The 72,089-nt window shown below is 42.2% G+C and overlaps 1 protein-coding gene across 1 annotated transcript; it reads left to right on the top strand.

Annotated features, from left to right (window-relative positions):
* Positions 1-23,905: 23,905 nt before the first annotated feature.
* On the top strand, positions 23,906-58,799 carry LOC144685775 (zinc finger matrin-type protein 4-like). The gene is made up of 7 exons (XM_078550639.1): positions 23,906-24,059; positions 29,367-29,470; positions 30,206-30,295; positions 34,048-34,207; positions 38,974-39,189; positions 43,997-44,096; positions 57,010-58,799. Exons 1-7 carry the CDS (start codon positions 23,975-23,977, stop codon positions 57,080-57,082), a joined length of 828 nt encoding a protein of 275 aa, XP_078406765.1. The 5' UTR covers positions 23,906-23,974; the 3' UTR covers positions 57,083-58,799.
* Positions 58,800-72,089: the final 13,290 nt, after the last annotated feature.

The raw sequence follows: 72,089 nt of genomic DNA, 5'->3' as shown, positions 1-72,089 counted from the left end.
ATTAATGATCTGAAAAGCAGAAGATCTCACATGTTCATCCTCCATGTTGCCAAGCGGGATCATGCCAACTTTCCTGCCCACCACCAGACTTAGTCTTCAGAATGGAAAATTCTGCCCATAGTGTTGGTTGGCAGAAAGGAATTTCTCTGCTGTACATGCTTAGGAGCTGGGAGACATAATACCAAATCAATATAGTGCCTCCATTTTGTGGGAGGGTATAACTAGAGTGAGACACATTTACACAGGCAGCTTCCATAATGTAGGAATTTATAATGTAAAATATTAGCCCAAAAGTTTGACAAAAGAACTGGCAAACGAACAGGAAGTAAAGCATGTATACAAATATAAGAATTTGAATAGATCATAATTAACCTTCCTGTAAGCAGTCATAAATAGTAAGATTGCATGAAATTCCCTTTGGCTTTCTTCTTACGTTTGGGGTTTGCAAGGCCTTGGGTTTCAGGGACTTGGTTCAGTATTTTAGGAATCTGTGCATATGTGTGTGTTTATTTGTGTGAGAAGGGAGCAGGGGTTGTATTTAGGTGTGTCAGAAACTGTTTGGTGCAGATGTTGTTGGTTATGTGATGGACTGCATTTCAGAAACTCTGTTGTGTATATGAATAAGCACTGTGAACAACCCAATGCAACATGATGTTGGCAACTACCACAAAATAGCACTTGCCATTATTCAATGGCATCATAGTCACATAACAGAGTCTGAGTTGTACCATACCTAATAATCTTGTTCCAATACATGAACTTGTCCAGAGCAGATTTTTTTAAAACCTCTTATTTAGCCTGTTATGTGAGATTATAATATTTTACCTGTTTCACAATTTTATTTATTTTCTTCTAGAGTACAAGGTACAAGGGCACTAGCAACCCTTCTGTATCTTGCCCACCAAAATATCCTTCATGTGAGTCGAGAGAGTGAGCGTCAAAAGGCTATTTGATCATAGAGGATATCAATGTCCAAACCAAGCCTGTTTCCACACAACATCCACATAACTGCACTTTCCAGTAAGAGAAACCAGGTATGAACCAAGAATGTTGAACTCAAATGGTGCACCAGCTGTGATAACTAACTCAGCAAGGACCAGAAGCAGATGATCCATCTTGGTCTCTTCCTAAGGTCTCCACCATCATAGATGCCAATCTTCAGACAATTCAATTCAGTCCACATGATATCAAGAAATGGCTAAAAGCACTAGATATAGCAAAGGCTATGGGTCCTGATAACAACTTGGCTGTGGTGCTAAAGACTTGTGCTCCAGAACTAGTCACATACTTAGCCAGGTTATTCCAGTATAGTTACAATACTGGCACCTACCTGGCAATGTGGAAAATTGCCCAGGAATGTCCTTTCAACAAAAATCAGGACAAATTCAATCCAGCTAATTACTGCCCCATTAGTCTACTCTCAATCATCAGCAAAATAACTGAAGGTGTAATTTACAGCGCTATCAAGTGGCACTTACTCAGCAGTGACCTGCTCGCTGACACTCAGTTTGGGTTCAAAAGGGCCAGTCAGCTCCTGACCACATTGCAGCCTTGGTCCAAACATGCACAAAGAGCTGAATTAAAGAGGTGAGGTGAGAGTGACTGCATTTGACAACAAGGCAATGTTTGGCCGAGTGTGACATCAGGGATCCCATCAAACTTTAAGTAAATGGAAATCAGGGTAAAACTCTCCACTGGTTGAAGCTGGACTTACCACAAAGGAAGATGGTTGTAGTTGTTGGAGGTCAATCATCTCAGCCCTAGGACGTCGCTGCAGAAGTTCCTCTGGGTAGTGTCCTATGCCCAATCATCTTCAGTTGTTCCATGAGTGACCTTCCCTCCATCATTAAGTCAGAAGTGAGGATGTTCATTGAACAGTATTCAGTGCCATTCGCAACTCTCCAGATACTGAAGCAGTCCATTCCTGCATGCAACAAGATCTCAACATTTAGGCTTGTGCTGATAAGTGGCAAGTAACATTCATGCCACACAAATGCCAAGCAATGACCATCTCCAAAAAGAGAGAAGCTAACCATCTCCAATTAGCATTCAAAAGCATTACCATGGTTGAATACCCCACCATCAACATCCTGGGGGATTACCATTGACCAGAAACTTAACTGGACCAGCCATATAAATACTGTAGCTACAAGGGCTGGCCAGAGTCTGGGAATTATGTGATGTATAACTTACCTACTGACTTCCCAAAGCTTGTCCACCATCTACAAAGTACAAAGGGAGATGGTAGTATAGTGGCAATGTCACTGGACTACTAATCCAGAAGCTCAGGCTAATGCTCTGGGGACATGAGTTTAATCCCACCACAGCAGCTGGTGGAATTTGAATTCAATTACTAAATCTGGAAAATAAAGCTAGTCTCAGTAATGGTGACCATGATAACTATCACTGATTATTGTAAAAACTATTCACTAATGTCCTTTAGAGAGGGAAATCTGCCATCCTTACCTGGTCTGGCCTACATGTGACTCCAGACCCACACAATGTGGTTGACTTTTAACTGCCCTCTGCAATGGCCTAGCAAACCATTCAATTCCAGGCGCAATTAGGTACGGGCAACAAATCAGGGTATTTCAACAAATCATTGCTTTCCCAGCAATGCTCACATCCCATGAAAGAATAAAGAAAAGAAAGTCAGAAGTGTGATGGAATACTCTCCACTTACCTGAATGAGTGCAACTCCAATAACACTCAGGAAGCTTGATATCATCAAAAACAAAGCAGCCTACTTTATCAGCATTCCATGCGCCACCTTAAACATTCACTCCATCAACCACTGCCACACAGCGGCAGCAGTGTATATCATCTACAAGATGCATGCAGCAATGCGCCAAGCCTCCATTGACAGCATATTCCCAACCTGAAACCTGTACAAACTAGAGGAAAAAGAACAGCAGACGCACTGGAACACCGCCATCTGCAAGGCTCCAAATCATACAGCATCATGACTTGGAACTATATCACCGTCCCTCAATGTCGCTGAGTCAGATGGAACTCCTTCCCTAACAGCATTGTGGGTGTACCTACCTGCGTACTGGAGCTCAGTGAATGAAGTTGGAGTGCACTTGTGTGTGTGCTCATTCAGAAACTGAGCTCCAGGTCATCATCGACTCCTTCTCCGAAGCATATGAGAAAATGGGCCTTTCACTAAACGACTGGAAAACTAAAGTACCCTTCCAACCAGATCCCAGAGCACAACTCCTCCCCATCAATTAAGATCAATGGTGAGAACCTGGAAAATATGGACCATTTTCCATATCTTGGGAGCCTCCTCTCGACAAAAACAGACATGGACAATGAAATTGTTCATCGCCTCATGTGCCAGCTCAGCCTTCAGCCGACTGAGGAAAATTGTATTTGAGGACCAGGATCTCAAACCCGAGACTGGGCAGCAGTGATCCCCATACTCCTACATGCTTTGGAGACTTGGACAACCTACAACAGACACCTCAATGCAGTGGAGAAAACCACCAGCGGTGCCTTCGCAAAATCTTGCAAATCCAGTGGCAAAAAAGGTGGTCCTACAGCAACATCCTCTCCCAGGCCAATATGCCAGGCATCGAGGCACTAATCACGCAAAACCAGCTCCAGCAGGACATGTTGGTCATATGCCTGACACCAGACTCCAGAAGCAACTGCTCTACTTGGAACTCAGTCATAGCAGGAGACTCCAAAGAGAACAATGGAAACACTTTAGGGATGTCCTCAAAGCATCACTGGTAGTCCCTTGCTTGTGACCGACCAAAATGGAGAAAGTTCTTTCAAGAAGGCACCAAACTCATTGACAGTCTTTGTTGGGAACATGCAGAGGTGAAGTTGAGATGTTGGAGAGAGCACCCAAACTCTTAACAACTCATCTTCCCGACCCTCCAAACATCACCTGTCCCACATGTGGCACAGTCTACTGATTATGCATGGACTTATCAGCCATCTCAGAACCCATCAAGCCAGAGTAGATGCAAGTCATCCTCGATCCTGAGGCACTGCCTAAGAAGAAGACACTGCATGCACTGCAGCAGTTCAAGAAGATGGCTCACCACCACCCTCTCCGGGCCAATAAGGGATGGGCCATAAATACTAGCCTTCCAGCAACACACATTCCAAGAACGAATTAGATAAGGAATTGAACCTATAGGACAGAATTTTCTGTGCCCGCTGGCGTTGGGCGTGTTTAGTGGCTTGAATGGACAATATGGCTAGAAGGCCAAAAGTCAGTTTCATAATGTCATGAAAACAGTTTGCAATTGTCCGTTCTGCCTGTCGATGGCGGGCCGCATTTCCTGCCGTCGTACGTCAGGAACCTCATTGTAATACATCTGCATATCATTATAAGTCCAGTCCACCAGAATCATCCCTCCACGCTGGATCATCAATCACGCCAAAGTGTTTCACAACATATATCAGGCATGCACTTAGTGGGAACTCAGGGGTGAGTACATAGTAACGTTTCACAGTGCTTGCGATGGTCGCCTGTTGGACTTCAAGGTTGAGGCGCTTTGTGGAGGGGGGGCAAGGGCTGCACTGTGGTTGATGGTGGTGCACAAGCATGTGCGGGGTGTGGAGGGTTGCGGGGGGTGGAAGGGAAGCAGCCACACATTAGGGAAACCTTGTATAAAGTGACCATTCCTCCGCAGCTGAGACAGTTCAGACGTGGCTACACTGACATGTTTGGAGTTGGGCCTCTAGCTTATCTTCCCACTCAAGCAACACAGAGGTATGAAATTTCCACCAAGTGCTCCAGAGCTTTTCACACCCTGGGCACAGACTGCAAATTAATGAGCATTTTAGTGGACTGCAAAACAGTTGGACGACTGCGCACAATGCGCAATCTCCTTACGAAAGTTGGCCATGGAGCAGGCACTGGTGGAGGCGCTCACAGCCCCTTGCGATGTCATCATTCTGGTTTGGACCAGGCTCCCCCATGGTTCAAGCTGACAGTGCAGCCTTGCAGTGCGGGTTAGGAGAATGCCTGTGCCTGAGCATGCAGTCCAGTGGGCAAGCTGCTGCAAATCCGTCAGGTGGAGTAGGGTGGAGGGGGGTAGGGTTTCGAGCAGCCATGGAATGCACTAAACTCTGGCCATCCAAGTGTTGGCCAGCACTCTCCGGGATGCATGGAGGGGCCTTCAAACTTAACCAAGAGAGGTTCCTTGAACATCCAAGCTAACCCACATGTCTCTCTCTTTTATCCTGCAGCAGCACGGAGCCTTGTGAACTAGCTGTATGTCTCGTGACGTACAGGGAGTGGCGACGAAGGAGAAAAGAGTGACAGAGACATCTGGTTGCGCAGAGGGAGGAGCAGCACCCTCAGAAGGGGCAGCTGTGTCTCCTGCACATGCTGCTAAAGGGCCACAGAGAGCCATCGCTGGCAGGCGCCTAGCTAGACCCTGCAGTTGACCAAGAACCAGTGTTGCCAAAGATTGTGCATGTCTAGGGAACTGGTCGGTTACATCTGCCAGCTGCTGCAGGACTTGGCGCCACAGGGACATGGAGGGTATCCACTGCCCGTGGCTGTGAAAGTGACAACGGCGCACAATATTTAAGCCAGTGGCTCCTTTCAGGGCTCCACAGTTGACCTCTGTGGGATATCGCAAGCCTCCACCCACAAGTGCATCTATGAGGTCACGGACGCCACCTTCGTGAGGGCACACTACTTTGTGCATTTCGCCCAGGACCAGGAAAGCCAAGGTGCAAAAGTGATTGGATTTGCTCAAATCTCAGGTTTCCCATTGACGCAGGGTGCCATCGACTGCACTCACGTGGCGCTCAGATCTCCATCACAACAGTCAGCTGTGTCAACCGTAAGGGTTTCCATTTGCTGCTGGTGTGTGACCACCACAAACACATACTGTAGGTCTGCCCATGATTCCCAGGGAGTGTCCATGACTTCTGCATTCTCAGTCGGTCACAGATCCCTGACGTCTTCCAGGGTCCACAGAGGCCGCAGAGATGGCTCCATGGGAACAAAGGCTACCCATAGAGGACATGGCTGATGACACCCATGCGGCGGCCTCAGGCTACAGCAGAGTATAGATATAATGAGGCTCATGCTGCAACTCGCACCTTGGGAAAATTAGGTTCCAGTGCCTGGACCAGTCTGGTGGAGCCCTGCAGTAGAGTCCACAGAGGTGTCACGCATCGTTGTCGCCTGCTGTGCCCTTTACAACCCAACACTGCAACGGGGAGGGGAACTGGCTGAAGAGGAGATGCAGGAGCTGGAGGTCTCCTCAGGTAAGGAGGACATTGGGGATGAGGGTGAGGAGGTCCTCAAAGGCGACGATGATGGTGATGAGGCCATCAGACTGGCCAGACAAGGCAGGTGCGCTCGGGAGGCCCTCATTGCTGCTAGATTTGTGGAGGATGATGACGACATGCAGTGAAGAGACAGCATAGATCCTCACATTGCATCTGTGAACATTTGACTCTAGTCTGGCTTATGACAGCACACATATCCTCTGTGATAAGGCTCCTGTCATGGAGACGCAGCAGATGCCTTAATAGCTGCTCGATTCCAAGAGGATGATGATGACATGCAGTGAGAACATTCCATAGATTTTCATATAGCCTTTGTTATGGCACAGCCAATGGTAAGTGCTAAGTTGTTCAAATCCCAAAGGGAAACTTGAAATAAGCGCCACAACTCATTTTACAATTTGTATAAATTTTGAGATGCGAGCCTTGAATTCAGTCGTAATAAGACCAAGTCTTCTAGGTTTTTTACAAAACTAGATTAAACATTTATTAATAAGGGAAATTATTTTTAAATACATACATAGCTCTACAAATTACAATGATGACTTCCAAATCCCCTAATCAATTTAACTCCCAGTTACACTTTCATTAAGGCAACAGTAAGACACATAGATTTTAAAAGACCCAGACAAAGAAACATGACACCCTGAACAAGTCGAATTCAAAGTGAGTTTTCTTAACTACAATCCTTTGAAGGCAGCAGCTTGAGGCATAGATATTGAAGGCTTTTCACACTTGTTAGATCTCAAAATGCCTACTCTTACACACAGTCTTCGCTCCATTATACATATCTTCCCCTTTGAATGCAAATTCCCATTGTTTCACTATGTCTCTGGACATTATCTGCCTGATCATAAAAAACTCTCATAGCACTAAGTTTTACCAGTAACTTTTGGGAAAAATAAGCACATTGTTTCTAATCTTCACCTGGTTAGGTGACACATTTCACCCCTCCTTGGAAAACACACACGCGCGCACACATGCACACCCCACTATTACTTTATTTTCCAATAAATTCCAATAACATCATATATTCCTGACACCTTTGTGAATGTCTGACTCCTGACTGGCTGAAGGTAGCTCGCTTGCGCTCTGTGATCAGGGTCATATCATGGAGACGCAGCCAATGAAACTTGATCCTTTGTCAGCCCTCAGCACCTGTACCCTCCAGGAGCACAGCATCACTGGTCACAGATGCTGATGAGATGGGGGCCAGCCCCACCTTAAAGGTGTTGAAAGCACACAGAGAGAATGACAGAACTCTGTGACGCCTGCCCATGATGTTCTGGCAGCAATGACAAGGACCATCGAGGTGCAGGCATCAGTAATGTGCCCAGTGAGTGTGAGGCTGGACCATGACTTTGGTCTGAAGGCTGCACAAAGCACAGGGAAGAGGCCCTGGACTGAGATACCCGCCTTTATCTTGTTGCAGTAACCAAGGTTACTGAGTGACACTGCTCATCAGAACAAGGAGCCATAGGCAAGGAGACATTGTTGTGAGTTTATTTACCATAGTGAACTTTATATGCAAGGGATTAACACCCATGCCCAGGCTATGCAACTATATCTTTTTAACTTTCCTAACCTTGCCAGTACATCTTTGTGCTCCCCGGACATCCACAGCAGGGGTGGAGGCAGCCTGCTGACTGCTATGATGTCTGCGATGACCTTGGTGGGTGTCCTCTGGAGGGCCGAGACCTGGAAGGCCCTGGCCTGCATTTGGGGTCCTGCTGTGTGGCAGTGGCACCCTCCTCACCCTCTGGTGCTGGAGCTGCTGGGGTCACAGGAAAAGAGGGTTCGGATGGACCAGACACTCCTGGAGTCGCCTCGGTGGATGGCCCTGGTGTGTCGAGCTGCTGATCCTCCTCCCTATGGGTGCCCCAGGACACCTGGCTGACTCCTTGAGGACAAGGGGCAGCTGGAGTGAAATGGAGCTGCCCCGCACCCCTCTCGCGTGCACATGATTGGAGGCCAACTGTGGTGTCGGTGATGGAGTTCAGCCCGCGCAGCAGTGCAGGACCAATGTCCTGGAGCAAGGTCCCCTTGGCGGCCGCCATCCTACCAGTTATGACTTGGTGTATTGGCATGCCGGCGCTATAACCTCAGACTGAAGGTGGCCGGACTCCTCCATCATGCCTTGCAATCTGAGGAGTACAGAGGACATCCCTTCCTGATGTTCTCGAGCTTGCTTTTGCAGCACCAGCAACTGAGGTATGACCGACTCCAGAGGCTCATCATCTGAGTCGGACTCAGATTTCTGGCTTCCAGCGAGTGCCTGAGACCTGGGAAGTCCCTGCCGCCACCAGCTGTGGATTAGACAGTTCGATGTGCTCACCAGATTGTGACCCCGAGGCTACTCTAAAGCTAGGTCCCACTGAGGTGTGTGTCTCTGCATTGGTCGAGGGTGTGGGTGAGCACTGTGATGGGTCTTCAATGAAGGTACCTTCAGATTCCACTTCAGAGGTTTCTTTGGGGCTTGATTGGAGGCCCTGGGTCGTGGGCTCAGTCGGCTGTTTCCCAGGTGTGCCCATGAAAGCAAGGAGAGATAATTAGTGCATGGCAGGGAACTGCGGAACAGGACATATCACTCACAGCATGGTTGTCTGATGGATTTTGCACTGCTGAATCCTCACTTGGTAGAGCACCGTTGACCTCACTGTCAGCACAGGAATGGTCCAGATCCTCACCGGCCAGCTGGATGGATGTATTTTCAAAGTCTGTGCGGACCTTGATTTCAGGCATTCCTCCACCACTCTGCGAACGCTCCCTGTTGTTGTGTGCCAGCTTGTCCTGCATGAATAGATCTGGACAGAGTGTAAGCAGGGTGCCTGCCTGGCCAGGTGATAAGTGTAAAATAAAAACAAAAAGTACTGGAAAAGCTCAGCAGGTCTGGCAGCATCTGTGGAGAGAGAAACAGAGTTAACGCTTTGAGTCATTATGACTCTTCTTCAGGTTTCCAGTGTCCGCAGTATTTTGCTTTCATCTCAGATGATAAGTATGCCTGACATGTGTGGGTGGTGACTGGTCCCATGGATGGGATGAGGGCAATGAAGGTGTGTATGAGAGAGTGAATGGTGGTGTCCCTAGAACTGGCAGTGAGTGAGAACCCTGTGGATGTGTGATGGGTTTGAGAGTGTGTGAGTTGAGAGTGATGAGAAGAGTGACTTACCCTGGCGGAACGGAGAAGGTCATTCATCCTTTTTTGGCACTAGGTGGCTGTGCTCATTTGTAGGGTGCTGGCGCTGACCTCCACTGCCACCACCTCCCATGCCGTATTAGTGATGTTGCTGCCCATCCTGTGGCCAGAGCGGGGATAGAGGACATCACAGCAGGCCTCCACGGCATTGAAAAGGCGCTCGAGGGATGTGTCATTAAACCGGGGGGGCTGCAGTTTTCTTGCCTTTTGGGGCCATGTCTTCTGTGCAGAAGTCCTGGGCTGCAAGCACTGAGAAGTGTACGCACAGCTGCACTTTAAATATGGCACCTGGCGTGACAAAGCAGCGAGGTGATGGCATGGTGGCACTCCCGCTACCGCACTTAGTGCAAATCTGGGACAATTCCACCCATAGTCTTTAGGCCTGTATAGCATAGTCCTGCATAAGGCTATTTCATACCTTAATTATTGAATGTACCTAATGTCACTTGAAATTTAATATTAATACTGCTGATCTTGTCTAGAAAGTATCATCTTAAGTATGGTATTTGCCTCATCAACTATAGAAAAATCCCTAAAAATACCACACTGTCATGGCATCCACTCTTTAGCTGATATATCACATCAACACCACTCCAGCAGTCCTTTGTATTGTACTTTATTAATTCACAGGCTAACTGATATTGACAACTGAATAATGAGCTGTCATGACACTACAATGGTGCATCTACTGTGGCAGTACAAATGAGCAGAATGGTGGAGTAGAAAAATGAAGAAATTCACAGTGTTGAAGCTTCCATGCCATTTCTCAATTCTGGATTCAATATACTGACCCTGACTCACTGAAACATTATCAGTTAGCACCCACTTGTGGACATAAAGTGTAAACACACTCACCAATCTGCAGAAATCCATTTATGAATTAAAAGCAAAATACTGTGGATGCTGGAAATCTAAAACAAAAACAAAAATACTTGGAAAAACTCAGCAGGTCTGACAGCATCTGCGGAGAGGGATACAGTTAACGTTTCGAGTCCGAATGACTCTTCATCAGAACTAAGGAAAAATAGAAAAGAGGTGAAATATAAGCTGGTTTAATGAGGGGTGGGACAGGTAGAGATGGATAGAGGGCCAGTGATAAGTGGAGATAGCCAAAAGATGTTATAGACAAAAGGACAAAGAGGTGTTGACGGTGGTGATATTAGCAAAGAAATGTGCTAATGAGGACATTAAGGGTAGAGAGCAGGACGAGTAAGGGACAGATAGCCCTAGTGGAGGTGGGGTGGGGGGGATTGAAATAGGCTAAAAGGTAGAGATAAAACAATGGATGAAAATACATTTAAAAATAATGGAAATAGGTGCGAAAAGAAAAATCTATATAAATTATTGGACAAAGGGGGATTGGAAAGGGGGAGGGGATGGAGGAGAGAGTCCATGATCTAAAGTTGTTGAACTCAATATTCAGTCCGGAAAGCTGTAAAGTGCCTAGTCGGAAGATGAGGTGCTGTTCCTCCAGTTTGCGTTGAACTTCACTGGAAAATTGCAGCAGGCCAAGGATGGACACGTGGGCATGAGAGCAGGGTGGAGTGTTGAAATGGCAAGCGACAGGGAGGTCACCTTTTAGCCTATTTCGATCCCCCCCCACCCCACCCCCACTAGGGCTATCTGTCACTTGCTTGTCCTGCTTTCTACCCTTAATGTCCCCATTAGCACATTTCTTAGCTAATATCACCACCATCAACACCTCTTTGTCCTTTTGTCTATGACATCTTTTGGCTACCTCCACCTATCACTGGCCCTCTATCCAGCTCTACTTGTCCCACCCCCCCCCCCTTAAACCAGCTTATATTTCACCTCTTTTCTGTTTTTCCTTAGTTCTGATGAAGGGTCATTTGGACTCGAAACGTTAACTGTGTTCCTCTCTGCATTTGCTGTCAGACCTGCTGAGTTTTTCCAGGTATTTTTGTTTTTGTTCAATTTATGAATTGATAGATTCAACCGCTCTAAGCACGCTTGGAGGTAGTTACACATATCTGCCAGCAGAGAAGCATTTTGATACTCTGTTGGGCACGTGAAAGATCCAACTCCATTATCATGTCCTCCTATATCTCTTAACTATTTGAATTTAATTGTATTGTTACATTTGTTGAAAAGAATTTTAATTCTTCACCCATTTTTGAGTGGTATTCTCACATTTTAGAATGCGTTCCAAGTGTAAACTGTTTGGAGGTAAAGAAGTTATAGAAAACACTTCACCTATAGACTAGCAAATTAAAGATTAATCCCTTGATTGAGTAATGTGGAAAAAAAAAAATCAAAACTTATATAGATTTAAACAATCTTAATTTGAATATCTGGAAACTATAACAAGGCATTATACTCATTTGAAATATGCAAAACAAAAACATTGGGCTATGTTAAGGTATCTCACAATAGGCCACCCTACAAATCTAAGCATGTGGAATTGGTGGGAGGTTGTTGTAGTGGATTTAGAATTGGCTGCATTCCCACAGCAGAAAATGGTTATTAATGGTTATGGATCTGCTTGGAGATCAGATAATAGAGGTAGACTAGAATAAGTATTGCTTTTTACTATCTTAATTAGTGAACTGGAAGCAGGTGCTGGGGGGAGCAGTCTGCACATTGTCAGATGATTCAAAGTTCTATGACTATGAATGAGAATAAACTACCACAAGTAGCTCTTGATATGATCGGGGAATGAACATGCATTAAGCAAATGTAATTTATTCAGGCAGATGCAATGTTGTGTGTAATGCTAACATTAGTTCAGTACTGAGAGATTACCTTAGCTTGAAAGATCAGAATGTAGAATCAGTTTAGGTAGAGATAAGAAATAGTAAAGGTAAGAGGTCACTTATGGGAGTAGTTTATAGGCCCCCTAACAGTAATTACACTGCAGGACAGAGCATACAGGGAGTAAAAAATGAGGCATGTAAGAAAGATACTGCAATAATCATGAGTGACTTTAATCTACATGTGGTTTGGGAGAATCAGATTGGCAAAGGTAACCTGCAAAATGAGTCATAGAGTATTTTCGGGACAATTTCTTAGAGCAGTACATTCTAGAGCCAACCAGGGAGCAGGCTATCCTAGATCTGCTGATGTGCAGTGAGACAGGATTAATCAATGTCCTCCCGGTAAAGGAGTATCTAAGTGACAGCGATCACAACATGATAGAAATTCATGTTCAGTTTGAAAGTGAGAAGTTTGGGCCCATGACTAGTGTTTTATACCTGAATAAAGATAATTATAAAGGTACGAAAGCAGAGCTGACTAAGGTGAACTAGGAAACTAGGTTAAAAGGAGGACAGTAGAGTTGCAGTGGCAGACTTTAAAGGAGATATTTAATAACTTTCAGCAAAGAGTTATCTCAGTGGGAAGGAAAGGATGAGAAGGATTCATGGCTAAATAAGGAAGTCAAGGATAGCATTAAATTGAAAGAAACACTGCAAATCTGCAAAGATTAGTGGTAGGTCAGAGGATTGGACAGACTTTAAGAACCAGCAAAGAATGACTAAAATGATAATGAAGAGGCAGAACGTAGTGTATGAGAGAAAGCTAGCTCATAATAAAGAACAGATAATAATTTCTACAAGTATTTGAATAGGAAAAGAGTAACTAAAACTAGTGTTGTTCCTCTATGGAGCAAGTCTGGGGAATTGATAATGGAAAACAAAGAAATGCGGAGGCGTTGACTGGGTACTTTGTGTCTGCCTTCATGGTAGAAGACTTAGAAAACTTCCCAAAGATAATTGAAAATCAAGAGGTGATGGGGGTGGGGATGAGCTTAAAACAATCAGCATCACCAGGGAAAAGGTGCTAGGAAAACTATCAGACAGGGTCACTGGGTAATAATCCATTTGCAATTTGAAGTGTGCCATCACTTCTTTTAAGACCCTAAGATGCAGGATGACAAGTCCTCAGGACCAGATAGCTTGCAACCTAGGGTCTTAAAAGTGACAGCACAGATAGTGGATGCATTGGTTATAATCTTTCAAAATTCCTTAAATTCTGGAAGTGTCCCAGCGGATTGGAAAATAGCTAATGTAACACCTTAATTCAAGAAGGGAGGGAGGCGAAAAGCAGGAAACTATGGGCCAGTTAGTCTAACATCTGTCAGAGGGAAAGTGCTAGAATCTATTATTAAGGAGGATACTTAGCAGGATACTTAAAAAATCACGATGTGATCAGACGGAGCCAACATGGCTTTATGAAAGGGAAATTGTGTTTAACTAACCTATTAGAGTTTTTTGATGAAGTAAGATTCAAGGTGGATAAAGGGGAACTGATAGATGTGGTGTACTTGTATTTCCAAAAGGCATTTGCTAAGGTGCCACATCAAACATGCCGCACTCAAGGTAAGAGCATATGGTGTAGAGGATAACATATTAGCATGGACAAATGATTAGCTAGCTAACAGAAAGCAGTGTACAGATAAATGGGTTTTTTTCAGATTGGTAAACTGTGACTAGTGAAGTGCCACAGGGATCAGTGCCAGGTCCTCAACTATTTACAATCCAAATCAATGACTTGGATGAAGGGACCGAATGTGTGGCAGCTAATTTTGCCGAAGACACCAAGATAGGTAGGAAAGTAAGTTGTCAAGAGGGCGTAGAGAGTCTGAAAAGGGATATAGACAGGTTAAGTGAGTGGGCAAAAATTTGGCAGTTGGAGTATAATGTGGGTAAATGTGAACTTGCCCCTTTGGCAGGAAGAATATAAAAGCAGTATACTAATTAAATGGAGAGAGACTGCAGAACTCAGTGGTACAGATGGACCTGGGTGTCCAGGTAAATTAATCACAAAGTTAGTATGCAGGTACAGCAAGTGATTAGGAAGTCAAATGAAATGTTAGCATTTATTGTAAGGAGAATGGAATATAAAAATGGAGAAGTTTTACTGCAGCTGTACAGGGCCTTGGTGAGTCTCCTTATTTGAAAAAAGATATGAGTGCTTTAGAAGCAATTCAGAGACAGTTCACTTGAATCATTCCTGGGATCCAGGGCTTATCTTAAGAAGAAAAGGTGAACAGCTTAACCATTGGAGTTTAGAAGAATAAGAGGTGACCCTACTGAAACGTATAAGATCTTGAGGGGACTGGATAAGGTGGATACCGGGATGATATCTGTCCTAAAATCTCTTTGGTGTCAAATTTTGTTTGCTAACACTCCTGTGAAGCACCTGGGGGCATTCTAACACACTAACAATGCTATAAAAATGCAAACTGTTATAGCACAATCCTTCTCAAAGTTCATTATTATCTGATGTCTCCAGAAATTTGAATATTAATCTACATTTCTGGAAGGGTCCCAAGCGGATTGGAAAATAGCTAATGTAACACCTTTATTCAAGAAGGGAGAGAGGCAGAAAGCAAGAAACTATAGACCAGTTAGTCTAATATTTGCCAGAGGGAAAGTTTATTGTATACAGTTTTGGTCACCTAACCTAAGGAAGGATATGCTTTCCATGAAGGGAGTGCAGCAGATATTTACCAGGCTAATTCCTGGGATGGCGGACTCTCCTAGGAGGAGAGATTGAGGAGACTGGGCATGTATCCCCTATAGTTTAAAGGAATGAGAAGGTGATCTCATTGAAACTTACAAAATTCTTAAGGGTCGAGACACAGAAAGGATGCTTCCCCTGACCGGGAAGGGGAGGGTGGAATCTAGAACCGGGGGACACTGTCTCAGAATAGGGAAAGCCATTTAGAACTCAGATGAGGAGGAATTTCTTCATTCAGAGTATAGTGAATTTTAACAATACCCTACCCCAGGGAGCTGTGGAGGCTCGTCATTGAGTATGTTCAAGTCAGAGGTCGATAGATTTCTAGTTGCAAATGACATCAAGGGATATGGGGATAGCGTGGGAAAATGTCCTTTAGGTAGATAATTAGCCATGATCTAGTTGAATGGCAGAGAAGGTTCGAAGGGCTGAATGGCCTAATCCTGCTCCTATATTCCTATGTTCCTCCATCGAATTAAATGCCTCCCTGCTACCAAACTCGCCATGGGGGAGGGCATTATTTCTGCCCATTGTCTTTGGTTCCACCCCAACAAAATCCATTCCCTAACCATCGACTCCAGCCTTCTCCCTGGCAACTGTCTGAAGATGAACCAGACTGTTCACAACCTTGGCGCCATATCTGACCATGATATGAGCTTCCAACCACAAATCTGGGCCATCACTCAGATTGCCTATTTCTACCTCCATTACACCTCTCGACCCTGTCCCTGTCTTAGCTCGTCAGCTGCTGAATCTTCATCCATGCCTTTTGTTATCTCTAGACTTGACTATTTTAATGCACTCCTGGCTGAGCTCCCACGTCCTACTGCCTGTAAACTTAATATCATCCAAAAATCTGCTGCCCATGTCCTAGCTCTTATCAAGTTCCATTCACCCATCTCCCCTGTTCTTGCTGACCTATATTGCCATCTGTTTAAACAATGCCTCGATTTAAAAATTCTTGTTATTTATTTTTTAATCACTCCATGGCATCACCCCTCCCTACCTCTGCAATCGCCTCTTGCCCTACAACCTGCAAAGATATCTACGCTCCTCCATCTGGCTGTACCTTCAGCTGACTGGGCTGTAAGCTCTGGGGGCCCCTCCCTGAATTTCTCTGCCTCTTAACTCTCTATCCTCTTTGAATAAGTTGCCCTAATAACTCCTTACGTGACTTGGTGTCAATTTTTTTTTGTTGTAACTCGTGCAAAGCGCCTTGGGCTATTTTGCAATATTAAAGACCACAGAGGATACAAGTAACATCCCAAAAGCAGCTAGAAATCAGGAAATGGAAGGGAGGGAGGAACTCAGGAAAATTACAATAACCAGAGAAGTGGTACTGAGTAAATTGCTGGAGCTGTGGGCTGACAAATGCCTGGAACCTCATGCGCTCCATCCTAGGGTCCTAAAGTAAGTGGCTAGTGAGATAGTTGATGCATTGGTTTTAATTTTATGAAACTCCCTAGATTCGGGGAAGGTCCCATTGGAGTGGAAGATAGCAAATGTAACTCCATTATTCAAAAAGGGAGGGAGACAGAAAGTGGGAAAATACAGGCCAGTTATCTTAACATCTGTCATAGAGAAAATGTTAGAAGCTATTATATAATTATATAAAGAAGCTATAGCAGGGCACTTTGATAAGTTCAGGGTAATCAGACAGATTCAACATGGTTTTGTGAAAGGGAGTTCTTTGAAGAAGTAGCATGTGCTGTGGATAAAGGGGAACTGGTGGATATACTGTACTTAGATTTCCAGAAGGCATTTGATAAAGTGCCATATCAAAGGTTATTGCGGAAAATAAAAGCTCATGGTATTGGGGGTAACATATTGGCATGGATAGAAGATTGGCTGGCTAACGGGAAGCAGAGATTTGGCATAAATGGGTCTTTTTCAGGTTGGCAGAATGTGACGAGTGGTGTGCCACAGGGATCAGTGCTAGGACCTCAACTGTTTACAATTTGTATAAATAACTTGGATGAAGGGATGGATGGGATGACACAAAGATAGGTAGTAAAGTAAGTTGTGTAGAGGACATAAGGAGGCTACAAAAAGATCTATATAGGTTGTGAGTGGGCAAAGATCTGCCAAATGGAGTATAACGTAGAGAAATGTGAAATTGCCCATTTTGGTAGGAAGAATAAAAGTGAAGCATATTATCTAAATGGTGAGAGATTGTAGAGCTCTGAGATACAGAGGGATCTGGGTGTCTTAGTGCATGAATCGCAAAAGGCTAGTATGCAGGTACAGCAAGTAATTAGGAAAGCTAATAGAATGTCATCAATTATTACGAGGGGAATTGAATACATAAGTAGGGAGGTTATGCTTCAGTTATACAGAGCACTAGTGAGACCACATCTTGAGTACTGTGTATAATATCAGTCACCTTATTTAAGGAAGGATGTAAATGCATTGGAAGCAGTTCAGAGGTTTACTAGACTGATACCTGGAATGGGCAGGCTGTCTTATGAGGAAAGGTTGGACAGGATAGGCTTGTATCTGTTAGAGTTTAGAAGAGTAAGAGGCGACTTGATTGAAACATATTAGAGCCTGAGGGGTCATGACTGGGTGGATGTGGAGAGGATGTTTCCTCTTGTGGGAGAATCTAGAACTAGGAGTCACTGTTTAAAAATAAGGGGTTGCTCATTTAAAACGGAGATGAGGCAAAGTTTTTTAACTCAGAGGGTCATGAGTCTTTTCCTTAAAAGGAGATAGAAGCAGAGTCTTTGAATATTTTTAAAGCAGAGGTGGATAGATTCTTGGTAACCAAGGGGGTGGTAGGTTATTGGGAGTAGGGGGGATGCAGATTTGAGATTACTATCAGGTCAGCCATGATCTTAAATATTGGCAGAGCAGACTCAAGGGGCCGAATGGCCTACTCCTGCTCCTGCTCCTTGTTCGTATGTTTGTAAGACTCCAAAGCAACACAAGTGGTTGTAGTACAATAAAAACAGAAAGTGCTGATAAACTCAGCTGGTCTGGCAGCATCTGTGGAGAGAGAAACAGAGTTAACGTTACGAGTCCAATATGACTCTTCTTTGGAGCTGTTCCATTATCATGTCCTCTTATACATCTCGATTATTCAGATTTCATTGTATTGTTACATTTGTTGAAAAGAATTTTAATTTTCAACTAATTTTTGAGTGGCATTCCAACATTTTAGAATATGAACTAAGTGTAAAATGTTTGGAGTTAATTAAGTTATCGAATAAACTTCATCTATAGACCAGCAAATTAAAGATTACTTCCTTTGATTGAGTAATGTTAAAGAAAAAAAATCAAAGTTTATATAGATTTAAAGAATCTTAGTTTGAATATCTGGAAACTTATAACAAGGAATTATACTGATATGAAACATGTAAGAACAAAGATATTGGGCTGTTTTAAGGTAAATCATAATAGGACATTCTACAAAATCCCATGGCTGTATATGAGAATAAACTATTGCAAGCATAATTTGATGTGATTGGGGATTTGCCATGTTTTTGGCAAAACAAATTTATTTGGATAAGATAGTGTTTTGCAAGTGAGGAATTCTAACGTTTGGTATACTGTAATGATGATGTGACTTGTTCATGAATGATATCAATCTGTAATTTCACCAGCTGACCAAACATATACTGAACTGTTCAAAAAGGACTTTTTAAAAGACAAAAGATACTGACTAAAGGCGGTTGCCACAAGTCACCTGATGTCTGGTATTGCAAGTTGACCAGCTTCTGGAAAATTCCACTGTGAATTGTAATTCAGACATGCCACGACATCCTTCTTTGGAATTTCATACCTGAGGATATCAAGAACCACTTCAAAGGGACTTACTGAAATCTACTGGACATAGCATTTGCACTTCTATAAGACTACCTCTTCAGCAGAGACAGAAAGTCTGTTAGAACAATAGTTTTATGGAGATATATCTTCCTATCTCATCAAGGTGGATAATGACTCATTCAGGGGGTTAATGCCTGGGACATTACAGATTCTACTCACCCCACCTGGCCATGAAACAAAAGCAACCATCGGTTCAGATATCAGATAAATAAACCCCTTCTGAAATCATTATGGGGAGAGAGAGGTCATGTGACCAAAGTAGCCATTTTGAAATCTCTTTAATACCACTGCTAAAGATAGAAGCAGTGAGTAGTCTGGGAAAGCTGCCAATAAAGCAGTAAAGAGCTCCCTTTCCTCCTCTCCCAAGTTAAGACCCAATCTCTTACAGTTTAAAAAAATCCAGCATGGAGCCTCAGGTGCAAAAGCTAACAACTTCTGGAAGAGACAGATTACACATTAAAAAGAAATAGTCCCTGACGATTGCAGTTACATGGCCAATTAATGCCCACCCATCGTGATGCGCACCCGGAAGCGCTGAGCGCTCCCTGTGCGGGTGGGGGGAGGAGGCTGAGTGGGGGCCTGCGCTCTTTCACGTATGTGCGCAAAAGAGTGCAGAAATCTCCCTGAGGCACAGAGCGGCCTCAGGGATATTAGTTTGATTATTATTTGAAATTTTAAAAAATTCAGACATGTCCCCAAATGTGACAGTGTCACATGAGCTGGGACATGTCACTGATTTTTAATAAAAATTTTCATTTGATTTATGAAGCCTTCATGAAACCTCATCCCGACCGTGGATGAGGTTTCATGATAAATGCAAAGGCTGCCTGGGCTCTTCGCCTGCCCGCCAACCTTAAGGTTGGACGGGCAGCTATATTAATTCTTTTAATTTGTATTTAAATGGCTTGAATAGGCCTTTGACAGTTCGGCGGGCGTGCAGCCGATTCAATATGTTGAGATGACCAAAACCATTGGCTTCTATTCCCTCCCACAACAAATTCCATCCGCTAGTCTCTCCTTTCCTTGGTTACTCCTGAGGCTGAATGAAACTGTTCGCAATCTCGATGTCATATGTGGTCCTAAAATGAGCTTCCAACCAGATATCAGTGCCATCACTCAATTCTGGCATTTAAACATCCCTGATTTTAACTGCTATTGCACTGGCAGCTATGTTTTCAGCTGACAAGGCCCCAAGTTCTAGAATTCCCTCCCTAAACCTTTCTGTCTCTCACCTCCCTTTCATCCTTCATAGTACTGCTAAAACTTACCTTTTTGACCAAGCTTGTGGGAGCCCAACATTTATTGCTCATTCCTACTTGCTCTTGAGAAAGTGAGTGAGCAATCTTCTTAAACCATTTCTGTCTCATCCCTGTAGTTGGACTGATAAGTAATACAAATCATGGTGAATGTAGCCTTATTGTGTGGTTCAATGCCAAATTTTGTTTGTTGATACTATGAAACACCTTTGGACGTTTTACTCCATTAAACACACTATATAAATGCAAGTTGTTGTATCAGACAATAAGCACCATTTTGTCCTTGTAGAAGAATTTGGTTAGCCTCAATGAGTCCAGCTGTGGTCCCGTCACAAGCGCGGCATTTCAGGCGCTTTGAATAAGGTGCAATGGGCCATAGGGATGAGAACCAGCTTGAATAGATGAGTTAACCTTTGCAGCAAATTACCTTCGTAATTTGAATGCGAATTGTCAAAAAAAAAGAGCTGGACCAATTCTTGTTTGGGCTGGAGGTCACAGCAGATGAAATGTGGGTGGGCTGCTAAGTGTGGTGAACAGAGTCTGCTGGACTTCTAAACATCAGAGGAATTTTCCAGATTCTTTCCTGTCTTAATCGACCTTGTCCTGTTTGTGTCCCGAGCGTTCGCAGTCAGATCCACCGATGTCAAGCCGGTGTTCTTCTCTGACCACTGCCTCCTTCTGGCTGACTGCTACTTAGAGAAAGACCAGAGGGTGGGCAGGGGGGCATGGATGCTAAACGTGCAACTGCTGACCCCAGAGAACATTGAGGAGCTCAAGAGGGATTACAAAGGTTGGAGAACTGTGAAACCCCTCTTTGAGACCCTGACACACTGGTGGGAAGCGATCAAGGGAAACATCAAGAGGTTTTTCATCCTCAAAGGCACCCAGAAAGCTAGAAAGGAACAGAGGGAAATGTCCCGACTCCAGAAAAACATGCAGAATCTGCTCCGGCTGCAGTCAATGGGGGTCGATGTCAAGGAGGAACTCCAAGAGGTGAAGAGCCAGCAAGCCTCGCTCTTTGCCTCGGAGGCTTCCAAGATCATCTTCCGTTCCAGAGTCTGCTCCGTGGAGCAGGATGAGATGTGCTCATGTTTCTTCTTCCAAAAGGTACACAGAGAGAGCTCTGTGATCAGCAGCCTGAAGGAAAAAGACGGCTCAGTAAATTCATCACAGTCCTACATTTTGAGGATCAGCAAATCCTTTTATGCTGGATTGTATGACGTGAAGCCCACAGACAGCACGGCCTCCCAGTCCTTCCTGTCCTCTATCACGGAGGTCTTAGACGACAGTACACGGGCAAGCCTGGACAAACCGCTAACTCCTAACGAACTGACTAAGGCCCTTGAGTCGTTCGAGAAGAGTAAAACTCCCGGAAGCGACGGCTTGCCGGTGGAGTTGTATTCGGCTCTGTGGGACTGGATCGGCCCAGACCTGCTAGAAGTGTATGAGAGTATGCTCCTGGCTGGCAGTATGTCAGAATCCATGAGGAAAGGCATCATCACCCTCATCTACAAGCTCAAGGGGGAAAGGGAGGAAATTAGAAATTGGCGACCCATTTCACTGTTGAATGTGGACTATAAGATTCTGTCCAAGGTCATCGCCAATCGGGTCAAATCCGCTCTGGAATTGGTGATCCACCCCGACCAGACCTGCACAGTGCCGGGCAGGAAGATCTCTGACGGCCTAGCGCTGCTCAGGGATACGATTGCCTATGTACAGGACAGGGGTGTAGATACCTGCCTCATCAGCCTGGATCAGGAGAAGGCCTTTGACAGAATATCGCACACCTACATGGTGGATGTGCTCTCCAAAATGAGGTTTGGGGAGGGAATTTGCAATTGGATCCAACTGCTCTACACTAACATCAGTAGCGCAGTCTCAATCAATGGGTGGGAATCAGATAGCTTTCCGATTAAATCTGGAGTCAGGCAGGGCTGTCTTCTCTCGCCTGTTCTTTTCGTGTGTTGCATAGAACCCTTTGCTGAGTCCATCAGGAAGGATCCAGGCATAAGAGGAGTGACGATCCCAGGCAGTGGAGGCACTCAGATCAAAGCCTCCCTGTACATGGATGATGTCGCCGTCTTCTGCATGGATCTGCTGTCGGTGCGCAGACTGATCCACATCTGCGACCAGTTCGAACTGGCCTCGGGAACCAAGGTAAATCGTGGGAAGAGTGAGGCCATGTTCTTCGGGAACTGGGCTGACTGATCCTTTGTCCCCTTCATCGTCAGGGCTGACGGCCTGGAGGTGCTGGGGATATGGTTCGGAGGGACCAGAGCATGCGTTAGAAACTGGAAGGAGCGAGTGTCTATGGTGAAAAGGAAACTGGGCATGTGGGAGCGATGCTCCCTCTCCATTGCGGGTAAGAACCTGGTCATCAGGTGTGAGGCATTCTCGCTGTTGCTGTACGTGGCGCAGGTCTGGCCCATTCCACACTCCTGCGCGATGGCGATCACCCGAGCCATCTTTCGCTTTATCTGGAGGTCGAAAATGGATCATATCCTCAGGGACGCAATGTACAAGCCTCTAGATAAAGGGGGAAAAAACGTGCCCAACATTGCCCTCATGCTGATGGCCACCTTTATGTGTGGCTGCATCAAGCGGTGCGTAGACCCTAAGTACGCAAACACCAAGTGTCACTACGTGCTGAGGTTCTACCTGTCCCCGGTGTTGCGAAGGATGGGTCTGGCCACGCTGCCGCGGAACGCTCCAAGTAGTTGGACCTGTCCCTTGTGGAAAAATTTATGCAGAGAAACAGCTTTGACCACAAGTCCATCAGGCAGTGGTCGTCACGTAACGTCTTAGAGGCCCTGCGGGAAAAGGAGAGGGTGGATCCTGTGGGATGGTTCCCCGAGCAGACTGTCAAAGTCATTTGGCAGAATGCCTCATCGCCAGAACTTTCCAACAAGCACCAAGATGTAGCTTGGCTGGTGGTGAGAAAGGCCCTCCCCGTCAGATCCTTCCTACACGCCAGGATTCTCACCCCCTCGGCATGTTGCCCTCGAGGTGGCTGCGGTGGGGACGAGACTGTTGTTCACCTCCTTGTAGATTGTGCCTTTGCAAAGAAGGTCTGGAGAGAGATGCAGTGGTTTCTGTCGAGGTTCATCCCGAGCAGTGCTGTGACACAGGACTCTGTGCTCTACGGGCTGTTCCCAGGGACACACACCGAGACAAACATCAACTGCAGCTGGAGGATCATCAACTCGGCGAAAGACGCTCTTTGGTCTGCTCGAAACTTGTTGGTCTTCCAGTGCAAAGAGTTGTCCCTGACCGAGTGTTGCAGACTGGCACATTCCAAGGTCCAGGACTACGTGCTGAGGGATGCACTAAAGCTTGGGGCAGCCGCCACAAAGGCGCAATGGGGAAAGGTCGCTGTCTAAGACCCTTCTGCCACAGCGCACCGAGGGACTGGGAACTGTTTAAATCCCCTCGGGCTGTACAGCTCAAAATGAATGTCTGCAAATGATTGTAATATTCATTGTTTGTATTGATGCACCTCGTGATACATGTTGTAAAAGTTGAACCTGATTGTACTTTTGTGATGGTGATTTTGAAATGGTTTGGAATGTTCTTGAAGATATTTTATGAATAAAGTATACTTTTGCAAAAAAAAAATCGACCTTGTGTTATTTTTATTTAGTGTCTCTTAAAGAAATTGCATGGCTGCTATGGTGGGGAAGGTACCCCTATCTCTGTGTTTGTGAAAGGGGGGACAGTCTCCCCACTCTGAACATTTCTCACCTGGACGGCTCCATCCCAGTCACGTGGCAGGCGCGGCGCTTGCCGGTTCCCATGGCAACCCCACCTGACATCGCGGCCACGAACCTTCTGGAAGCGGCGGTGTTTTGGGGGGGGGGGGGGGGGAGGTCTCGCGCCGCCCGGCTGTGTTCACGCGAGATCTCCGAGCTCACCCTCGATCTGAGTGAGTTCGGGCCTCGGAGTCGGAGCAATGGCGGCGGAGCGACCGATTCCTCAACTGATGGAAAGCTTCAAGCCGGCCGGTGCCGGGGACAGCTCCACCGGCAACGGGGCTGGTAAGCACGGCCCAACCGTACCAGTATTGAACACAGTACACGGTGGGGGTGTGGTGGTGGCAGCTCCAATCAGTGATGGGGGGGGAGGAGGAGGGTCGCGCATTTGGTTTATTGAGGGGGTAGGTGGAGGGGTAACAGCGAAGATTAATTTCCCCACCCCGGCTACAAGCTCTTGCTTTAGGCCCTCACTCACAGTGATCGAGATCTGCATCAGCACCTGACCTCCAGTTGGAAACCTCCCGTCCCTCCTTTCCATGCAGAGATGACGATATGGGGGGGTTGGGGGAGATGGAGCACCCAGTATCTTCCATTACAAACACAAAACTGAGGCTGTTGGAAATGATCAGCAACATCTGTGGACAGAGAAACGCAGCTAGCATATTATTAAGGTCGGTGGTCTTTCGTGAGATCTGGGGGAGAAAAGTTAACGTTTTATAAGCCAGTACAGAACCCAGGGCATTAGAGAAGAATGCTGGAAAACGCTCAAGCTGGTCAAGCAGCATTTGTGCACTGGGAAAAAAAAGAGATAATGTTTCAGGTCGGTGGCCTTTCATTAGAACTACTGTATCAGATGTTAACTATCTCCACGGTGCTGCCTGACATGCTGTTATTTCCAGCATTTATAAAAGCAAAGTACTACAGATGCTGGAAATCTCAAATAAAATAGAAAATGCTGGAAATACTCAGCAGGTAAGGCAGCATCTGGAGATTGATGAACACCAGATCGATGACCCTTCATCAGAACTGAACAAATGTAGAAATCTAAGATAAAAGTAAAATACTGCAGATGCTGGAAATCTGAAACAAAAATTGCTGGAAAAACTCAGCAGGTATGACAGCATCTGTGGAGAGAAAGAGTTAATGTTTCGAGTCCAGATGACTCCTCTTCAGAATTGAGAAATGTAGAAATCCAATGGATTTTGAGCAAATGAAAGGGGAGAGGAGGAACAAAAGGAAAAGTCTATGTTAGGGTGGAGGGCAGGGGAGGTTAAAGAATTTCATGGTGCAAGACCCGAAGGAGTGCTGTTCCTGAAGCTTGTGTTGAGCTTTATTGGCACACTTTAGTAGGCCAAGGACAGAAAAGTCAGAGTGAGAGCAAAGTGGAGAATTGAAATGACAAGCAACAAGAAGCTCGGAGTTATGCTTGTGGTCTAAATAGAGGTGTTCCACAAGGCGGTCACCTACTCTGTGTTTGGCCTCCTCAATTTAGAGGAGACTACATTGTGAGCAGCAAATACAGTATACTAAAAACAAGTAAATTGCTAATTCATTTGGAAGGATTGTTTGGGGCCTTAGGTAGTGAGAAGGGAGGAGGTAAAATGGCAGGTGTTGCATCTCCTGCACGTGCATGGCAAGATGCCATAGGAAAGGATGGATGTGACAGGAGAGGAAGGGTGTTTCAGAGAGAATGCCCCCTTTGGAATGCTGAAAGGGGAAGATGTTTGGTGGTGACATCATGCTGGAGGTGGTGGAGAATCATCCATTGAATACAGAGGCTGGCGGGATGAAAAGTGAGGACAAGGGCATCTCTATCATGGTTCTGGGAGGGAGCAATGGTAATGGTAAGGGGTGAGAGCAGAAGTGCGTGCCAGCATTTTGTGTTTTCAGATCTCCAGTAGCTGCAGTATATTGTTTTTGTATCAGGGAAGAAAGGTGACACAGAAGAGGAGGAAAGAGCGAAAGGTAAGTTTTATGATATGATGTGAGCTAGAGCTCATTAAGTGACAAAAGGAATGCTGGTGTCAGGCAAAAGGGGGCGGTAATGGGACAAGTAAACAAAAATGGGTCAAAAGGAGGTGTAAGTGGCAACAACAGAACCATTACCTGTAGTCTGAAAAATTCAGTGCAGTGGTTATGATCTGAAGCTGTTTATGTAAACGTTGAGTTTAGATGGCTGTGAAGTGGCTAGTCAGGTGCTGTTCCTTGAGTTTCTACTGAACTTCATTAGAACAGTGTAGGAGGCTGGGGACAGATAATTAAAATGGTAAATGACTGGAGGCTGCAAGTCACACTTTTGGACTGGAAAGAGGTGTTCAGAAAGGTGTCTCAATGGGAACTCGTATGTCTTTTTGTGGAATGCTTGGCACATTCTTTGTTCCATCCCTACTCAGATACCCTTCTTTACAAAAAGAGCAACTACTTCTATTTATCGTGCCTTTAACATAGTGAAATGTCCCAAGGTGTTTCACAGGAGCATTATGAATCAATATTTACACAGAGCCACTTGCTATATTAGGGCAGATGGCCAAAAGCTTGGTCAAAGAGGTAGGTTTTAAGGAGCGCCTTAAAGGAGAAAAGAGAGGTGAGGAGATTTAGGGAGGGAAATCCAGATCATTGAGACTTGGCAGCTGAAGTGATGGCCGCCAATGGTGGAGTGATTAAAATCAGGATACTCAAGAGGCCAGAATTTGGGGAGTGAAAATACCTTGGGAGAGTTGTAGGGCTGGCTGAGATTACAGAGCTAGGGGAGGGCGAGGCCATGGAGGAATAAAACAAGGATGAAAATTTAAAAATTGATGTTGCTTAACATCAGTGTAGGTCAATGAACATGTATGATGAATGAGTATGACTTTGTATTTAGGACACAGGCAATAGTGATTTTGGCAACCTCAAGTTTACAAAGGATAGAATGTAGGAGGCTGGCCAGGAGTCTGTTGGAATAATCCTTGGGGGTTGGCAAGGGGTGTGGGGGTGGGAGGGCGACTCCAGAAGTAAAAACAAAAAGCTACTGCGGATACTGGAAATCCAAAACAAAAACAGAATTACCTGGAAAAACTCAGCAGGTCTGGCAGCATCGGTGGAGAAGAAATCAGTTGACGTTTCGAGTCCGGGTCGTGAGGACTCGAAACGTCAACTGATTTCTTCTCCACCGATGCTGCCAGACCTGCTGAGTTTTTCCAGGTAATTCTGTTTTTGTTTTGGACTCCAGAAGTAACATGTGGAAGCAGGAAGAAAAGCCATTGCAAGTGATACTCTGTTGAGTGCAGTCCAACTCAGTTGGATGATGTTGGAGAGGCATTGGGGGAGGATAGTTTGGTCAATCGTGCAGATAGGTGGTGGATAGTTTACCTTTGTCACTAGCACGTAGGGTGTTATTCGCATTGGCATGTGGACTGCTTCAAAATTTTGGTAGTGGTAGAAACATGATTGGGGATTCAAACTTGGAATTCAGGGAATGATGGGCACAGATTTGGGAAGTGACAACACATTCAAGGACTTTAGAGAGAAGAGAGGTTGGAGATGGTGCACAAGGATGGTTGATTTTTTGCAGTGAAGGGTAATAATCGCAAATATGAAGAGGACAGTACCGGGGGGAATCAGGGAATCAAAGGTAGAGGTGAAGGTCTGGTTGAACAGATTGGTAGCTGTAAAAATGCTGTATGGAAGGGTAAGAGTTAGGCATTTGGGATTTCAAAGGCGCAATTGCCAGTGAATTGGGAGAGTTTTTTCGGGGGCGACACTAAAGAAGCTATGGTGACTGCTCTCTTTAGACTGAAAAAGTTAAACAACTTTAGATTGTAAGCACTATTCCCATTTATTTGGACAACAGATGCTTGTAGTGGTTCTGCTGATGTCATTTATAGTTCCTCTAGACCTATCTTTTACTTCTCCAATTAATTACCCTTTTGCCCTTCACCATCATTCTTTTTGCCATTTAAAATCTCCTGCCTTCCATCCTATCACTTTTGTTTTTTCGTACCCTCCTCTATCTCCCCACTCTGCCCCTTCTTTCCTTGACTTTGTGCTTGCTTATAAATTATTAAATCTCTAATGTCCAGTTGTGACGAAAGGTCATAGCCCTGAAATATTAACACCATTTTTCTCTCCACAGATGCTGCATAACTTGTTTTCCCATAACAAACTGCTGTTTTGCTTGATAGATTGATTCACTTACACACTGCAGGAAAATATAGACAATTTTGTTTCTTAATTCCATATAATGGGGTAGGGGGAGGAGGTCAGTAGTTGGGGAAAGATTGTTGGGCAAAACCTTCCTGATCAGTTTGAGACACATCATGATTTAAGGCAAGTGATTTGGCATGGTGTAACATTGTGTTCAAACCTGTGAATTTTTACACATGCTGTGAATAGGGTGATTTACTCCACGAGTACAGCAATTTTGCAAACCATTGTGAAAATAGTAATCTCTGAGCAATCTTTTTTATTTAAAAGAAAGTAGGGGTAAGTTAAATGTACAGATTACTACATAGAATCAACAAAAAATCAACATCAAAGGTTAAAAAGTACTCTAGGCTGCACTTTAAAACTTGTGTACTATGGGCCACCTGGATATTGCACAGGAGTTTAAAGTCCGCTGCTTTCTGTCAAAAACTTGTCAGAAAAATCATACTTGCTTGTGCAGATAGTGAGAAGCATCACTTATAATATGATTCTTGCTGTCTGCACAGTATAGTGTCATGTATCTGACTAATCAAAAAAGAAATACGATTCTTTGAGGGCTTAGTAGATAAATGTATTGGCCACTTTGGTGAGGAACCAGAGGGTTACTGTAACCTGTAGAATTGAAGCAAACGCCGTCACCTTGTGGAGGGAAACAGATCTGAAGAGCTTTAGACCTTTAGACATGAGTTACTGGAGGAAGAAGACAGCAAAGGGCTTAGTAGTAAAATTACTTTGGAATAAAAGATTTGCACTTTCTGAGTTGGGTTTGGAAGATTTTTGTATTTATTTTAATGTTGCAGTTTAGTAGGCACTGACTAACATTTAAGCAGCATAGCGTGAGTGCTGGCTATCGTCTGGTTCCTTCCCCAAGTAACCATCCCTCTAATACAAATGCTAGAATCCATTATTATGAACTAGTAGAAGGACATTTAGAAAATCATAATGCAATCAAGCAGAGCCAAGGTGGTTTTGTGAAAGGGAAATTGTGTTTGACAAATTTATTAGAGATTTTTGAGGATGTAACGAGCAGCAGTTCCAGTAGATGTAGTGTATTTGGATTTCCAAAAGGCATTGATCAGTTGCCACATAAAAGATTACTGCACAAGATGGGAGCTCATGGTGTTGGGGTGATATGTTAGTATGGATAGAGGATTGACTAACAGGAAACAGAGTCAGGATAATTTTTATTTCAAAATAGAAAAAAATACGAAGGTGAGAAGGTGTGCAGTGCTTTATTACAGTATCTAGGTAATTATATTAAGTTTATTGTTTCTAAAGATGTTGACAGACTAGGCAAAATAGTGAAATCAAATGGACAAAAGGAGACAAATTAAAGGAGACAATTACTGCAAGATGTCAGAATTTCTACTGTTTTGCTTTAGCTCTTTTGGTTTGCTTTTACAGTACAAAAGATCATCGAAGGAAATAGTGAACTCTTCACGGACACTCACTGCAAAGTGTGTAACGCTGTGCTGATTTCAGAGTCCCAGAGACTAGCACATTACCAGGTAATAAAGTGGCAGACCATGTGTCAACATGAGTTTGGCTATTTGCTATATCAGGTGTGATTAGTGCATGCTGAGCATGAATGCCGATGCAAGATTTGTTCAAAAATCCATAGCAGGCAGTTCCTTATTGGTTATTGAGTAATTGCACTACCTGGTATAGTACTGAGGCGTTCAGGGCTGTGAAAATCTCAGGTTCTATCTGTGATCTGTGTTCCTGCTTCTTCCTCCTCTTCATTTTTGTTACTCTTAACTAGTTACTAGAAGAATTAGCAAAGTTGCTGCAAGCTTTTTTTTAAATAAAAATGTTGCATGTGAGACAGTGATTTAGACAAATGCTGGAACTTGCTGTGTGGAGATTCTGGGCTGCTAAATTTAATATTGATATGTCAATGCATTATGACAGTGGGTTATAGCACAATGTTGAAATATCCCAAAAGAAACAAACTTTTTAAAGATAGAATTAATAAAAAGGAAGGCATGAGATCCTTTTGCTTGAATTCGTATAAAAGAGTATAACTTAGTTGCGGCCATTTCATTGCAGTGAGCACCATTGCCATGAAGGCTGTGTCTCAGCTTTTGCACTGAGCATAGCATTTTAAATTTGGGCAATAACTGCATGTTTTTTATACAAACAACTTTTTCCACCATTTCGTTATTTATAATGTATTAATAGTTCAGAGTTGTGGGTAATCTTTGTGTCTCAGTGTCAATCACTAGTTCTGCTATGATCCACAGAGCAAGAAACATGCTAATAAAGTACGTCGCTATGAGGAGCTCCATCAAGATGGTGAACCAGTTGCCAAAATAATAAAAAAGGATTCCACTGTAAGTATTTATTAATCATAGAATGATAGAACACAGAGGAGGCCTTCTAGCCATCGTGCATTTGTTGGCCCTTTGCAGTCTCTTTTGCCTTGACAAAGCGTAATGCCCAGAATTGAACATAATACTCCAAATGGGGTCTAACCAGTTATAAAGGTTTAACATAAATTCCTTGCTTTTGTACTCAAAGCCTCCACAAAACCAGGGATACCATATGCCTTTTTAACAGCCTTTACATCTTGTTCTGTCATCTTCAAAGTTTTGTGTATGTATACCCAAGATTTGCTGGTTTCTGGCCCTACATTAAAACTTTTCTTATCAAAGTAAATCACTTCACACTTCTATGTATTAAATTTCATCTATGGGTGGCTATTTGACCCTTCATACCAGCTTCACCATTTCAATAAGATCATGGCTGACTTGATCATGGCCGCCACTCCACTTTCCTGCCCCCCCCCCACCTGATGATCCTCAGAGAAGAAATTCCTCATCTTCATCTTAAATGGGAGGCCCCTTATTCTGGAGCTGTGCCCCAAGTTCTAGGTGCCCCATCCTCTCAGCACCTAACCTGTCAATCCTCTTCAGAATATATGTTTCAATAAGATCATCCCTCATTCTTCTAAACTCCAATGGGTATAGGCCCAACCTGCTTAACCTTTCTTCGTAAGACAACCCCTTCATCCCAGGAATTGACCTAGTGATCCTCCTCTGAACTGCCTCCAATGTATGTATATCCCTCCTTTAAATAAGGAGACCCAAACTGTATGCAATATTCTTGGTGTGGTCTCATCAACACTCTATATAGTTGTAACAAGACTTTACTTTCATACTCTAACCCCCTTGCAATAAAGACCAACATTTCATTTGCCTTTTTGGTTACTTGCTGTACCTGTGTGCTAACATTTGTGATTCATGAATGAGGACCACCAGATCACTTTGTACCACAGCATTCTGTAGTCTCCCTCCATTTAAATACTATTTTGTTTTTCTGTTCTTCCTACTATAACGATCCCCATAGGGATCCATAAAACCAAAAGAACCAGATTTATTGAATGACACCCAAATTAAACAATTACCGAACAAGATTTCACTTTTTGTAACTTTTACTTTTACCATGAATCAGAATCAATGTAAATTAAACATAAATTAACAAGTAAATCACTGTTAGTACGAACTATAAATTGCACATGGAATAGCAGATACAACAAAGATAAATCTCAGAATTTTCTAGGCAGTCCACTCTGCCTGTATGGCCCCAGCTTTAGTCATAAAGTTCTTTGAAGCTTGGGTTTTCCTTGGGAAGAATACCAGTTCCTTTCCTTCAAGGACTTAGCCTATTCTTCATAGGCAACACTTGGGCAGGACAAACAAGGCATGGAAATACACGACGAATGGTCGGACCCTGGGAAGTGTCGAGGATCAGAGGGACCTTAGTGTGCACGTCCACTGGTCCCTTAAGGTAGCAGGACAGGTGGATAAGGTGGTTAAGAAGGCATATGGGATACTTGCCTTTATTAGCCAAGGCATAGAATATAAGAGCAGGGAGGTTACGGTGGTATAAAACGCTGGTTAGGCCACAGCTAGAGTATTGTGTGCAGTTCTGGAATGCGCATTATAGGAAGGATGTGATTGCACTAGAGAGAGTACAGAGGAGATTTACCAGGATGTTGCCTGGGCTGGAGAGTTTTAGTTATGAGGAGAGATTGGATAGACTGGGGTTATTTTCCTTGGAGCAGAGGAGATTGAGGGGGGACATGATTGTGGTGTATAAAATTATGAGGGGCATAGATAGGGTAGACAGTAAGGAACTTTTCCCCTTGGTGGAGGGATCAATAACCAGGGGGCATAGGTTTAAGGTAAGGGGTAGGAGGTTTAGAGGGGATGTGAGGAAGAATTTTTTCACCCAGAGGGTGGTGGGAATCTGGAACTCATTGCCTGAAAGGATGGTAGAGGCAGAAACCCTCATAACATCTAAGAAGTATTTGGATGTGCAATTGGATGCAATGGCATACAAGGCTATGGGCCTAGTGCTGGAAAATGGGATAAGAATAGTTAGGTACTTGTTTGACCAGTGCAGGCTCGATGGGCAGAAGGGCCTTTTTCCCTGCTGTAGACTTCTATGGCTCTACGCAACAGTTTCCACGTAAATAGGGTTCTGCTCATGCAATTTTCTACACAGTGGCACACTTTTTACTGGAACCTTCTCAACTCTCATTTCACGCTGGTTGTAGTAGTGTGGATGAATGTGAACCTCCAACCTTCGCATGGTATGGCTGACTGGGCATTCAATCACTTGGAAGTAAAAGAAATAACGGCAGCAGTCCTGAACATGCTTTCCAACCGCTCAAGAATCCAACTGTCCAATTCAGATTGTTGACTACCTTCGGTCTCCAGTTGCCCCCTTTCCTCTTGTCTGTCTGTCTCACGTCTGTATTTTAATTTCTTTCCTGTTGGTACTGCTTCCAGGCCTATAGTTGCTGGGTTTATCCGACATTGGCAATCCTCTGGTACCACTTTTGTATCAAAGGAGGACTGGAAAATTGTGGCCAGAGCCTCTGCAATGTCCACCCTCCCTCCCCTTGGCATTCCAGGGTGCATGACTTTTGAGACTGGATTATTTTTCTACGCATTCCCCTACTGTCTCCTCCTTTACAGTGACGTTGGAAGCATCCTGTTTAATGAAGGCAGATTTCAAATATTCATTTAATACCTCATCAATGCCCTTTGCCTCACCAAGGTCTCCTTTTGGTCCTCAATCAGCCCCATCCTTTTTTGTATGTTTTTAAAATGCTTCTTTGGGTTTCCATTTATATTATCCATTAATCTATCTCATATTTTCTCCTTGTCCCTCTTACTTCCTTTTTCAGTTCTTTATGGTATTTTTTATAATCAGCTTGGTTCTCTACTAAATTATGAAGCAGTTATTTATCATAAACCTCCTTAATTTATACATCTTTAGTCATATAGGAAGCTCTAGCTTTGGATTTATCTTCCTTTCCTCCTCATCAGAATGTGCCTTGTTTGTACCTGCACTATCTTCTCTTTGAAGGACTCTATCTGCTCTTAATAAATTAAGAATAAGGGGATAAAACTAAAACCATTACTTAAATATATACATGCAAACATATTGACGCATTGATATCCACAAACACTTGATACACAAAACATGAGACATATATACATTGTAAATAGTTGCAAAATGATGGACCAGCTGAGACCCATTCATTGCCTTTTGTGTATTTATAGCTTATCCCCTAGTTGCCTGTAAATTTACAGTTTCTCAAAATTCCTGTTGGCAGTTTGCTTAGAAAGTGTTTTTATCAAACTGAAATAAAATTTTGTTTTCTTTGAGAGAAAGCAGGTTAATGGTAGTTAACAGTTGATCAGCTGTAAGTCCCTGACTAGGTGTTAATTATTAAGACTGAAAGTTAATTGACCAGTTGTAATTAGTGTGTTTGCTGAAAGGTATAGCCCTTTAATATAACTTCTTGGCACATGTGGCACAGCAGTTACTGTCAATGGATCTCAGCTGGTCCATCATTTTGCTTTAAAGTCAAATCTATCTATAATGTCTATAAGTATGTATTTGTGTGTATGTGTTTAAATGTAAAATAAATAAGTGTGTGTGTAAATGTATGTATTTGCCTGTTTAACAGATTAACCCAATTCAGATCAAGTTCTGAGATGTGATTTATTTAACACAAGAACGTTAACATTAGGTTAATGTGATCAGTAATTTTTGAACTTTCCAACAGGACAGCAGCAATGGAGAAGTGGATCGAAATAAGTATTGTCCACTGTGTAATATGACCTTTACATCACCAGTTGTTGCCCAATCGCATTACCAGGGAAAAAACCATGCAAAAACTCTGAAACTGAAGCAGAAGCAAGATGAAACTACCCCAGCATCCTCTGGTTAGTGATCTTAGTATATTGTCAGTGCTAGATAGTTAAGATTGTGTGCATGATTTCTATACATCCAGTTGTATTAGCTGGTATTCAGCAACCTGTCCTATTGCATTTAAAAAAGTGGCCAAATGACTGCAGGAACTTTCCACTGATGTAGTGGCGCATGTTAAGAAAAAAAAACTGCTTCAGGGCTATGTTTGATCATGTTCATATGAACTTGAAAATATGAAATTGCTGCACCCTTCTCAATTAGGAACTGCATTCTGCCCATACAATGTTCCCAAGGGAAATTGTCTTTTAGTTTAAAGTTTTGTCTAATTGTAAATGTTGTAACTGAAAAAATATAAATTGACAAAGAACACCAAAGAGTGAGTACGAGAAGAGACTAGCAGCTAACATAAAAGGGAATCCAAAAGTCTTTTGCAAAAGAAGCAAAAGTGACGTGAGAAAAAACTTTTTCACACAGTGGTTAAGTTCTGGAATGCAGTGCCTGGAAGTGTGGTGGAGGCAGGTTCAATCGAGGCATTCAAGTGGGCATTAGATGATTATTTGAATAGAAACAATGTGCAAGAGTGCAGGGCAAAGGCAATAGGTCGTAATGCTCATTTGGAGAGCCAGTGCAGACACGATGGGCCGTTAAAATTCTGTGATTCTTATACAAATAGTTTTTAAAAAGTAGTAAGAGGAGGGCTAGGGCTAATTAGGGACCAAAAAGATGATCTATACATGGAGTCCGAGGGCAAGGCTGAGGTAATAAATGAGTATTTAGCCTCTGACCTTACAAGGAAGAAGATGCTGTCAAAATTATAAAGAAAAGTGAGGTAGCTAAGATACTGGAAGTGCTAAAAATTGATAACGAGGTATCAGAAAGGCTAGCTGTACTTAAAGTTGATAAGTCACCAGAGCCAGATGGGACACACAAAAGAATGCTGAGGGAAGTAAGGGAAATTGCGGAGGTACTGACCATAATTTTCCAGTACTCCTTAGATACAGACGTGGTGCCAGAGGATTAGAGATTGCAAATGTTCGTAAAGAGATGCAAGGACAAACCTACAGGCCAGTCAGCTTAAACGCGCAGCTTTCAGAAACGATAATCCCGGACAAAATTAAGTCATTTAGACTAATTAAGGAAAGCCAGCTTGGATTTGTCAAGGACAAATCATACTTAACTAACTTGATTGAATTTTTTGAGGTAACAGAGAGGATTGATGGCAGCAATTAAATCGATGTGGTATACATGGACTATCAAAATACTTTTAATAAAGTGTCACACAAAGTTTCCCAGTAAATTTGAAGCACATGAATTAAAAGGGACAGGGAAGCATGCATGTGAAGTTGGCTGAGTGACAGGAAAGAGTGAATGGTTATGTTGTGGACTGGAGGAATGTATCCAATGAGGTTCCCTAGGGGTCGGTACTAGGACCGCTGCTTTTTTTGATATATATAATGACCTAGACTTGGGTGTATAGGGCACAATTTCAAAATTTGCCAATGACACAAAACTTGGAGTATTGTGAACAGTGAGGATGATAGCAGCTGACTTCAAGAGGACATGAGCAAGCTGATGGAATGCGTGGGCACATGACAGATTAAACTTATTACATAGAAATGTGAAGTGATGTTTTGGTGGGAAGGACAAAGAGAGGCAATATAAAATAAAGAACATGGTTTTGAAATGGGTGCAGGAACAGAGACACATGGCGGTATATGTGCACAAATTGAAGGTGGCCGGGCATGTTGAGAAAGGGGTTAATAAGGCATATGGAATCCTGGCTTTATAAATATAGGCATAGAGTACAAAAGCAAGGAAGTTACCGTTAACTTTTATAAATTACTGGTTCGAATTCAGTTGGCGTATTGTGTCCAATTCTGAACACTGCACATTAGGAAGGATGTACATGTTTTAGAGAGGGTACAGAAAGGATTTATGAGAATAGTTCTAGGGATAAGGGACTGCAGTTATGTGGATAGATTGGAGAAGTTGGGGTTGTTCTTTTAGAGAAGAGAAACTTGAGATTTGAAAAAGGCGTTCAAAATCATGACAAGTTTAGACAGAGAGCACAGAAAGAAACAGTACCCATTGAGAATCAGAGGACACTGATTTAAGGTGATCAGGAAAAGAACCAATGGAAACATGAGGGAAATCTTTTTTATGCAGTGAGTGATTAGGATGTGGAATTCATTGCCTGAGTATATGGTGAAGGCAGATTCATTCATGCCTTTCAGTTGAAAATTGGATAAGTCCTGAAGAGATGAAAAGGACAGGGGAGTGGGACTAGGTGAGTTCCTCTTACAGAGAATTGGTACAGTCATTACAGGCTGAATAGTCACCTGTGCTGCAGCCATTCTATGCCGTTGCAATGAATTAAAGTAATAAAGGTAACAAGTAACATGGAGAAGTTTACTCACTGTGAAGCTCCAAGGATAAAAGTCAGTCTTTTGTGGGCTTTGCATTGTTGTAGAAAACAGACTAACCTCAAAAATGGTTAAGATGACAAAAACTGGCGATTAGTTTGGTGCAGTTGAGCAAAACTCGAATTAAGTATTTAAGTGTTAGCGAGACAGCTCAACTCATGCCTTTCTCCAATTAATTTGAAACAAATATAGAGAATAAGGACTGAACCCAGCTGTTTTTTGGACAAATAGTGCTAGCAGTTGAGATTGAGCAAGTTAGCAGAATACAGGATCAAGTGCCTAACTATAATGACCAGGTTTCAAATTTAAATTGCTGATTAAGTTGCTTGCATTTTGAGAACACAAGTTTTGTTATACTGAAAAGCTGTTGTTAAAGATTTGGAGCAACATGAAGATATTCAAACTGCTTTTATACTGCCATTGTTTTGATTCAGATTCTAGGGGTTCAACATTTGCACTGCTAAATTGGACTCCCTCATCCCAGCAAGAGTTACAGACCCAGAAAAATAAAATTGATCTAAAAGTCTGGTCATCAGGGATATAGTAGGTTAAGATCTGGGAGCTGGGTTATCAAAACCAGTGTCTTGTAATCCAAACTAAAATAGCACCAGTGTTAAAACATCTTTACAAAGACTTAAAGTCTTGCTTTTATTTAGCACTTAGTCTCAAATGCCCCCTAAAATTTCATGTATGATTGTTTTCAAGAATTATGTGGGAAAATATGGCAGCTATGTTTGCTGCAGCAATATCCACTCTCAGAATGATCAATTTTCCTGTTTTTGATTATGCTGGTTGAGAAAGAAATGTTTACTAGGATGTCCAGAGAAACAAAAATAAAAATAGCTGGAAAAACCCAACAGGTCTGACAGCATCTGCGCAGAGGAATACAGTTAACGTTTCGAATACAGTTAATGTATCAATATCCAGTCCTAGAGTAGGGTTTGAACCCACAATTTTTGCCTTGATGTGAAAATTCTGCAAACTGAGCCACGCTGAGTCATTGCCTTGTGCTTAGGGAGCTGGACACCCTAGAAATAAAGTGAATTTGTATTTTCCTAAATTAGCTCTTGGCAAATAAATTGTTTTCTCTTCATTAGCAGCACTCATAAACTGACTCGCAATTTGTTTCATGGTAAAAGACGGACACTTTTTTGGGTCTTGTAAACTGGCACCAGTTTCATAAGCTGTCGTTCTGGGTGGATCTAATGGAGAATGGGATAGGAATGTAAATGAGGAAGAGCAGCACTGAGAAAATGACATAGTGCAGTCATCCTGAAGACAACAGAGCGATATACAGGTTGAGTATCCTTTATCCGTAAATCCAAAATCCGCACTTTTTTTGAACCCCATCAACCTTTAGCGTAGGAAGTCTCTGACACGAGCCAACACGAACCTCGCTGACCACACCCGATCTTTATCGTGGAAAGTCTAGTTGTTTGTCTGCACTGTTTACCTTGCGAACCCTCGCCTACAAGCAGGTTGTGCCATGGGTGGGAACTTATTACAGGTACACTCTTTATTATTCAGCGGTACAGCTTTTCTAGCCATCTTATTTACTTTAGACAACAGTTAGCCTAGGCTTCGGCCACTGTAACTCAGGTAGGCCAAGGCTTATATGCGGTATTCAAAAACTGAAATAATCTGAAACGCAATTGGCCTCAAGGTTTTGGATAAAGGACACTTGACCTGTATAAGTACCTTTAGTAGTTTCCCTTTTACATGGCTGAAGGAACTTGTGAACTTTCTGCCGTTCGGACACAGGCTAGAAGGAAATTTGCATACTTAGTAAAGACAGCAAAGATTGTAAGTGCAACCTATTTTTAAATTAGTTAGATGACCAACACTTTTTTCTGTCCTGGAACTTGCCTTTGCACTTCAAGGAATCTTCTACAAATTAGTAATGACATTTCCAGTCGTCTTGAAATTAGGAATGATTGTGTACTTGTATCTCTTAATTTTGTAAGTTTCTTACATTTTGGAGATAATGTCATGTAAGCTGAGGCTTTATTTTTTAGATTGTTTATCTTGTCAATATTTGAAGTCGTTTGTTAGCGGTATTTTGGTTGCAAAACTAAAAGCTACGAACAACAGGCGTTTGGTTCTCCGCAACATTATTTCAAAACTTTAAAATGATCAGCAGGAAAACTTTACAAAATAGTTGTGATATAGTAACTCTTGTTGAAGATCTTTGTCCTTGTTGCTCCAAGGATTTTGGCGTGTAAAACAATAAATGATATAATAAGTTCTTTAATTTATAGTTGCCTGAATGGAAGCCAATTTGCTTTAAACATAAAGATAAATTTTACTCTCTCCAGATCAGTTGCAGTATGAACATCTTGGATTTTTTTTTGTAGCAGCTGCCCCCCCTAAGGCAAAGAAAGAAATTGCCCCAACTTCTGCTGTGCAGTCCAATGTTGAACCTGGGAGCAATGACCCTGACAAGTACTGTAGCCTGTGTCAAGCTTTTTTTAACCATCCTGCTATTGCCAAACAACACTATGTGGGCAAAAGACACAAGAAACGTGAGACAAAAGCAAAGTTGTTGGAACAACTGGGACAAGCTGGTAATAACTGTGAGTATTCAACCTGCAGAAACTAATGCACTGTATACTACATGTGACTAGAAAAGGGATTAAATATTGGAAATACACTTTAGGCCTCACAGCATCTGCTAAAATAAAGTGCAAGGCAGTTAGAGATCCTACGTTAGAACTCGGGGAAGAGTTTGCATCCAAAACATCGATCCATCATTCTTTTTCTTTCATATTCTGACAAATTTGCTGTGTATTTCTGCCATTTTCTGTTTTATTTCAGATTATCAATGTTTGTGAGTTATTTTTATTTCTGGGTAAAATGTTGTAATCCTATACCCCAAAAGCTGATGCTATATATAAAAACAAAACCTGCTCACTGAAACCAGCTGAGGAAATTGTAAACATCTTGTGGAAACTTCCGTTACTTTTGTAAAATATATGTGCCTTCAGTGCTAACATTTGAACTGCAGTGTTCAGTTTAGGAAAGTGTAATTGCCATTTTTATGCACAGAATATAACGTGAAATAAGAAAAATGCTCCTAGATTTGAGCAAACATATGAAATTCAGTAATTTGTAGTTCTTTTTTTCTGTGGAGAATATTAGAAAATAAATGCATTGTCAAAGCCACAATTAAAAGAATCCTGATTCATCTTACTTAGTGAAAAAAATTAAATGGAGTCTAATACAACTAATTAATATGTAGGTTAGATATTACTTGCTTTATATTAGCATTGTTTGTAAAAGGAATATCGCCATTTATTTTCTTTCAAAATTGATGGATCTTGCATTATTGTGTGTTTATGTATTTATCCATGAATAAAACTCAAATTAAAATCCCCAGTTCAACTTATTTCATGAAATGCAGTTAAAACAAACTATTTGTGTTGCTCATACATTAGCTATCTAGTCAGTTGTGACCTTGCACTACTTGCTAGGCGATTGAAAACCAGTATCGTCCAACTTGTTTTGTTGGCTATTTGTTCATTGCAGCCTGGCCCTTTGGAAATATTTTCTGCTAATTTTGAAACAAATTGTTGCATCCGAGGAGTGAATGGCATTTTTCTATTTGGAAATAGGCGAACTTCTAACGACATACTGTTGGTTTGCCATCATGTTATTGCCATTGGCACATGGCTGAAATATCCTACAAATCCAGAAAAAAACACACTTGTACTTGTACTGTGGCACTTGTGTGCAATTTGCACTGTTTCTAAGCATCAGCTCTGATGCTCTTGCTGGGGTCTGGTTCACGGGTAACTGTAATACCTTTCCCAATTGATCATTGATGACGCTAGACAGTGAATGTTGATGTGTTGTTTTCCATGAAGGACATAATAGCTGAGCCCTACACTGTTTGCATTCCCACTAGGAATTGGTAATGATTGTGGCTTATTTTTGTTTCTTGTGCATGTACGTACACTACTCCCACAGGTAGAGCTGACATCAACTAATATTGACTGAACCTGGAATATTGGTGGACTGGAAGGCTTGGCTATTCACTGTCTTGATCTAGCTGAACCACTGGGGACAATACAGTTTATTTAAGTTTAAAAATGTATAGTCATACATGTATCAGTTTCTTGTTCTGTTGTCTGTGGTGAGATACTGGCTAGTTTTTTATTGAGTTGTTTTGATATAGTAGCATACCTATGAGGTACACTTAACAAACTATTTTCTTCCCTACTGCAAAGCCCAATTCTGGAAAATGTCTCCTTTTGCAAGTATTTAGATTACTGCCCAAATTACTGTTGCTTGCTTGAATTATGAGTGGATGTCAAAAGATTTTACATTATCTCAAAGCTCTGAGTTCAAACATGAGCTTAAAACTCACGTGGTTCAGGGAACAAAAATAGCAAAATCGTCAACTCATTTCTCCTTTATGTAACTGATTCAGACCTCCTAATTCCCTGTTCATCACTTTTATTGTTGCTTTTTTGTATCTTTCTTCTAGCTAAGTCTACCTCATGGAAAATCAGTTTATCATTTTAGGGAACAGAGGTGCAACTTATTTCACTAGGAGGCTTAGGTAGCTTTGGTGCTCAATGCAAAAGCAGAATTTAGCCAAAAGATTCAATATGGAAATATGAAGTGACAGGGAGGGAACTTGGAGCTGCATTCTCACTAAGGAAAAAGTATTCTCTAAGTTCCCTGCAACACACACAGGCCTCAGCTTTCTGCCTGACAGTTGCATCAGGAAACATGAATAGATAAGTGCTACTAAGTCCAGGGCTAATCTTTTGGCTCCATGATAATAACCATAGTTGAGATTGAATCACTTGTGCCTTTCTGTGGGTGAAAATTTGCTACTAAATGCTGCTGTGGCAATAAGAGATCTTTTGTGTGCTGCTTTAAAAAAAAGTCTGTGCAAAGCTATATTTGCGCAGGCTATTCTTCCAAATTAGCTTTATTGGCTTCTCCGCTGACTTCTGAATGCTAAATGCTAAGATTTAGAAGGTAGCCGATGTGTCTGGTATTTTTGCAGTATACATGGCAGAAAACACATCAGTTATCAGGGTGAGGGAAGTCTATACCAGAAACCAGAATATCCTATTTTACATCAGGCTGACATAAAATGCCTAGCTCACCAGATGTCGCTAAAGCTATAGATTAACTGTAAAGTTCGAGAGATGTAAAATATCCTCCATCTAAAATGAAATGCTGATTTGCTTCCCCTTTCCTGTAGTATTAACAGTCATTAAAATAATTAGGCTGTTATTTAACTTCATGTTTTACTGAAGCAAGTAAAAATTCGAAAAAGCTACATTACCAAAGCAAGAAAATAAACTAGTTTGTCTTAAACTGTAAACAAAAAAGGAGAACTGCAAATGCTAGAAATGTGAAATAAAAACAGAAAATATGGAAATGCACAGCAGGTCCTGCAGCATCTGTAAAAGAAAAGACAGGCTACAAAGTTTTTTAGATGCAAAATCTTCCATTGGAACTGAAGCCTGCAAGTTAAATGAAGATTTTGATGCGGTTGGAAAAAAGCTGAGAGGGAAGAGAATCAGTAGATAAACCAGTCACAAAGAGGGAGTGGAAAGGTTAATTATCTGCAAACTATATATAAACTACATATAAATTAAAACATGGAAATAGGCCATTGGTTCCAACTAGTTCGGGTTAATGATGCTCCTTAGAAGTAGTATAAGGATATTAAATATAAAACCAAGCAATGGGCAAATGGAGTTGAGATGCAGCTTAGGCACGATCCAAGTGAATGCTTGACAAGCTCAAAGGCTGAATGGCCTGCTTTCATTCTTGCATTGTTCTAGAAAACTGTCCCAGATCCATTCTAGAAATTCATTACCGTTACAACTTGAGTTGCCCTTGTAATCTATGTGAAAATTGAATCTCCCACGATAACCACATTGATTTTGCTACATGCTGCACTGACCTCTATTTATACATTCCCTACCCCCACTACATCATCATTATCAGGAGGTCTGTAGACAATTCCAACTGAGTCTAGCATTCTTTGCAGGCTTCCACTGTCTGATCGCTTTTGTTGGAATCCTGTTTCTGTACTGCTGTAATTGTGAGGTTTCTCAATATAGCTAATTCTCTTCCTTTCCCAATTTTCCTGTTCCTATAAGATCCTATAGCCTGGAATATGTATTCCCAATCACATTTGCTACTTAGCAAATTTTAGCATTAGTGGTTATGGCATATGGTATCAAAATGGTTATGTTACCAGATTAGAAATTCAGAATCCTGAGTAATGATCTGAGGACATGAGTTCAATCCCGCCATGGCAGTGGGGAATTAAAGTTCAATTAATTAATAAATATGTTTTTTTTTTAAAAGCTAGTAAAGGTGACCATTAAACTATCTTATTGTTATAAAAGCCCATCTGGGTGTTCCACTAATGTCATTTAGGGAAGGAAACCTACAAATGAATCCTGGCCCACAGCATTATGGTTAACTTGGAAATGGTCTAGCAAGCCATTCAGTTGTACATCAAGGACAATTGGGATGGACAGTAAATTTCTGGCCTTACTAGCAATGCCCACATCATGTGAATGAATAAAAAAAAAATCCCAGCATTCATCCATTCTGAAATCGTATGAAAATAAAGGCAGCTCATTAATCATTGATAAATTTGGGTTTTCTCCTGTCTCGTTCTTTCATAGTTTTAAACAACTCTTATCAAATTACCCTCTAATATCCTCCTTTCTGATGCAACCAGTCACATTTTTTAATGTCTTCCTTCGCATTTATATTTCCTCATATCGGGTGGCACCTTTTGGAATCTGTGCAGCACCTTCTGTATCGCTTTAGTGTAAAGCTGAAAGCTGCACACATTTCTCTAATTGTGGTTTAGAAAGGTTTCATGTTAACACCCTTAATACATGATAGTAACATGAAAGTTCAATGACATGAAAGTTTTTAATTCCCTCTATGACTGGTTTACCTATAGATCCTTTCCTTACGTCCCAATTTTTTCCTAACCATACGAAAATGCATGCTTTTTGAGGCCTCAGTTTGGATTAAGGGTCCACACCCAAAACATAAACAGCCCACCTTATTCTCTTCATAGATGATGACTGATCTGTGTGTAATGAATACAGTTGACCATAACTTTGGACTGTCTCTTGCCCCTAAATCCTGTTCTTTTTATAGCTTGAAAACTAAAGTTTTTTTTTCTATAAAGCATGGGTAAAAACTCTTACTATTAAGTGATAAAATTGGGAAACATGAGGAAAGGAAACCGAATAGCTAAGCAAATAGTTATTAAATAAGTGTCCTTGAAATTTCAACTTTGATAAGTGTATTCTTATAGGCAGGTAATTGCATTATTCAACCGTTGTTTATTATGGCAGGTAACTAAATTATAATCTTTCACAGCTGCTGCTGCTAAAGGCTACCCCTGTAACACCTGTAACATTGTTCTGAACTCAATAGAACAGTATCAGGCACACATCCAGGGAACCAAACACCAGAACCAGTAAGTACACCTACCTGTTTTTTTTAAAGCAAAACTATAAAAATTATCCTGTTCTTAGCATCACATAGCAATCTACATAGGGTAGACAAAAATAACATAGAAACTTAGCTTGACTTGAGTCAGGGACGAGTCCATTGGACCTGCTGCCATTATCTTTATTTTGGATGCAAAAAGCCATTTTGATACATTAACATGGTTAATCAGTGATCCGGCATGTGTAGGATTGTTGGTGGAATGGTTTGCATTTAAATCTGAATGATACATCTTTGCTTTTGCATTTAAGTTCCACCTTGGTGAAATGACTGTGGGAAGAAAAACTGAACTACTTTTGTTCAGTTGTATCCGTAATAGTCAAAATGGAGTTACAAAGGCTTTTGGGGAAGTCCTTTTTTACTTGTCTTGTGAATTCCTCAATGACCTAATATATATAGCTGAAGTATTGAAAGAGCCATGTATTTGTGAAAATAACCCAAATTGTAGGTTTAGGCCAGAAGATTATACTTCTGAGGTACTTTCACTTCATAAATCAGGATGGTTGCATAATAAAGTGTACCATGCAAAATTTATCCACTGACCAGTAGCTCTGATTCACACCATTGTGTGGGAGGCCCAAGCTGCTATTATGATGTACTCATATCATAAATATTCTGTCCGCTGATAAACTAATAAGCATATCTGTTACTGGTGTTGAATTAGCGATGTGCTCCACTGCTTAGGCAGGCACTTGCTGCATTGACTTAGATAGTTGGCAGAAGGTGTTTAGTTCTTCCAGTTCCAGACAGCCTCTTCTGTCTTTGGTCACACCTCCCTCCCGTCCTGTGTTCATCTGGTGCCAGCTCTTGTACTAACAATTTGTTCTTTAGATGTGGCAAAGCTAGTAGAGTTACATTTATTGCTACTTCAGGGAATATTAAGAATCAGCTACATGGACAGAAGATTGGAATAACATAGCTAGATTGAGAAGAGGTGGTAGTAACCCTTTGCAAAAGCATTGGTGAACTGAGCATTAGTGAATTAGTGGGGTGTTTTATGGGCATACAGCAGCTTCTATGGTCCTTTTTGATGCCAGTTTACAAATTTTAGGCTTATTAATTCAATTTCAGAACTTGCCTTGGTGCTACCTGAATTCAACCTCTGGATTGAAAGTCCAGTACCATAACCACTGCTGTACCCCTTGTATGACTATGGTAATCTTTAACTGCTCTTCATTTAAATTTATTGAGTCAGAGATTATACTGGAAGATGTTGCTTCATGTTTAGCACTAGTGTTGATCCCGTGCCAACAGTGCCTGAGACTTCACGAGAAACCTTCACCAGGGAATTTTCTAAAAGGCAACTTTAGCATAATGTGTGCAATATTGAGGTGAAGGAGGCCCTTTCTTACACTCTGGATATAGCATCAATTACAGAGCATTAGTAAAACCTGGGGCAGTTTGATCCTTGTCCATCTATCTGTTTCAACCTCGTGACCTGAGACGGCATTCTATTTAAGAATCTGTTTCTATCAAAGAAAGGGGCAAAGGTTGACATGGGGGTAGTCTCCCTTTGTGTTGCCTTGGGAAACATATTCTGAATTGAACTATGCTGCTGATTTAGCACCTCATTTGGTGCATACTAACAAGAATTGCTTCTTGGTGGTAATCCACTACTGTGCCACAGAATGGTTTGGATAAACCGATGACAAACCAGTTCAGTAGCTTTGTTACTGTGTCTCAAGCTGTGTAGATGGGCCACAGAGTTCCTCTGCTTACTTAAGCACTTTGCAAGTTCATTTACTAGATTGCAAGTAAAACGGAGATCTTTTGACCAGTGGATCTAAACTAATAATAGAAGTTTTACTGGTCTTCGGATGCGCTTGTGACTAAACCCAAGGCAGCTTCAAGATGGTCAACCACTTTTCCTTCATTGCCTGATCCTTTTCTTTCTTGGGAAGCAATTGCCAAGTATGAGAACCTCCCATTCAATGCATAATTCCAGTAGCTTCAGAAGTAGACTGTTAACTGCTGGATGAATAAAAAGAGTTTAGTTCACAGGACTACTTTAGGTGTGTTAGCTCTTTCTTCAAAGTTACAGAGTGAAATTAGTTAATAAAGAGTAGTCTGCATAGAGTGCATTGCAAACAGTGTAGAAGTTGGAAATTTGGTGATTAAATACATAGACTAATAAAGTAAAGTTATAAAGGGGTGGTATTGAAGGTGGCGTGCACAACTGTAGCATGTGGAACTTTGGAGAGCATTGTGATCATGGATAACTACATCTGCAGTAAGTGTCTGCACCTTGAGGAAATTCAGCTCCAATTTGTTGAGCTGCATCCGAGGTGCAGATCTTCATAGAGCATCAGGGAGGGGGAGAATTACTTGGCACCTTTATCGAGGAGTCACACCACTTAGGTTAGGACATGGTGCAGGTTTGATCAGTGATCATGAATAAGAGGTTGTGATGAAGAGTCAGGCAGGTAAGAGGACCCCATATACAATGCTGGAGGAGCCTTGGCCGCCCTCAACCAACAGGTACTAGGTTCTTGTTGCCTGTGTGGTTCAGGGCAAAATCTGCGGGGTAGATGAGCAAATTGACCATGGCATCATGGTACAGAAGGCTATTCAAGTGGGAGGAGTGAAAAGAAATGTTGAACATATGAACAAGGAGCAGGAGTAGGCCATTCGGCCCCTCGAGCCTGCTCCGTCACTTAAGATCGTGGCTGATCGGGAGGCGATGGTGTAGTCGGAATGGGGGTGACGTAGTGGTGTTGTCATTGACATGTAATCCAGAGACCCAGAGTAATGCTCTGGGAACCCGGGTTCGAATCCCGCCACAGCAGATGGTGGAATTTGAATTCAATAAAAATCTGGAATTAAAAGCCTAATATGACCATGGAACTATTATCGATTGTTGTAAAAACCCATCTCTTTCACTAATGCCCTTTAAGGAAGGAAATCTGTCGTCCTTACGTGGTCTGGCCTACACATGAGTCCAGAACCATAACAATGAGGTTGACTTTTAAATGCCCTCTGAAGTGACCTAGCAAGCCATCCAGTTGTAACAAACCACAACAGAGACACAAAAAAGGAATGAAAGCGGACGGACTACCTGGCATAGGCCTAGGCATTGGAAATGACAACGATCTCTGTCGACCTTACAGAGTCACCCTTAATAACGTGGGAGCTTGTGCCAAAATTGGGAGAGGTGTCTCACAGACAAGTCAAGCAACAGCCTGACATTGTCATCCTCATGGAATCATACCTGACAGAATGTCCCAGACTCCTCCATCACCATCCCTGGGTATGTCCTGTCCCACCGGCAGGACAGACCCAGCAGAGGTGGCGGCTCAGTGCTATACAGTTGGGAGGGAGTTGCCCTGGGAATCCTCAATATCGACTTCAGAACCCATGAAGTCCCGTGGCATCAGGTTAAACATGGGCAAGGAAACCTCCTGTTGATTACAACATACCGCACTCCCTCAACTGATGAATCAGTGCTCCTCCGTGTTGAAAACCACTTGCGCAAGGGCGCAGAATGTACTCTGTGTGGGGGACTAATGTCCATCACGAAGAGTGGTTCGGTAGCACCAGTACTGACCGAGCTGGCCGAGTCCTAAAGCACATAGCTATTAAACTGGGTCTGTGGCAGGTGGTGAGGGAACCAACAAGAGGGAAAAACATATTTGATCTCCTCCTCACCAACCTACCTGTCGCAGATGCATCTGTCCATGACAGTATCGGTAGGAGTGACCACCACACAATCGTTGTGGAGATGACCTGCCTTCACAGAGGATACCTTCCATCGTGTTGTGTGGCACTGCCACTGTGCTGAATGGGATAGATTTTGAACCGATCTAGCAACTCAAGACTGGGCATCCATGAGGCGCTGAGGGCCATCAGCCCCAGCAGAATTGTACTTGAGCACAATCTGTAACCTCATGGCCTGGCATAACCCCCACTCTACCATTACCATCAAGCCTGATGATCAACCCTGGTTCAATGAAGAATGCAGGAGGGCATGCCTGGAGTAGCACCAGGCATACCTAAAAATGAGGTGTCAACCTGGTGAAGCTATCACACAAGACTACTTGCGTGCCAAACAGCATGAGCAGCAAGTGATAGACAGGGCTAAGCGATCCTGCAACCAACGGATCAGATTTAAGCTCTGTAGTCCTGCCACATCCAGTCCTGAATGGTGGTGGACAATTAAACAACTCGATGGAGGAGGAGGCTCCATAAATATCCCCATCCTCAATGATGATGGAGCCCAGCAGATCAGTGCAAAAGATAAGGCTGAAGCATTTGCTACAATCTTCAGCCAGAAGTGTCAAGTGGATGATCCATCTTGGGCTCCTCTGGACGTCCCTCGCATCACCGATGCCAGTCTTCAGCCAATTCGATTCACTCCACATGATATCAAGAAATGGCTGAAGGCACTGGAACCAAGGCTATGGGCTCTGACAATATTCCGGCAATAGTACTGAAGACTTGTGCTCCAGACCTTGTCATGCCCCTAGCCAAGCTGTTCCAGTACAGCTACAACACTGGCATCTACCCAGTTATGTGGAAGATTGCCCAGGTATGTCCTTACACAAAAAGCAGGACAAATCCATACCGGCTATTTACTGCCCCATCAGTCTGCCCTCGATCATCAGTAAAGTAATGGAAGGGTTCATCAACAGTGCTATCAAATGGCACTTAGCAATAACCTGCTCACTGATGCCCGGTTTGGGTTCCGCCAGGGCCACTCAGCTCCTGACCTTATTACAGCCTTGGTTCAAACATGGAAAGAAGAGCTGAACACCCGAGGTGAGGTGAGGTGAGAGTGACTGCCTTGACATCAAGGAAGCATTTGACAGAGTGTGGTATCAAGGAACCCTAGCAAAACTGGAGTTAATGGGAATCTGAGGAAAAGTCTCTGCTAGTTGGAGTCATACCTAGCACAAGGGAAAATGTTATGGTTATGGGAGGTCAGTCATCTCAGCTCCAGGACATCACTGCAGGAGTCCCTCAGGGTAGTGTCCTCAGCCCAACTATCTTCAGCAGCTGCTTCATCGTGATCTTCCATCATAAGGTCAGAAGTGGGGATGTTCACTGATGATTACACAATGTTCAGCACCATTCACGACTCCTCCGGTTCTGAAGCATTCTGTGTCCAAATGCAGAAACTGAACTGGACTAGCCATATAAATACTGTTGCTACAAGAGCAGGTCAGAGGCTAGGAATTGTGTGACAAGTAATTCGCCTCCTGACTCCCCAACGCCTGTACACCATCTACAAGGCACAGGTCAGGAGTGTGATGGAATACTTCCCAATTGCCTGGATGAGTGCAGCTCCCACAACACTCAAGCTTGACACTGTCCGGGACAAAGCAGCCCGCTTGATTGGCACCACGTCCATAAACATTCACTCCACCACCATCGCACAGTAGCAGCAGCGTGTACCATCTACATGATGCACTGCAGCAATTCACCAAGGCTCCTTTGACAACACCTTCCAAACCCATGGCCACTACCATCTAGAAGGACAAGAGCAGCAGATAAATGGGAACATCACCTGGAAGTTCCCCTCCAAGTCACTCACCATCCTGACTTGGAAATATATCGCCATTCCTTCACTGCCGCTGGGTCAAAATCCTGGAACTCCCTCCCTAACAGCATTGTGGGTGTACCTACACCACATGGGCTGCAGCGGTTCAAGAAGGCAGCTCATCACCACCTTCTCAAGGGCAACTAGGGATGAGCAATAAACGCTGGCCCAGCCAGCGAAGCCCACATCCCGTGAATGAATAAAAAAAAACTCAAATCTGCATCCGGCCTACCCACCAATAACCTATTGCCCTCTTGCTTACCAAGAATCTATCCACCTCTGCCCTAAAAATATTGAAAGACTCTTTTTCACCACTTTTTCGGGAAGAGTGTTCCAAAGACTCATGACCTTCCGAGAGAAAAAACTTTCACCTCATCTCAGTTTTAAATGGGCGACCCCTTATTTTTAAACAGTGACCCCTAGTTCTAGATTCTTCCACAACAGGAAACATCCTCTCCTAATCCACCCCGTTGAGATCCCTCAGGATCTTATATGTTTCAATCAAGTCGCCTCTTACTCTTAACTCCCAACGGATACAAGCCTAGCCTGTCCAACCTTTCACTATATGAGCGCCCACCCGTTCCAAGTATTAGTCTGGTAAACGTTCTCTGAACTGATTCCAACACATTTACGTCCTTCCTTCAATAAGGTGACCAATACTGTACACAGTACTCCAGATGTGGTCTCGCTAATGCTCTGTATAACTAAAGCATAACATCCCTACTTTTGTATTCAATTCCCCTCGTAATAAATGATAACATTCTATTAGCTTTCCTAATTACTTATACCTGCATACTAGCCTTTTGCGATTCATACACCAAGACATCCAGATGCCTCTGCATCTCAAAGCTCTGCAATCTCACCATTTAGATAATATGCTTCTCTTTTATTATTCTTGCCAAAATGGACAATTTCACATTTTCGCATATTATACTCCATTTGTCAGATCTTTGCCTACTCACTTAACCTATATAGATCTTTTTGTAATCTCCTTATGTCCTCTTCACAAATTCCTTTCCTACCTTTCTTTGTGTCATCAGCAAATTTGGCAACCATCCCTTCATCGCAGTCATTTAAAGAAATTAAGTTGAGGCCCCAGCACTGATCCCTGTGGCACACCACTCGTTACATCTTCGTGACCTGAAAAAGACCCATTTATACTGACTCCAGCCAACCTTCTATCCTTGCCAATATGTTACCCCCTACACCATGAGCTTTTATTTTCTGCTGTAGCCTTTGATGTGATACTTTATCAAATGGAATTCTAAGTACAGTACATCCACCAGTTCCTCTTTATCCACAGCACATGTTCCTTCCTCAAAAAACTCCAATAAGTTGGTTAAACGTAATTTCCTTTCCACAAAACCATGTTGACTCTGTCTGATTATCTTGTGCTTATCTAAGTGCCTTGCTATAACTTCTTTAATAATAACTTCTAACATTCCCTATGACAGATGTTAAGCTAACTGGCCTGTATTTTCCTGCTTTCTGTCTCCTGCCTTTTTGAATAATGGAGTTACATTTGCTATCTTCTAATCTAATGGGACCTTCCCCAAATCTAGGGAGTTTCAGAAAATTAAAACCAATGCATCAACTCTCTCACTAGCCACTTCTTTTAAGATTCTAGGATGAAGTCCTTCAAGACCCGGGCGCTTGTCAGCCTGCAGTTCCAACGATTTACTCAGTACCACTTCTCTGCTGATTGTAATTTTCCTGAGTTCGTCCCTCCCTTCCATTTCCTGATTTATAGCTGCTTCTGTATGTTACTTATTTCCTCTATAGTGAAGACTAATGCAAAATACCTGTTCAATTCATCAGCCTTTTCCTTGTTTTCCAATATCAATTCTCCAGACTCACTTTCTATTCTCCAGACTCACTTTCTATAGGACCAATGCTCATTTTATTAACTCATTTTTTAAAAGTATTTTTAGAAAGCCTTACCATTTGTTTTCATATTTCTGGCTAGCTTTCTCTGGTACTCGAATTTTTCCCTCCTTATTAATGTTTTAGTCATCCTTTGCTGTTCCTTACACTGTGCCCAATCTTCTGGCCTTCCACCTAAATCTTTGCACAATTATATACTTTTCCTTTAAGTTTGATGCTACCTTTAACCTTTCTATTTAACCATGGATGGTGTGTCGATCCTTTGGACCTTTTCTTACTCGTTGGAATGTATCAATTCTGTGTATTCTGAAATATCTCCTTAATGTTTGCCACTGTATCTCTATTGACCTATCCCTTAACCTAATTTGCCAATTCACTTTAGCCAGCTTTGCTTTTATGCTCTCATAATTGTTCTTTTTTAAGTTTAAAAATAGTCTCGGACTCCTCTCTCCCTCAGACAGAATGTAAAAGTCGATCATATTATGGTCACTGCTACCCATGGGAGCCTTCACTGTGAGATCATTAATTAATTCCATCTCATTGCACAATACCAGGTCTGGTATAGCCTGCTCTCTGGTTGGCTCCAGAACACGCTGTTTTAAGAAACTATCTTGGAAACATTCTATGAACTCCCCATCTAGGCTCCCTTTGCCCCTCTGATTTTTCCAGTCTATATGTAGATTAAAATCTCCCATGACTATCACTGTGCCTTTTTGACGGCTCCCATTATTTCTTCCTTTATGCTCCACCCTACCATGTGGTTACTATTAGGGGGCCTGTACACAACTTCCACAGGTGATCGCTTGCCTTTACCATTCCTCACCTCTACACAAACCGTTTCCACATCCTGGTTTCCTGCACTTGGGTCATTCTATTGTTCTAACGCCATCATTAACTAACAGAGCCACCCCTCCACCTTTTCCTTGCTTCTTTTCCTTCCTAAATGTCCTATACCCTTTTAATACTCAGGTCCCAATCTACGTCCTCCTGCAGCCATGTAATGGCTATCAAATCGTACTTATTTCTATATGCGCTCTCAGTTCATCTGTTTTTCGACTGCTTTGTGCATTCAGATACAGAGCCTTTAGTTTTATTCTTTTTATAACCTCTAGTTTTACTTAGATTTGTATTCTCTATCCCTTCCTGTCACTGCCTGTTTTTCATTTCCTGTAATAGTGCCTTTCTCTTTTGCCTTGTCTCTACTTCCTTGATTTACCACATCTTCCCAAATTTGTACCCTTGCCCCCACTACTTAGTTTAAAACTCACTCTACTTCCCTAGTTATGCAGCTTGCAAGAACACTGGTCCCAGCACAGTTCAGGTGTAGACCGTCCCAATGGTACAGATCCCACTTTCCCCAGTATTGGGGCCAGTGCCCCATGAACCGGAACACACATCAGGCTTTGAGCCATACGTTCAGCCCTAGTTAGATTTGTCTGATGTTAATTTGCACGTGGCTTGGGTAATAATCGAGAGATTATGATCTTGAGGTTCTGCTTCTTAATTTGGTGCCAGCTCCTCATACTTACTATGCAAAACCTCCTCCTTTGTTTGCTTAAGTCATTGGCGCCAACACGGACCATGATGACTAGGTCCTCCCCCTCCCACTGCAAGTACCTCTCGAGCCCCGAGCAGATGTCCTGAACCGTGACACTGTGCAGGCAACACAGCCATCTGGACCCATGCTATTTGCTGCAGAGAACGTGTCAATCGCTCTGACTATACTACCACTACATTCCTTGTAACTCCCCCTGCTTGAATAAATTCATGTACTATGGTGCCATTGGCCAGTTGGCTCATCCACCCTGCAGCTCCCACTCTCATCCAAACAAGCTGAAAAAACATCAAACCTGTTGGACAATTGCAAGTGCTGAGGCTCCTTCACTTCTGCTCTCCAAATTCCCTTACTTGCCTCACTTGCAGTCACACCCTCCTGTCTCTGACCACTGACCATCAGAAGACCGCCTCCTGGAATGAAGTGTCCAGTTAACTTTCCCTCTCCCTAATATGCTGTAATTCAGCCTCCAACTCAATAACTGAGTTGAAGTTCCTGCAGCTGCAGACACTTGCTGTAGAAGTGTTCACCCTGGATCACACCAGTATCAAGAAGCTCCACATCCTGCAATCGCAGCACATCACCTGCACTGCCATCTCCAATATGTATTAATTAATTAATGTCATATTCATAGGGAACAGTATAGTCAGGGGATTGGATTCTGTTCCCTGCAACCATAACTGAGAGTTTTAAAGTTGTCTGCATAATGCCAAGTTTAAATACATTTCCTGACAGCTGCAGAAGAATTTGAAATAGGAGGGAGCGAACCCAGTTGTTGTGGTCCACATAGGAACCAATAACATAGAATGAAGTTCTGGTGGAGGAATTTGAAGAGCCAGGGTCAGAGTTAAAGCACAGAACCTCAAAGGTAATCCCTGCATTACTATCTGAGCTATGCACAAATTGGTAAAGAATCAAATGGATCAGGGAGTTGGTTGCATGATTCAAAGAATGGCATGGCAGATAGGGATTTTGATTCATGAGGCACTGGAGCCATCACGAGAAAAGAACAAGCTGTTTGATTGGTACAGGCTCCACTTAAACTGAACTAGGACTTGTGTCCTGATGAACTGTATAACTAGGGTTTTAGGTGAGGCTTTAAACTAAAAAACTGGAGGTGGTGGGGGAGACATTCAAGTGAGGGGAAATTTATCAGACCTGGTGATTATTTCCAGCATTTTCTATTTTATTTTCAGATTTCCAGCATCCACAGTATTATGCTCTACTAGTAAAGGGTTTTTTGATTTGTAGGAAAAGTGATGATCTTATAAACATTTTCATAAAATGCCAGTGAGCTATCCCAATGAGCCCTTTTCAGCTAGGCTAGGGTCCAGGCAGCATTGCGTTTATCAGGAGCAAGTTCTCCTTTCATGCCAAATGAGGATTTAGACCCGGGATTAATTGCCTACTAGGGTGCTAGTAAAATTAAATTATCTACCTTTTCTGCCAGGACGATAACATTTTGCTGGTGTTCTTCAAACTGGCTTAAAGGTATGGGGAGCACTTCAAAGTCTCACAAACAGATGATGCACTTCTTTGATTCCTTTATGATGTAGAACAAGTGAGAAAGAACATTAGGATACATCTAATGCCTTTCCTATTTGCCCACTACATAGAAAAGTCCCTCTTTGATGTTTTTCTTGCTGGTAAGGTTTGGCTTGCAACTTCTGAAGTTTACAGTATAATGCTTCAGTGGCCTGACTATTGCTTGGAATCTTCTTACATCCTACTTTCTCATAACCCTGCAATTTAGCTCTCTTCAATTACATGTCTAATTGCTTTTTAAAAGTTCCAATGGAATGTGATTCCACCACTGTTACAGGTAGTGCATTCTAGGTATTAGTAGTCGCTTGGTAGTACAGACTTGAGTATTACTAAAAAAAAGAGACATGCTGTCAAAACTTTTTGTCTTGTACTCATCAGGACAGATTTGCAAGAATACCAAATCTCAAAGGGAACAACAGTTTATACTGCATGAGATTCCAGATATTAAAGAATCTCAAAACAAATTTCTCCTCATTCCCCCTCTAGTTCCTTTGCCAATTATTTCAAATTTGTGACCTTGGTTTACTAATTTACTAGCCAGAAGAAATAGCTCCTACTCCTTGCTCTTTCAAAACCTGCCATAATTTTGAATGCTTTTTGAATTAAATTTGTATTTTGAGTTGGCTTCCCCTTAACCTTGGTGCTCCAATGAGAATAATTCCAGCTTTTCCAGTCTCTATACGTAACTGAACTTCTTCAACCCTCGTGTCATCCTGGTAAACCATATCTGTAGCCTCTGCAGGACCTTGCCAGAGATTTGTAAAGGTTTAGCATAACTTCCTTGTTTTTATACAGGAAAGCAAGTGCCCCATATGCTTTCTTAATCACCTTCTCAACTTGCCCTTCCATATTCAAAGATTTCTGAAAATCCTTTTTATCTGTTTTAGTCTATCCAATTTCTGTACCCATTCTTCCTTTATTGGAATATTTACAGTATCCTCTTTGGTGAAGACAGATGAAAAGTATTCATTTGGTACTTCAGCCATGCCTCTGTGTTCACAAGCTGATTTCCTTATTGGTCCTCAGTTGGCTTAGATGACTATCCTTTTACTCTTTTACATAAGACTTTACAGTTTAATTTTACGTTGGCTGCTAATTTTTCTTTGTTCTTTTCGCTCCTCTTATTTCCTTTTTTTGTTCCCGCCTGGACTTCCTGCATTCAGCTTGATTCTCTACTGTAATGTGGACCTGACATTTATCAAAGACCTGTTTTCTGTTTCATTTTAGCCTCAATTTAATTTGTCATCAGGGAGTTATGACTTTCAATGCCCTTCCTTTTCCCTTGTAGAACTGTCTAGTATGTATCCAAACTATCTCCTCTTTGAAGGCCTTCCATCGCTTGTTGAATATTTGACCTTAACATTCCTTTTTAATTCACTGGAATTAACCCTCTTCCAGATGAGTATTTTCACCTTTTGATCTTTCCTTATCCTTAACTACTCTAAACCTAAAGATGTTGTGATCAGTATTTCCCGAATGTTCTCCCGTGGAACATGCTCCTCTTGCCTCACTTCATTCACCAGAACTAGACCCAGTGTTCCTTCCTCAGTGGGTTGAAAATATGTTGATCAAGGAAGTTTTCTTGCATCCAGTCAGGATTTCCTCACACTCTTTGCCCTTTACACTTTTTTCTCCAATCTAATAGGATTATTGAAGTTTCCCCCATTATCACTACTCTATTGCTTTATTTATTTCTGCAATTTGTCCCTCTACCTCTTATATTTGGTGACCTGTATAATGCACCTGTAGCAGCATAGCAACTGCTCTTCTCCTTGACTCTAACCAAATAGACTCTGACTGTAATAAACTTGAATTCCTAAAGGAGGCAATGACGTTAGTACTTCTTCCCAGCACAATTACAGCAATATTTTAATTAATCATGGACAGGAAAGAAGCTAACATTTCCTTTTTGAGATTTTTTGAAAATCAGTAAAGTAGAGGGAGTGCATATGCTGGCTACATGCTCTGTGTTTGGACACTAATTTATCACCACCTTCTTGCTTTTCTGCTCATACCAAAAACTATACTTCTTTCGGAAATAGAAAAAAATATAAGTAAGAAAAGTAAGAACTTTTACCACTGTGGCCGTGATGCTGCTTTCATTTTTATTGCTGTGTTTACTTTGATATCAGGTGGTCAGTTTTTTTTCTTGTTACTCGATCTGTCTTTTTTAACTGGATCATTATATTGTTTTAATATCCATTTAGATTTGCCACTTGGGGTAGTAGATGAGGAAGAAATGTGCCAGATACTTTTTGCAGGAATAGTTCTAAAAGCATTTTTGCTATATGCTCAAGATTGGCTGCCTGAGCTTGACTTAAGCTTTCACCTGACTTTGTTTATCCTTTTGCCTCCCCTCAGGTTGAAACCTAACGAATTTACTGCGGAAGATGATGAAGGGGGCTTTGAACTTTTTGAAGAAGATGTCATTTAACAATATTGGCATGGTGCTCTCCTTGTCAGTGAATGTTATTCAGTCAGTGTGGAGGCCTACTGGCCCATGTTCATGTTTGGATCTGCATACTGTTCTGCAAAACACTTCTACTGATACAACAGCCCATAATTCTGAGCTCTAGGGCCCAATGTGTTTTGTTTTCAATTTTTAAGTTTGTGCAAATAGCTGAAAGGACTGAGAGTAAAACAACTATGTTTAGAGCAGTAAGTGGTGCTTTTCATCATTTGTTTAACTATGGACATGCCTACCTGGCTCAGTACATTGGTAACCGAACCGAGAAACTTGCACCCCTGTCTCTTACTACTGTTTGATTCTTAAGCTCAGCAGTTAAATTGGTAGATTCTTTAGGGAATGACAGGAAACTTTGATACAGATGAACAATTGCATATATTTGCCACATAACTAGTTTGGTAGCCTTTGAATTGCAGCCTAGATAAGATGAGAAACATCACTTGTAAATCATTGCACTGATGTCCCGTAATCTGATTGTTGATCTTACACTAACCCTTTTAAATGAGCTAACATTGACAACTTTTTACGGTCTCTCTGCAACATGGATTTTAGCTGGTTGATCTTTGCCTGCTCGAGGAGGCACTGAATTGTGATTGAGATGCAGACTTTTTAATACATGGAACTAAGCCTGAATATTCCCTGTTCCACTTATTCAGAAATTACTAATGCAGATGCGATGAATATGATTGCAGCATAAATTCTGCTCAAGAAATCTCTGATTTGTGTCCCATATCTGTCTCATTGCTGAATTTGATTATTGAATGGCCACTCTGGACTGGTGTGACTGGTAATTAGCATATCACACAAAAATAATAATTGTATCTAAAACTTTAAGCAACCTTTACAAACTGATACCCCACATGTTAAAAAAAAAACTGATTAGTTTGTTTTATGATACAATGGAAAATGGTTCAGTGACACATTTTGTAAGGTGTGTGGCAACTGTCTGGAAAGGCACCTGGCACTTACTGTAACATTTAACGGATAATTAGTGACGTTTATTACTAGTTCCTAATGCTTCGAATTTTATTTGAATAGGCCAATTTGTTGTAAACAGAAACAAAGGCTGCAGTTCAAAACTTGTTTTTACCTTGTTTGTTAATGAATTGGGTTTACTTTGATGCCCCTCCAAGATTTCCCCCCATCCCAACAATCCTTTAAATTGCAGGTTGCCCCTAAGTCAAACTGAATGCTGCATACATTTCAGTCTTGAACATCCTTTGAGTGTGGGTGACTTATTGGGAAAATAGGGAGAAACCTGGAGGTTAATACATGTGCAACAAATGTTAATGTTTAGAATACCATAAAACAAAAGTATGTTTGGTGTGTTCTGGCACTATATTTTATTGTGTATGTTTGTGCATTTTCTTTTTTTAGAAAAAAGTAACAACGTATGTTGAGGAACATAAGGGAAACTGCTTTAATTGTCATTGTGACCGAAAATAACTGTACTGAACTGAACTGTGTGCAGACCTCATGCAAGGATGGACCCAGGAGCTCAGCGCACTCTTCCACACTACTGTAGTTTGAGTGTCTGTTTTAAACTGTCTTTATTTTGCCTTTGCTTCAACTACATATTTAGTTAGACCGCACAAGATTTGTTGAAAAATCTGTGACCCTTGACAATTTTTGTACTTTTACTCTCCTCGTGCACAATAAATGTAGAATTAGTTTCCCTATCAAAGTGTTGATTTGCTTTCAATCCTGAATTTGCCCCAAATACTTAAACGTTTGAACATTAGTTGTGGTCCGGACTTCCCTTTTCTGTTGTACATATACAGTAGAAGTCGTAACATTTTATAGAAATTCCAATTACTTCTGAATTGTATTGAGGATATTGCATGCTTCAAATGGTTTGACTTCTCCATTAAGTTCCCAGCAACGAGTGGTAATAAACCGTATGGCTAAGGAACGTATCTTTTCTCTACAGTGTCAGCCATGGCTCAGTGATCGTACCCTGCCTCTGAGTTAGAAGCTTGTGGTTCATAACCCGCACCAGAAACTTGAGAACAAAATCTAGGCTGATCTGCAGTTAAGTACAGAGTGAGTGCTGGACTGTATTTTGGATGAGATGTGAAACCATGACCCTGTCATCTTTCTCAGATGGTTATGACAAATCCCATGGCACTATTCCAAAGAAGAGGAGTCCTCCCTCGTGTCTTGACCAATGTTTATACCTCAACCAACTTCACTAAAACAGTTTATCTGTCACTATTTCATTGCTGTATGTGGAATTCTTCTGTGCACTCATTGGCAAATCAGTTTATTACTCTACAACAGAGACTACACTCAAAAAAGTGATCTTTTGCTGCAAAGCAATTTGAAATGTCCTGAGGTTGTGAAAAGCGCTGCACAAATGCAGGCCTTTTATATCAGCTGGGATAGAAGTGAGGACACAGAAATTGACTGAAGCATCCTTCATGGAGGATGTTTTGGCTCCTGATCAATATCCAGTGCCCCCTCTTACTGTGTGGGTGGGTGGTGGGATTGGTAGATGGCTCATAAGGTTAATATTGGGATGCGCTGTATTAATCCCTTCTGCTACCATCCCTTGCTTTCCTTGTTCCAGTCACACAAGCTTCTGACAAGCACCACTTGTTTAATTGCCATCAGAGCAGTACGAATTATGTTCAGGATAGAAGGGAGAATATTTTAGGAGAGGAAATTTTCCACTTGCATAAACTGAATATTGGCCCATCATGATCTGTACATGAATCACTGCAATAACAGTAAGAGCAGCTCTAGGGTGCAAAGGTGATAGATAATTCTGCATTTAAATGAGCAGATTCATTAGTGATTGATGAACTAATCTTGACGGGTAAATAAAGTTTCTGAGAGAGTTTTTAGTAATAAATAGTTATTTCCACTACAGTTTGGGTGCTGAATCTTTAAAAGCCAATTCACATTTTTTTTCTTGTCAAATCCAGAGATAGTCATAGAGTAATTTACAGCAAAGAAGGAGGCTATTGAGCCCATGAAGTCCATGCTGGCTCTCTAGAGGAAGCCAGTTATTCCATTTCCCCTCCATCCCTGTAAGCCTACAAGTTTGTTTCCTTTGAGTGTCCATCTAATTTCCTTGTGAAATTATTGATTGTCTCTACCATTCTTTGTGGGCAGCATTACTATTCACTGTCAAAAAAAACAATATGGCTGGAAAGAGATGTGTTGCTGAAGCCTTCATCTTGCGCCCATCAGGACAAAGGCAAGAATGACAAATTTTTAAAAATCTCAACAATTTAGTAGAATAAGGGTGCTGATTGGTTGGCAAATTAACTCTGGTGCAATGGAGAAACTATGGGCTCCCCAAGCTTCCAGTCAATTCAAAAAAGGCCCAAGGGTTGAACATATTCCTTTAGTTTGCAGAAAACAGGTCCCTGCATATGAATATCATCGACAGTAATCTGTTTTGGGTTTTGCAAGCATGAGCTGGCTGATCATGGTCTGCACTCTGTCTAATACGAACAACTGAAGGAATATGCTGTTTGATGTGATCAGCCAATCGCTAGGGCATATGGCCTACATACTTAGCATCGCACCAGCACTGATCATCTTGCAAGATGTTGCTGAATTATGTGGTCGGCACAATATCTTATTGGACTGACAGCGGCACCTGTTAATTGAAAATCCCACTTGTATGCCACTCCATAGTAGCAGCGTGAAACGGCTTCTGTAACCTGTTCAAATTTTTGAGATGCTTTGGCCCAAATCTGATCTGCTTAGTCCAATGCTGATCAGACCAAAAACTATCCACTTACCTGATTCTGTTTAAAAAGGCCGGACTTCTGATACACGATGCAGAAGAACTCCCTCAGTGCGGAAATCCACAAAGAGAGCAGTGAAGAGAATCGACACAGAAGCACTAGCTGCCATAAGGTAAGTTTAAATGTACAATGTGTATATTACTAAACGGGTGACTGGATGAGTAAATGACTGGGTAAATGGGTGAGGTAAGTGGTAGGGTGGCAGGTAGATCAGGGTAGTCAGGTGGTGGGGGCTAGTTAGATCAAGTCGGGAGTGTTCAGAAGGGGTAGTTGGGTGGTCGAGAGGGAAGTCGAGGGTGGGTCAGTGCATGATTAAGTGGTCAGTTGCATAGTTACCTAGGAGTTAGACTAGGATTTTTCTGAGTAGGTCAGAGGCTAGGATTCCTGCAGTGAGTAACTCAGCTCCTGACTCCCCAAAGCCTGAACAGCATCTACAAGGCACAAGTCAGGAGTGTAATGGAATACTCTCCATTTGCCTGGATGAGTGCAGCTCCAACAACACTCAAGCTTGACACCATCCAGGTCAAAGCAGCCTGCTTGATTGGCACCCCATCCACAAACATTTACTCCCTCCACCACCATGCACTGTGGCAACAGTGTGTACCATCTGCACAATGCACTGTAGGAACTCACCAAATCCCCTTAGGCATCACCTTCCAAAACCCACAACTCCTACCATCTAGAAGGACAAGGGTAGCAGCAGATGAGAACATCGCCACCTGGAAGTTCCCCTCCAAGCCACTCACCATCGTGACTTGGAAATATATCACCGTTCCTTCACTGTCGCTGGGTCAAAATCTTGGAACTGCCAACCTAACAGCACTGTGGGTATACCTACACCACGTGGACTGCAGCGTTTCAAGAAGGCACTCCTCTCATCCTGGTTGTTACATAGACTGGGAGCTCATCCAGGAAATCAAATGCAGACAACAAATAATTGGACTGGGAATAACAATTTGTAAAGGATAAAAAGACAGATGACAAGTTCCTTATACATTAGTAAACCTAAATGGCTTTGGAAGTTTCTAAGACTTCTAAAGATGGAAGATTTATCCCTGACTGGTTTACAAAAAGTAACCAAGGCAAAGTTAATGTAATTGGCAGATAAGTTGAAGTTATAATTAACCGTAGAGATGAGGAAAGCAGACGTAATTGAGGACATAGTGCATCATTTGAAATTGGAGGGGATAGAAAGAGACCACGTTCTCAAAGGGGTGAATCAATTGAGTTAGCGAGGATTCAGTTGAAAAAGCAGCTTGACTATGAAAGGGAATTAGAACTGAAAAAGCTTGAGAGTGGAAAATAAAGGTAGAGCAGTAAGGATGTTATACTTCAGTTATACAGGGCTTTGGTGAGACTGCATCTCAAATACTGTGTGCAGTTTTGGTCACATTTAAGGAAGGATGTAAATGCGTTGGAGGTGGTTTAGAGGAGGTTTACTAGATTGATACCTGGAATGAGTGGGTTGTGTGAGGAATGGTTGGACAGGCTGGGCTTATTTCCACTGGTGTTTAGAAGAGTGAATGGTGACTTGATTGAAGTATATAAGATCCTGAATGATCTTGACAAGGTGGACGTGGAAAGGATGTTTCCTCTTGTGGGTGAGTCCAGAACTAGGGGGCACTGTTTTAAAATTAAGGTGCCCTTATAGCACAGAGGTGAGGAGAAATTTTTTCTGAGGGTTGTTCGACTTTGGAATTCTCTGCTTCAGAAGGCAATGAAGGCAGGTTTATTGAATATTTTTAAGGCAGATGTAGTTTGATTTCCTTGCCTAACAAGAATCTAAGGTTATCAGGGCTAGATGGCAATGTGGAACTCAAAACACAAACCGATCAGCCATGATCTTATTGAAAGGCGCAGCAGGCTTGAGGGGCTGACTGGCCTACTTCTGCTCCTATTTTGTATGTTCTGTGAAAAAGAAAGAGCATTTAAGCAGTTAGAACTAGAGTTTCAGGCAAGGGAGATGGGTAAAGAAAGAGGCAAAGGAGTGAGCGAAGGAACAAGAAAGGGAATATCAGCTTAGAGGCTGGTATTAATAAAAGGCCTCAGATGTGGAGGGAAATTATGATGAATAAACTACCTCTTACCCAAAGCCCAGTAGGGAGATGTTTAAATTTGTGCAAGCCCATCCAAAGTTTGAGGAAAGGGATGTAGAGACATTCTTCATTTCATTAGAGAAAGTAGCTAAGCAAATGAAGTGGCCAGAAGAAAACTGGACACTGCTTGTGCAAAGGGGGTTGACGGGCAGAGCTCCTGTGGTTTACGCATCACTCTCAGAAGAGGTTTCTATGAATAATGGTGTAGTCAAAAAGGTTATTCTTAGTGTGAATGAGTCAGTCCTTCAGGCATACAGACAGAAATTTTGAAACATAAGGGAACCTGGGCAGACCTATATTGAATTCGAGAGGGTAAAGCAAAGTAATTTTGACCATTGGCTACAGGTGTTAAGGGGAGATGCTACATATGAAGCTCTTGGGGAAATAATTCTCCCGGAAGAATTTAAAAATTCACTTCCTTCAGCTGTTGGAATGCACGTCAAAGACCAGAGGGTTGCAACAGCTAGGCATGCAGCAGAGATGGCTGACAATTTTGAGCTAGTCTGTAAATGCAAACCCTTTTTCCATCACCCCCACAAGCCCAAGAAGGATAGAAGGTGGGTAGGTGAAAAGTAGGCAAGTAGCTGGGGAACAGAAGGCACAGCTGGGAATGCCCTGGGAACTCAGACCAGAAAGGAAGGTGCTGAGGGTGGAAGTGATATTCAAAGGACTAAGTATTTCTATTGTAACAAGGCCATCTTTGTGCACACTGCTGGAAGTTGCGTGAGAAATCCATGGGACTTATTGTGTTACATAAGGGCGATGCAGAAAAAGGAGTACTGACTGAGAATACAATAGATCAAGTAGCGTTAACCACAGCTGTGAGACCGAGTGTGAACACTGCTGAGTTCAGGGGCGGTGACTGAGATACATGAGGGTTATAAAGAATTTTGTTGAGAGGAAAAGCAACCCCTTATTCCTCAAATGAGGCAGCTAAACCTCTGAAATATGGGAACCACTCAAAAACTTTTGCTGGGGAAAGGTATAACTTATCCACCAGAGAGTGCTTTAAAAGCCAAAGTTTTAATAAATGGTATTGGCAGGGAGTATATACCCATAGCTTTTCAGCAGCTGCACTTGGAGTGTGACCTAATGTCTGGGATAGTGAGAGTAAGGGTTGTCCAGAAATTACCTGTAGGCAGATTTAACTTATCCCTAGAAAATGATTTAGCAGGAAAGAAGGTAGTAGCTTCTCCCCTAATTTTGAAAAGCCTAAGTGAGGTTAAAGAGACGGAACAGTTACAGGTAAAGGTTCCAGGAACTTTCCCTCATGCATGGTGACCTGAGCAATGGCTGAGCAAAATCCACCACTGGAGGTCAAAGTGATACTACAGACAGATATTTGGTCAGCCAAAACTTTCTTTAGAGACTTGGATAATCTGAATGAAATGTTTAGTAAATCTTCTCTAATTGAGGCTCAACAAACTGATCCATAGTTAAGTAAGGTAGCACAATCAGCCCAAACTGAAGCTGAAGCTGAGGGAGTTCTGGAATGTTATTATGTTAAAAAATATTCTGATGAGAAAGTGGAACCCTCCTCACAGACCTGTAGACGAAGAGTGGACGGTTGTACATCAGACAGTGGTACCGCCCAAATCTCGTAAAGAGATATTACAGATAGCATATAAAATTCCAACAGCAGGACATTTAGGGATATGGAAAACTTAAGCGCGGATAAACCAACATTTTTACTGGCCAGGTCTTCACAAGGACGTGTGTGGTTTTGTAGAATGTCCCATATGTGGCAGATGGTGGGAAAACTACAACATGCAATCAAACCAGCACCTTTATTTCCCATGCCAGTTTTTGGGAAACCATTTAGTAGACTGTGGGGAATCATTACCAAAAATGAAAGTGGGACACCAGTGTATCCTTCCTATTATGGATATGATAACTCAATTTCCAGAGAAATTACAGCTCGCCCGTTGACCTGAAAATCCTTTTGAGAACAATTACAGAAAGGTAGCAATAGAGAAGTTAACTTAATTTGTTACTCGATATGGATTACTGAAGGAGATCCAGTTGGATGAGTAGTTTGGGTATAAAACAGTTAGTCCACAGCATATCATCCACAGACACAGCTTTGGAGAGGTACCATCAAACTCTCAAAACAATGATGAAAGCATATTGTCATGAATATCCCCATGATTGGGCAAAGGACTGGACTTTCTTTTATTTGGTGAATCTTGGGTAGCAAATTAATCTACTGGTTTTAGACCTTTGAATTAATTTATAGACATGAGGTAAGAGGTCCTCTGAAATTAATTAAAGAAAAGTTTTTAGGACAGAGGGACATATCCTTTTTGTTAGATTATAGGCAGAAATTTATGTCCCGTGGGCAGGCATATGCCCAACCCAATCGAGCATAAAACTGTGCGCAATGATGTCGGGTAAGTGTCCCAATGTCAACATGCACTTGCGCGATATTTTGGTCAGCGGGCGCGCGAGAGTCAGCAGTGTGACCGCCGACAATTAAGAGGCCTATTAAAGCCATTAATGTATTAATTCAGTGCGATTTTTCACTGCCCGGCCAACGTTATGATTAGCGGACAGGTGAATTGGCCAGGCAGCCTTTGGATTCTTGAGGAAACCTCATCCACGGGTGGGATGAGGTTTCCGATATTAATTTTTAAAGCAATGTTTTGACAGAATTTTTATAATCTATATGTTCATGTGAGGGAGTCTAATGTGTGGACATTTTTCCAGCATTTCCAAATCTTTATTTCATGGTTTAAAATTCTTCAGCTCCCTGAGCCAGCTCTCTGCCTTCAGGGAGCTTTCATTGCACACTCCCCCGCACCCACACTGACTTCAGCGCTTGCTGTCCTCCAGCCCCACCCCAGAAGCACTGAGCCTTTCAGTGCATGTTTCTGCTGGCTGGCCATTAATTGTGGTTGGGGGCCGATCATGGACAGCGGCCCATTTCCCGACCGCTCCTGGGCCCACCCACCTAGCTCGCCCGCTGACCCGAAAATCCTGCTCTATGTCCGTGCTCCAGGAACGGACCATGAGAGCCTACAAAGTGACTCAAGAACATCTTGAAGTTTCACAAACAAAGATGAAGGAATGGGCAGATAAGCAATCTGAGACCCAAACATTTCAACCGAGGGATGAAGTGTTAGTGTTATTGCCGTTACACGGGGCACCTCTGAAAGCACAATTCAGTGGTCCATAAAAAGTAACTAAGAGGGTTGATAAAGTAAATTATTTGATAAATACCCCAGATCGCAGGAGAAAGAATTAGCTGTGTCATATCAATATGTTAAAACTAAAAAGGAAATCATGAGATTTTTGGGGATGTGCAGCTTCTATCATAAGTTTGTGCCAAACCTCTACACAATAGCTGGTCCACCAACAGAATTATTGCAAAAGAAGGCGAAGGTAGTATGGTCAAGAGAGTGCCTAACAGCTTTTGAGAAGCTGAAAGCAATCCTAACTAATAAACTGGCATTGGTCACCTCTAACTTCACTAAACCCTTGAAGGTGGCAATTGATGCCCGTGGCTTGGGGATGGGTGCAGTCTTATTGCAAGAAGATGAATTGGGCATAGAGAAGCCAATTAAGTATTTAGCGAAAAAAATTTAAATCAGCATCAAAAGAGATACTCCACAGCAGAAAAGGAAAGCCTGGGAGTGTTACTGACTCTTAAACATTTTAAGATACATGTCCGTCATGGCTATAAAGAAACATTAATACATATTGACCTTATTCCCTTGGCCTTTATGGAAAAATTTAAGACTCAGAATGCTGGACTGCTCCTACGGAGCTTGCTAATACAGCCTTATAACTTAAAGGTTGTTTGCATCGCTGGGAATGGTAATATAATTGCTGATGCATTGTCAGGAATATAATTTTGTTGTCATTATCAAAAAGATCAGAGAAAACTATATAGGCTCTGTATAAGGAGTGATTGAGAATGAGTGAGTGCGTGTTTATTTTTTTCATATATTGTATATCTTTTTCCTGCACACTTTTTAAGGAAATGCATTTTGAAACGGCATTTCATTCCTAAGGGTGGAGGCATGTTATCAATACATATCTCCAAGAACTATATGGCCAGAAACTTACCTATGTCGGGTGGGCCAGGCGGGAGCGGGCTGGGGCAGGCGTGGAGCTGATCACGCCGACAATTTACGTGGGTGGGCCGACCTTAACATTGGACGGGCAGCGTTGGTAACAACTTTAATTAGTTTTTTAATGGCCTTAATAGGCTGTTGACAATTCAGCGGGCGCGCAGCCGCCTCCGGCGCACACCTAACAAGCGAAATACCTAACTGACAACGCGATAACGTCAGGATGCATGCCTGACATCATCGCACGTCACTTTGCATGTCGGTATGTCGGGCTCTCCTCTGTGCGCTGACGGCAATATTCAAGCCTATGTTTTTTTAAGAAATTGGAAGGACATTGAATAATTTAGATACTTTCTTGGGAACTGACCTGGGTCCTTTTCAGAAAAAAAGGTTATAAAGTTCACTTTGGACTGTGAGGAAACTGCCTTTTCGAAGAAGTCACATGGCTTTAGCTAACTGACCAGCAAGGCACCTGAGGAGATAAGAACTGTGGTTTTCAGTATCTGGCTTATCTCAGTATAACTCATCTGTATTTGGAAACCAAACAAGCTGAAACGACAGAGAGATCCAAAGGACATTGATCCCACTCTGTTCTTCTCCACACTGAAGCTCCATTGGAAAGATCTTCCAGACAACTACTGTGACCAGCAATCCATCTTTGCATACAGGAACACCAGAGCGTCAGCATAAAAATTCTTTGGACTTTACCCTTCTTTGTAAAGTTTTCCCATTTCCCAAAGGTTGCCCCACCTAATTTCCCAGCATCAGATCCAACAATGTCTATTTCTAGTTGGACCGTTCAAGGAGGTTCACCTGAACACATTTCATAAATTCCTCCCCCTGCCTTACCCTTCTCTCTAACACTCCCAATCAACTTTCCCCCTTAATAATTGCACAATGTTCAGCACCATTTGCGACTCCTCAGATACTGAAGAAGTCCATGTCCAAATGCAGCAAGGCCTGGACAATATCAAGGCTTGGGCTGACAAGTGGCAAGTGACATTCATGCCACACAAGTGCCAGGCAATGACCATCTCCAATAACAGAGAATTTAACCATCACCCCTTGACATTCAATTTTATTACCATTGCTGAATTCCCTACTATCAACATCCTAGGGTTACTGTTGTCCAGAAACTGGACTGGACTAGCCATACAAATACTGTAGCTACAAATGCAGGTAAGAGACTAGAATTCCTGCAGCAAGTAACTCACCTCCTGACTCCCCAAAGCCTATCCACCATCTACAAGGCATAAGTCAGAGGTGTGATGGAATACTCTCCACTTGCCTGGATGAGTGTAACTGCAACAACACTCAAGAAGCTCGACACCATCCAAGACAAGCAACCCACTTGATTGGCACACCTTCCACAAACATTCATTCCCTCCTCCACTGATGCACAGTAGCAGCAGTGTTTACCATCTACAAGATGCACTGCAGAAACTCACCAAGGCTCCCTAGGCAGCATCTTCCAAACCCATGAGCACTACCATCGAGAAGGACAAGGACATCAAATAGATAGTAACACCGCCTGGAAGTTCCCCTCCAAGTCACTCACCATCCTAACTTGGAAATATATCACCCGCTGTTCCTTCATTGTTGCTGGGTCAAAATCCTGGAACTCCCTCCCTAATAACACTGTGGGTGTACCTACACCACAAGGACTGCAGCGGTTCAAGAAAGCAGCTCATCACCACCTCCTCCAGGTCAATTAGGGATGGACAATAGATGCTAGCCTAGCCAGCGATGCCCACATCCCATAAATGAATTTTTAGAAAAGCCTCCTCACCTAGCTACATTTTCCACCACTTGCCCTGTCAAGGCTTTCGTGGTGGCAGTGTGGCACTTATCACAAGATCACACATTGTCCTGACCCCCTAGTCCTCTTGCACTCTCTGCTGCTTCAGCATCTCACATTGTTGCACACCTCTCACTCAAAATAATCATTCTGTACTGCTCTTTCAGATACTGATAAAAATATTCCCTGTGATTTTTTTTTCACTGCTTTCCTCCCACAGCCGTCTGCGCTGAATGACTTCTCATCCTCAATGATTTCAACCTCCACCTCAACTCATCATATTTTCTCTTTCATTGCGTTTACTTCCTCCTTATCCTCCATAAATCCCTTCCCTCCCTAACCCAAATTCATGGCCACCTCCCTGACCTTGCCATCTCATGTAGTCTCACTCCTGTAGTTTCGATTACAGATAAAGCCACTTCTGATCATTTCCTCGTATTGCTCACTACCTACACCGTCCTTCCATGCCCCAGCTGTACCTCCATCTGTATCACTCCCTGGAAAAAGTTATTTTCCAAATCACTTACAACTGAAAAATGAAAAATAAAAAGTTAAGATCTATCAAGCCGGGTTCCACCCTGGGATCTGACTTGTCCAGTAGTAACACCAGCTGGGATCATAATACCATGTTGTCACAAACCATTACAATTCAAGGCATTCCTCTTTGAGGATATTCAAAGTTTCTTGGGACAAGCAGTTCTTTTTGTGAAACAATCAGATAACTGGTGACTTGCATCAACCCATTTAATTTTGGAAATTTCCTTCCTTTCCAACATCTCTTTTATACTCGCGAGATCAATCCTTAACCTCTTTTCTGCGACACTCTTTGTTAAATGGACATTGTCCCAAAGCTAAAGATTATCTATGTAGCATTCTAAGGGGACAATTTTCCCTGGTTGCTCCTTGTACAGGAGTTCCTTTAAAATACTTGATAAATATATCACCATATCTGTTGCCTCTACCAGCGCAAGTGTCTCTGCAGCTAAGGTGCTTTTAACTAATCTCTTTATCACCTTTGATTCCCAAGCTAGTGGGCAACATTTATCGTTTCTTCTCACTAAAAATATAATGAATCTCACTGTACTCGAATAACGATTGGGAAGGTTAGAATGTGAGGCGTCACTAAAAATAACTAATTTTATCTCTTCTGGGTCACCAAGGTCTCAAAACCTGATCGTACATTCCTCTGAACTTAATTTCTTCAATGTCTTATTTGCTTTTAGCACTTCTCCAACAGTAGCATATTTTACTATGGTGCTCAATTCTAATACATCATAGCATACGGCCGGTCTAGTTTGCATGCATAACCAGTTTAATTACCCAATTTAACTTCTTAACTAATTTGCTTCTTCCCTAGTTGCAAAGTCTTCCTTTTGTGAGGATCTGGCCCAATTTATCGGGATTGTTATGGCACAGTGGATGGTAAATGCCGAGCTGCTCAAATCCCAGAGGAAAACCTGAAACAGCTGCCACAACTGTTTTGCAATTTGTATTTTATTTCGAGATGTGTGCCTTGAATTCAGTAGTAATAACTCCACCAATTCTTAGAGGTTTTTTTACAAAACTAAATTAAACATTTATTAATAGAAGAAAAGATACCTGAGTCTACAAATTACTACTATAATAACTCCTAAAACCTCTAATTAATCTGACTCCGAGTTATACCTCTATTAAGGCAACAGTAAAAACAAATACATTTCAACAGACCCAGGCAAAGCACATAATACCCTGGACAGTGATATTCACAGTGAGTTTTCTTAGCTTCAGTTCCTGTAGACAGCAACTTGATGCATAGAGGCTGGAGGCTTTTCACACTTTTTAGATCTTAGAATTCCTTACACATAACCTCATCTACTTTATACATGTTTCTTCCTTTTTAATGTAAATTCCATTGTTCCAATATGTCTTTGCAACTTTATTTGTCTCATTGTATAAATCTTTCATAGTAATCATATTATTATTATTTTATTCTGATATTATCAGTAACCTTTGGGAAAAATAAACACACTGTTTGGTTTAGCTTCTTATGGCTAGGTGTATCCTCTTACCATCTCTTTGAAATTCAAACTAGCTTAATTTATCTAAGAGTGCAAATATTCCTCACACCTCACATGCTAAAACTTCAGCCATGTTTACATCTTTCAAACCTAATTTCCCTCTTGATAACTCAAAAGCTCCAGACCAGCTGCCTACAATTTAATTAAATCACCTCCCCCCCACCCTGCACACATTCACACAGAGAAACTAATCCAAACCCCACTATTAACCCACCTCTCCAATAAATCACAATAGTATTATGAAAATTATTATATTTTCATGACAGGATCCTATTAACATTCTCTAGGTAAGACTGTTGAGTCAAGTTTATTCCCAACTTAGTCTGCCTCATATCCAACATATATACTTAAAAACTCCAGAAGCCTGACTTCCAATTTTGAATTCCTTTATAATTTTACCTATTACAAATTTCTCAAATGTCTCAGATTCCCCCGCCCACAGGAAATCATCCATGTGCATCAAGAAGTTACCTGTTAGCTTTCCTTCATAGTACCCATAAAACATTGCTGGATCTACTTTTAGCTGAACACAACCAACTTTTAATAGAACGGACCTAACTTTAAAATATCATAACGTAAAAACAAAATACTGGAACAACAGAATTTACCATATTAAAAAGAGAAAAAATGAAAGGCTATGTGTCAAGAGAAGGCCATGTAAGATCTAACAGGAGTGTGCGAAAAGCCTTAATGAAGCCTCCACCATTTGTGCACAAATCTGCTGTCTTAACGGAACTGAAGCTGAAGAAAAGCCATTTAGAATTTCGCTGTCCAGGGTATTGTGTTAACTTGCTGAGTTTGTTTTAAATCTAAACTCTATTTTGGACAGTTACCTTAAAGGGAGTGTAACAGGGAGTCAGGTTAATTAGGAATTTTAGGAGTTATTATGTAGTAATTTTGTATATGCTTGACGTCTTTTATTTCATTAATAAATATTTTAATTTAATTTTTAACACCTCTAAAGGGCTTGGTGGACTTATTGCTTCTGAATTCAGTGCACACATCTTGTAATAAATACAAATTGCAAAATTGTAATAGCACGACCAAGTTTCCCATGTGGATTTGGTCTGCCTGGCACACATCATCTGTCGCGTCATAACAGCAGAACATTCAAATGTTTTGCAAAAATAGAACTAATGGTAGCTCCCTCCAAAGCTGGGGGACGGTCCCACATTATTGAAGGTATCTT

This window comes from Cetorhinus maximus, chromosome 10, assembly GCF_964194155.1.
Source record: "Cetorhinus maximus chromosome 10, sCetMax3.hap1.1, whole genome shotgun sequence".
Lineage (NCBI taxonomy): Eukaryota > Metazoa > Chordata > Chondrichthyes > Lamniformes > Cetorhinidae > Cetorhinus > Cetorhinus maximus.
This window is presented reverse-complemented; position numbering and strand designations above follow the sequence as displayed.

Bases quoted from the DNA above. Each gene is read 5' to 3' on its own strand.
- LOC144685775 (XM_078550639.1), top strand. From the start codon at position 23,975: ATGGCGGCGGAGCGACCGATTCCTCAACTGATGGAAAGCTTCAAGCCG. The intron at 29,471-30,205 runs GTAATAAAGTGG...TATGATCCACAG, and splicing joins AGAGACTAGCACATTACCAG to AGCAAGAAACATGCTAATAA. The intron at 39,190-43,996 runs GTGAGTATTCAA...AATCTTTCACAG, and splicing joins GGGACAAGCTGGTAATAACT to CTGCTGCTGCTAAAGGCTAC.